The sequence below is a fragment of the Phragmites australis genome, chromosome 9 (genome assembly GCF_958298935.1).
Source record: "Phragmites australis chromosome 9, lpPhrAust1.1, whole genome shotgun sequence".
NCBI classification, from domain to species: domain Eukaryota; kingdom Viridiplantae; phylum Streptophyta; class Magnoliopsida; order Poales; family Poaceae; genus Phragmites; species Phragmites australis.
The window spans coordinates 34452092-34521931 of NC_084929.1; the positions used below are offsets into that span (position 1 = coordinate 34452092).

At 42.7% G+C, this 69840-nt stretch overlaps 6 protein-coding genes and 1 pseudogene across 11 annotated transcripts; 6 read left to right on the forward strand and 1 right to left on the reverse strand.

The window, feature by feature from the left end:
* The first annotated feature begins 11587 nt into the window (after window positions 1-11587).
* LOC133929376 (glutamate synthase 2 [NADH], chloroplastic-like) lies at window positions 11588-24606 on the forward strand. 3 transcript variants are annotated; one of them, XM_062376107.1, is made up of 23 exons: window positions 11592-11793; window positions 12449-12866; window positions 13015-13134; window positions 13224-13337; window positions 13427-13579; window positions 13672-13772; window positions 14077-14173; window positions 14333-14442; window positions 14568-14671; window positions 14811-14990; window positions 15082-15425; window positions 15535-15599; window positions 15677-16146; window positions 16530-17399; window positions 19077-19231; window positions 19397-19558; window positions 19795-21363; window positions 21504-21722; window positions 22392-22666; window positions 22753-23058; window positions 23237-23504; window positions 23680-23934; window positions 24040-24606. In XM_062376107.1, the coding sequence occupies exons 2-23, from the start codon at window positions 12504-12506 to the stop codon at window positions 24301-24303; spliced, it is 6564 nt and encodes a 2187-aa protein (XP_062232091.1). In that variant the 5' UTR covers window positions 11592-11793; window positions 12449-12503; the 3' UTR covers window positions 24304-24606. The 3 variants fall into 3 exon arrangements, with proteins under 3 accessions (XP_062232093.1, XP_062232091.1, XP_062232092.1); XM_062376108.1 differs by having other exon boundaries at window positions 11592-11788; XM_062376109.1 differs by lacking the exons at window positions 22753-23058; window positions 23237-23504; window positions 23680-23934; window positions 24040-24606 and having other exon boundaries at window positions 11588-11793; window positions 22378-22666.
* A 2497-nt stretch (window positions 24607-27103) lies between these two features.
* Window positions 27104-27784, forward strand: LOC133929381 (uncharacterized). The gene has a single exon (XM_062376114.1). The coding sequence runs from the start codon at window positions 27109-27111 to the stop codon at window positions 27535-27537; it is 429 nt and encodes a 142-aa protein (XP_062232098.1). The 5' UTR covers window positions 27104-27108; the 3' UTR covers window positions 27538-27784.
* A 784-nt stretch (window positions 27785-28568) lies between these two features.
* On the forward strand, window positions 28569-30510 carry LOC133929378 (small ribosomal subunit protein eS12). 2 transcript variants are annotated; one of them, XM_062376110.1, is made up of 5 exons: window positions 28569-28672; window positions 28768-28811; window positions 29440-29734; window positions 30067-30132; window positions 30237-30510. In XM_062376110.1, exons 2-5 carry the CDS (start codon window positions 28807-28809, stop codon window positions 30294-30296), a joined length of 426 nt encoding a protein of 141 aa, XP_062232094.1. In that variant the 5' UTR covers window positions 28569-28672; window positions 28768-28806; the 3' UTR covers window positions 30297-30510. The 2 variants fall into 2 exon arrangements, with proteins under 2 accessions (XP_062232094.1, XP_062232095.1); XM_062376111.1 differs by having other exon boundaries at window positions 28612-28672; window positions 28750-28811.
* Window positions 30511-32290: 1780 nt separating this feature from the next.
* On the forward strand, window positions 32291-37120 carry LOC133929380 (uncharacterized; annotated as a pseudogene).
* A 343-nt stretch (window positions 37121-37463) lies between these two features.
* On the reverse strand, window positions 37464-45577 carry LOC133929379 (dynamin-related protein 5A-like). The gene is made up of 16 exons (XM_062376112.1): window positions 45200-45577; window positions 44661-44724; window positions 44455-44559; window positions 44029-44130; window positions 43729-43779; window positions 43580-43641; window positions 43273-43363; window positions 42016-42080; window positions 41514-41708; window positions 41315-41434; window positions 40777-40847; window positions 39657-39882; window positions 38914-38964; window positions 38382-38610; window positions 38161-38300; window positions 37464-37848 (listed from the first exon to the last, which is right to left on the reverse strand). The coding sequence occupies exons 1-16, from the start codon at window positions 45326-45328 to the stop codon at window positions 37720-37722; spliced, it is 1830 nt and encodes a 609-aa protein (XP_062232096.1). The 5' UTR covers window positions 45329-45577; the 3' UTR covers window positions 37464-37719.
* Window positions 45578-50365: 4788 nt separating this feature from the next.
* LOC133929382 (wax ester synthase/diacylglycerol acyltransferase 11-like) lies at window positions 50366-54324 on the forward strand. Of its 3 annotated transcripts, none has more exons than XM_062376116.1 (7): window positions 50366-50876; window positions 52049-52657; window positions 52746-52812; window positions 52906-52997; window positions 53129-53344; window positions 53769-53850; window positions 53942-54324. In XM_062376116.1, the coding sequence occupies exons 1-7, from the start codon at window positions 50511-50513 to the stop codon at window positions 54001-54003; spliced, it is 1494 nt and encodes a 497-aa protein (XP_062232100.1). In that variant the 5' UTR covers window positions 50366-50510; the 3' UTR covers window positions 54004-54324. The 3 variants fall into 3 exon arrangements, with proteins under 3 accessions (XP_062232100.1, XP_062232102.1, XP_062232099.1); XM_062376118.1 differs by having other exon boundaries at window positions 53717-53850; window positions 53942-54083; XM_062376115.1 differs by having other exon boundaries at window positions 50367-50876; window positions 53713-53850.
* A 3253-nt stretch (window positions 54325-57577) lies between these two features.
* LOC133929383 (cytochrome b561 and DOMON domain-containing protein At3g61750-like) lies at window positions 57578-60660 on the forward strand. The gene is made up of 4 exons (XM_062376119.1): window positions 57578-57924; window positions 58533-58929; window positions 59681-59967; window positions 60109-60660. The coding sequence occupies exons 1-4, from the start codon at window positions 57757-57759 to the stop codon at window positions 60367-60369; spliced, it is 1113 nt and encodes a 370-aa protein (XP_062232103.1). The 5' UTR covers window positions 57578-57756; the 3' UTR covers window positions 60370-60660.
* The last annotated feature ends 9180 nt before the right edge of the window (window positions 60661-69840 follow it).

Here is a 69840-nt window from a genome sequence, read left to right on the forward strand (position 1 = left end):
GTTCTATTCAAGTTTCAAGTGTCACGGTCTGACCGAAGGGCCTTGCTGGTCTGACCGTTGTATAACCATATTTGAGATGTGTTCAGACCTCAGTCCCGATCTGACCACCAAGGAACAGAAGGGTTCAGACCCTCGATCTGACCTTCCGGGAACAGAGAGTTTTGGCACTCTGTTCCCTGCTCATGGTTTGACCGAGAGGGTTGGCGGTCTGACCGTTAGCCTGTGTCAGAAGTAATCATCACGATTTTATAGCCATTGAACGGCTGATGGTCTGACCACCAGTTGACCTGCAATCTAACCGCCAGTGTTGCAGACGTTTTAAATCAACAGGAACAATCACATTTTGGAGTGTGGCCTATATATAGTCACTTGGGCTGGTTCAAGGGTGGTCTCATTTGAGCTCTTGCCTTTCTCCTCTCCGACTTTTAGCTTAGTGGTTGCATTTTTGAGAGTGTGAAAGCATCTAGTGCCTAACTTTAAAGAGTTTGAGCATTGAGGCACTAGTAATCCTTCAAGCAAGCGTCATCGACTTGTTACTCTTGAATGTTGCCACCTCCTAGACGGCTTGGAGGTTGTTGCGCTGTTGAGCCCTTCAAAGAAGACTATAAAGGAACCACGACGATGATTGTTAGAGGCTTTGAGTACGCCTTGTTGGAGAGAAAAAGTGCTACTCTAGTGAAATCGAGGTATTGAATAGTTCTTGTTCTATTCCGGCTTAAGATTAAGTTGCTCGGTGTGAGCCCTTTCTCGTGTGAGAATTAGATATTTGATAGAGAAGCGGTTAGAAGCTTGAACTTACCTTAGCGTGAATTAGGGGTGATCGGCAAATCACCAATACCACGGGATAAATTTTGTGTGTCATCCTTTGAGCTATTTACTTTCATGCAATTTACTTTATGCATTTTATCTTTCTAAAATATAAATTATTGTATGTCACTCTAGGATTGCAAATCTTGACATAGCTCTTAGTTGTTTTCATATTGCTCTAATAATATTTAGTTTGTTTTCGCAAGTTTGGTTGATCACTTAGCAATTAGTTTTAAAATCACCTATTCATCCCCCTTCTAGTCAGTATCCTAGATCCTACAAGTGGGCCGCTTGCCCATTTCGCTGCATGGGCCATTGGGGGAGTTGGTCAGTTGCCAGTCGGGGGAGATGGGAGTAGGTCTTCGGGTTCTTCGGCTTTTAGAATATGGCAACCGAACCAAAAACCGACCACCGAATAGCACTAAAACAAAAACCAAACTGACCACTAGACACCAAAAAAACTGACAATATGGTTCGGGTACGGTTCGGTTCTGTTCTTTGGTTCCGGACTTCCGGTGTTTTTTTGTCAAGGCCTATATTTTCTGTACAACCACAAGCAGTTAATAGGGGTTATAAGATAATCTCTCTATCATAACCAATAAGCAATCGATCATAACCAATAAGCAATCGATAGGAGCAGCAAAACAAAATATGGCGCAATTACACGGGCAGTTACGAAAATATAGGTGTTTGGACAATGGGATGTTACCGTGATTAGCCCTGAAGAAGACATTATTTGTTTTATATTTCAAGCAATTACAGGCAATTAGAGATCCTATTTTGGGCTCTCTTGCACGGGAAAAGAAATCCTTATTCATGTCGGCGATTTTGATATTTGAATTTTGACTAGCAAGAGAAATATTTGGAGAAGAACCAAATTTTTGCAAATATATTTTGCAATTTATAAAAATTCTAATTTGAAATTACAAAAACCAACAACTATGTTCCAGCAAATACAACTATATCAAAACTCCATATCTGAATAAAATAGTAGAAGATCAATTTGTATAATTTCTACAAAATTCATACAAATAAAGTTTGGACTCCAACAATATAATTTGTGTAGAATACGATATTATCCCACTGAAGTAGAAAAACAAATAAACCATATACATTCGCGTACTACCTAGCCCAGAAATATGGACTTTGTTCGAGTGACTTGGGCTGCCTGCACTTAATTTGTTTTTCTAAATCTACATGCATTAGCTTTTCCCCTCAAATAACAATGCAGTACTACAATTACGTTTGGAGCATAATATATTCTATTTTGTACTTATTTTATGTCTTTTGTAAATGAAGGATAATATCACATGCAAAGTCAAATTACACTTACTATTTTGATCAAAGAAATTATGATGAGTCTAATCACGTTATTTGTGTGGGCCCACCTTGCTAGTTTCTTATATTCCAACTCCTTTTTGCTGAGTGGATAATCTCAATTGTATCTTTTCATAATTGATGTGCATGAAACATTTTGGACTTCTTTTATGATAAGGAAACAATATAAAATTTGTGTGCGCAATGTAGATGTCGCAGCCAGCTCTAGGTAATTAAAATATTTCGTTTTTTTCTTTCAAATGTTGCGGTTGATTTGTTGTTTATGACAGTACGGAATAGATGGTAACAATGGTGATTTGTTGGATCAGCTCGTCTAGACAGCAGATAGTATGTGGACTCCTAGTTTTTGTACGGACAACTTTAGGGTGTAAAACTTATCCTTGTACTATGTAGAATGTTAGGCCCTGTTTGGAACAGGAACTGAACTAAGTTCTGTGAAATTCTCGTAGGTTTCACTGGTTTGGCAAAGTCTAACTCTCATACACTCAGTTATTTGACATGAAATTTAAGTATCAAGTGGGTGGATAGCATCAGTTATTTGACATGAAATTAAGTATATAGGGTGATCATCAACATCCTTACGCCCATATGCAACAAAACATAAATCAAGCATAGCATCAAAGCCCAAAAAAGTGGACGCAAATACGCTTGCACACAAATTATGAAGAACTTTCTTTTTACTTAATGAAATGCGCACTACATATAAGCAGCAAATTTCCACCTGGCCATAGCTTTGAGGGTAGTTTTGCCTGGAATAATCAGATTCTACATGTCCCCAAAAACTTAAGGAATCAAAATGGTGTACAAACTTGACAACGACATTGATTCGGAAGCACTGTCATCAAAGTAAGATCCACAACACGGACAAAATGAAGCGTGCATCACCCTTTGCTTTGTGTCATTTCTTGCATGTCTTTTTTCCCCATCGCCAAACCTATTTTTGGGACCATACACTCACCAAGTAAGGTATCTTAATAAATTTGAAATGCTAGTTGTATCGATGAGAAAAAAAAAGTCCCGTTGTTTATAGGATTGCTATATCGAAAGTTGCTTTGACTGACTCCAACAATCCAAAAACATTCATTTCACGCATTTCACCAAGCCGTCTTTCCTTTTCTCCTTGAAAACTTCTTCCTTTTGCTTTCTTGAGTTCGTATATTATGAAAGAAGCCACGACGATCAAGGAGAGCGCCTGATGAAGAATGTTTACCTGCTAATTTGACAATGACGCATGCTAAATGTTCATGCTATATACCCAGATCATCAGATTATGTATGCAAAATTTCTATGTTACATTTTGTCTTCTTTCCTATGGACAAGTACTCTACCCATTGATTCTGAAGTACAGTTTTCAGGGTTGTTTGATTGGGTTCTTCGTACATAGCTGGCTTGGTAGGATATATATTGGTACGACATACTCCATCAAATTAACAAATTATTAATTGATCGGTTGGATTTAATAGATAGAAGGGTACACATGCAGTTGAGATAAATATTGATTGGTTCCTTGTTGTAGTTGATGACTTCTGAACAAGGAGCGCCCATCGCACTTGTTTTCTCAGGCAAAGTCTTTATTCGGTAGTGTTGCATAAACTGTGATGGGGTCGCCATTAAGGACCCACTTACCCTTTGACTCTGTATATTTAAGATTAAAGATCATCAAACTCGAGACTCCTTCGGAGCTTCTGGGCTCCGGAGCGTCCCAACAACCTAGGCCTTCGGAGCCTTCTGGAGGTCCAAAGGCTACTAACCATCAGAGGCTTGAGGAAGGGTGAGGCCCCCCAGTAAGACCAGTAGGGTCGGGCCTACCAACCACATGGTATCTATTGTGATGTGACTAGAATTTAATGCCTATCAAGTGGCGGTCGCCCTGACATGCCGATGCAAATGGTGGTCGTCATGGCACGTTGGACAAGATTGGTGCCATAGTTGGCGACCGACCAAGCACTGTGGCCGCTAGCTGCTGTGTGACTACCACGGTGGGGTGATGTCATCAGCGTGTCGATATTTTGGCCTCTGGCCTAGGCGATGTAGTATGAAACTGGCCTTGTAACACGGTTGTACTGGTAGTAGCTCGTGCCTCTACCATTGAGGGGGCCATGTCTGTAACTTTACGCTCAAGAAAGCAATATAAATACCGACCATGGGCACATAGTACTAGGGACAGAAATTTCTAAGAACTATTGTATGCATCCTCTTCCTCTCTGCTACTTCTCCAAACTTGAGTCGCTCTAGTAAGAACGATTCTCGCAGCACCTTGTTCGTGGAAGAAACTTTCTTACACCAACAGAGGCGCCATCCATGGGGAGTGTAGAAGCACTATGAGAGATAGGATGCCGTCGAAGAAAAAGACCACCCAAGCGGCTGGCTCCACGGCCACGCTTGCGCGAAAGTCCGCATGATAGCTACAGCCAAATACATGCTATGCCGATGTCGACACCCCAACCGAGGGTGACGACGAGTCCAGACTCGGGCGGAACAAGGGCGCCACGGCCATAGCCGGAGTAGCCGCGGTCCCGGTTATGTCTAACATGGTGGACCCTGCCGATTCAGGGGCCCTGCAACAATAGCATGGCGACAACATTGTGGCACCTCAAAGGGCTACAGCTGAGGCTGCAGCTGCACAAGCAGCCACCACTGGCCAGCAGGCACATGTGGTGGCCCTTCGGGCCCAACTAGAAGAGCTGCAGGTAGTCCTTCGGGCTGCGCATCAGATCGCAGTCATAATTGAGGTCACCCCCGTGACGGCCAACACCGTAGGGCTCCGAGGCCACTGAGGGTGTTGCCTGTGCCCTTCATCGCCCCCAAGAGCCACCCTTAGACGCTCTACACGCAATAGAGCCCTGGTTCTATCGGCACGAAGCTCTGCTCCTAAACTCCGACTCACCCTTGTAGGAGGGCCTGCAGGCTGTACCCTTCCCAAACGGATTCCAGACCCCCCAAGTTTCCTAAATCTAGGGGTGATTCGGACCCAGAGGAGTTTGTTCGCTCTTACGCTCTCACCATCGAGGCCAATGGAGGCGAGCACGCCACCATGGCTAAGTGCTTCCCCCTCGCCTTGGAGGGAGTAGCCCTTTGATGGTTCTGGGCATTGGAGTCAGGGTCTATTTACACCTGGTCCTAGATTTGGGATGCCGTTTGCAATAATTTATAGGGGACCTTCATTGAGCCAGTGACCTCAGGTAGCCTGTTCGCTGTTAGGCAACAGTTGAGCGAAATCCTCTGAGATTACTTTTGGAGGTTCACCCATACCAAGGCCTATAAAAAGGGCATGTAAGAGTCATCAGTCATAGACGCAACAACCCAAGGCCTGCCGGCCTGGCATCCGGACCACTCTTCGATCGGTTGCACCAGCGCCCGATGCGCACGGTGAATGCCCTCATGTGCAAGTTTGAGGAATACGCTTGAGCCCAAGAGGAGTGGTTCCGCCATGATATCATGAAGGACGTCCCGACCCCTCTGTTGCACCTACAAGATGAACTTTGTAAGTGTGAGGAACCGTCCAAACAGTATTCTAATTAATCATCAGGAGGATCATTATTCATAACCACAACCTCGACGATTAATCAGAATACCATCCCGGTAGCCCCGACACGTATTTTATGTCCAAGATCGGAGCACATGCATTTCCAACATAAGCAATTGTAATAAGCTTAATAAAGAGCGAGTAATTAAATCATATTACAAGTTCTTAACCATTTACGAGTTTGACAATTTACAACAAAAGAGATCTAGGAGGATACTAAAACTGATCAACTCCTAGCCAGAAGAGAAACTACGCAGCGGAAACAAAAGCTAAAGACATCAAAAGATGGGTGAAGCCATATACCCTTAGGCTTCACCCCAAAAGCACGACTTTTGAGTAGTTGCCTACTTATTCCCGCTGCTAGCATCGACAGGCGTGAAGTAGCCAAATACCCCCTCTTCCTCACCTGCAAAACATGTAGAGCAGCTGAGTATGAAGGTACTTGCAAGACTTAATTCATATAGGATACATATAAATAACCCGACTCTAAGGATTATGCATTATGCTATTAGCAAGGAAAAAGGCCACAAGGTTAAGTAGAACATATGCGCCTGCAACCTAGACACATATATGTGAGCATCTAAACATAACCAACAACAATACAATTATACCTTGCAATAACCAACTGTACATAAATATAACTGGAACCATCATGAACATATGTAACACGAATCATCTCCACCATGACTAACATATCCAACCACAATCCATAACTCGAGACTCTACGATGGTGCGCATGGACATAAGACATGCTCATGACCAAGAGCGCGACAGTTCGAACTGTTTTTACACTCTGCATGGGGATACTCCTTTACTCACATGACACGAGGAATATTCGGCTTGTGCCGCCCGCTAAAGTGCACATAACGGGTACTCATGAAAACCTTTCCCAATAAACCATAACCATTTGGATCATGCATCGCTCAGCGTGGGGATATCTAGAACTACTCCTGAAGTAAACTAATTACCCCTACAAGCCCGCTCGCTCACACCGTCGATGTTCAGATCTAAATGATCACAGCTACAAAGGTATTCGGGTCACCTTACCATTAGATCAGCATGTGGTGAGTATAGTAAGTGCTAAAGCCAACGGCGGCCAATGGTCGATGCTTAAACGATGCAAAGCGGTCTACGGTGTCCGGATTCCTCTCTCGAACTGCCCCAAGGACTCCTCCTAAGAAGAAAACACCCCTAACATCGCCCATATCTCACTAATGATGAGACTTTCTTACACCAACAAACTATATGATCTCACTAATTGCGTTCTCTCTTGTTGTTACAAATCTTCAAAACTATCCACCAAAATGTGGTCGTGTGACTGTGATCTCTCTTGCTGAAAGATGTTGTCAGTTGTCACAACTCACAAGCAGATGCACCATGCATGTAGGTCTGATAAACTGATGCGGACAACTGGACACCGCGTGTCAGCTCAACTCGACTTGAGTGGGGCAGTGCATGCACACACGGTTGCATGCATGTGCCTTGAGTGGATGGTGACGTGCGGCATCTGCTGTAAGCCCCAGACCGTGCAGCTAGGGGTGGCAACCAGTATAGACCCACTAGGTTGCACTACCCCGTACCCATTGAAAAAAATCATGCCCATAACAATACTTGTACCTGCACATGGGTACGATATTTAACCGTACCTGTAACCGTGCGAGTAACGGGTACCCGACGGGTTACTCGTGCCCAGTAACTCACCCTCAGCCGCCATGAGGGGCGATGGAGGAGACGATGGCCGAAAGGGGTGATAGCAGTGGCGGTCGGGAGGGGCGACAGAGGAGAAGGTGGCAGCGGACGGGAAGGTCAACGGAGGAGGCGGTGGGCTAGAGGGGTGACAGCGATGGAGTCTGGGAAGAGCCACAAAGGACAAGGCGGTCACGGCTGTGGTGGCCGGGAGGGGCCACGGAGGAGAAGGTGGTGGTGGCCGGGAGGGGCCATAGAGGACAAGACGGCGGTTGAGAGGGACGGTGGCATCAACGGTGGTCGGGAGGGGCAGTGTCAATACGCGAGCCGAGGGCAGTGACGATGGCACAACAACAGCTGAGAGCGGTGGTGGTGCACACGCACGTGATTGGGTTTGGGATTAGGGTTGGAGAGGGTGGACAGATGACAGTAGAGTTTCATGGTGTGGGCCAAGTGGGCTAGATGGGCCATTTCTATTGGTGGCTTGGAAGTTTGATGACCCATGGGTACACGGATATGTGTAGCAGGAGAACAGACCCATACTCGCTTTACCTGACAGGTGACGATTTTGCCCAGTATCAAACCCGCGAGTACGGGAATTGGTCCATACCCAGCCCCTAATAGAGTAATTATCCGTCGGGTATCGGGTTTTGGGGCCCCATTGCCATCCATACATGCAACGAATGGGGGAGTTTGCATAGTCGATAACGAGGATAAGATTGCAAGTGGGTTTCCCTTAACACTAGGCTACTCCTAATATTTTATTTCTTAGGTGATATCTTGGAGGAGAGAAAATAAGAAATTGATGTTAAGAAATAAGCTTTCAATGTATAGTGTGTGTGTGTGTGTGTGTGTGTGTGTGTGTGTGTGTGTGTGTGTGTGTGTGGCCAACTGTGTTGCTTTACAGGGAGAGGAGAGCTAAGTAGTGCTAATGTCATGGAGGGCATAGAGGATCAAATGTGAGGGGAGAGAGAAGATAAGGAAGAAACTGCAATGTTCTAATACAATGTCTTACGTCTTAGTTGCCTTAACCAGCTAATTTCTTCCATAACAAATAAGGTTCATCTCCCTCCTCTTTAAATAGCTTGCTACATTAGCTTTTTACTTAAGTGGATACCTAATTAATGTATAAAAAACCCAGCCATGTTGCAATATTGGGAGAGGCCTAAGTGCGCGGCTTTGGCTCCCCGCGTTGGCAGTAGCGCCCGTGTTGTCACAACCGCCGGATGCGACGGTGGCTCCGGCCCCTGCTGGGAATCTGCATCTAGTAGTAGGAGTACTTTTTTATGGGGTAATTTGGCTAGTTTTGCAAAATAGGTCCTCTCAGATGTGGAAATTGCACACTTTCCCTTTGTTTCAGAGTTTTGCTTCGGTTTGGTTTCTGCTTAACATTTCATTTGGCTCATGCACTGTTTTCTGAAACAAAAGTTCACTTAGGTAAACTCTTTATGATGTGGAGGAATATAGATATTAGACTGTCATTTTGGCTACCTCATGCATTTAGGGTTCATATTAGTTATATGTTCATATTAGTCATGCATTCACATTAGCCTCGACAGACTATGTATATGTAACCTATTGTAACTTATAGTTCAATCAATGAAAGTCTGCGTGATTTATCCCTTCTTACATGGTATTAGAGGGTTTCATTCCTCAACCTAGCCACTAAATTGCTTCTGTTGTGCTGCTCCCAGGGGAGATCAATCCCCATGATCTTTGCAGGGGCTGCGTAACCCCTAGTGTAGCCGTGCCGACATTCCTCATTGTCTGGTGCTCCTCCATCGAGGTGGCATCCCTCGTGCTCTCCGCCGTGTGCCCTATGCCCCTGTGTGTCACCACCCGCTGTGGCCCCACGTCGACGTTCCTCGTCATGCGATGCTCCTCCATCAGGGCGGCATCCATCGTGCTCTCCACCTTGCCACCCCTAGGAAGATCACTACCTATAATCTCCGCTGGAGGCTGCACAACCCCTAGTATAGGGGTCGTGTCGTTGATCCTTCAAATCGTTGCACAATAGAGCTTTTTCGATCTATTAGATCATTTTTCTTTTATCGATCGTTTGCCCGATGTTGTTCTTTTTGGTTTTTCGATCATATATCAACCGTTATTGATCCCTTCTCTGTTGCTGCTTATGTATCCTTCCTTCTAATCGGTGCACAATAGTCTTTTTGATCTATTAGATTGGTTTCCTCTTGCCAATCGCTTGTTTGACATTTTACTTTTTGGTTTTCCGATCATAAATCGGTTTGCGTCTGCTCCGACCATCCCGTGTTGTTTTGGCTTTCTCCCTCTTATGTGCTTCGTGTACTGCAACCACCGTCGAGCCCTTCGTTGTTGATGTTTCTACAACCATAGTGGCGTATCCAGAAATAATTGAAAGGGTGTGGCTTTTCTAACACGACATATCACATATCATATACACTATATCACAAGTCAAATGAAATTAAGAATCAAATTAAACAAAATGCATTACAAATTGTTCAAATAAGAGTACCAGTTGGTTTTACATAAATATAAATTGCAAATTATCTAAAACAATTATAACTTTCCTCTTCATATTTGAGACCTACAAGGCTATAAATCAAACTATCAAAGTTAGACTATCAAATAATTAAATAATTCAGAATTTAAGAATTCAACAGGAACAAGATGTGATAGTTTTCTATTCAAAATATGTTTGCTATGTTTCAACAAAGAATTCAATAGAGCATATGTTTGCTATTCAAAATTCAGAAATCAAACTAAGTAGTAAGTAACTAGGACTATAAATCAAATACTATGATGGTTCAGAATTCAAAAATCAATCTAGACCTGCCATTTGATTTCTGAATTTGATGATGCTATTAAGAATTCAACAGAGAATCCTGGACTGTGACTACCAATCAAATGCTTTCAAAATCAAGTAATCAAACTAACTGCTAGCAGTATAGACTATTGGTGACTAGGGCACCGGTGAGCATGGGCGTGCATGTGGCCGGTGGGTGGTTGTCAACTGGCCGTGATGCATGGGCACTGGGCACCGAGTCATCGACCACGGCACCCGGCACGGCCGCACGGGAGGGCATCAGGGCTGCGGCTAATGGCAACTGGCGGTGGCGGAGCGACGCTGGAGACTGGAGATCTGAGAATGCTCAGAGCGTCCTGGTAGTCGGGTCAGCCCTCCCGTCTCAGTTGGGGCTTGATCAGTCGAGGTGTGACGGCCGGCGGGCGAGCACTAGAATCGAACGATGATGGCTGGTCTGTCCGGCAAAGCGACGGCTCCGGCTGGAGTGGTGGAGCCTAGAGCTAGAGGCGCGTGCAAGGCGGCTAGAGCTAGGGCGAGCAGGGCGTCGTCCTGGAATGGGAAGTTGGGCTAGGACGAATCTTGAGATCTAGGGGGTACTCTATTTTTTTTTGGTGGGCCTTGGTCCACACGGTGACCCCTTGGATCTACCCTTGTATAACCATAGTTATGCCTTCAGTGTTGTCATCTATTGATTTGCATGTACTCATGCATTTTTCTCCTCGCCCTAGCTCTTCGTGTTCTGGGCACCACGCATTTTTTCAGCTTTCTTCTTTTTATCGCTTTGCGCATTGTAACCGTCGTCAAGCCCTTATTTGATGCTGCTTCTGCACCCTGCTTAGGCACTATTGGCAAGCACGTGATGGTCCCTTCTCTCCATGCACTCGGTTCTGGCAACACTGACATGTGCCTTCATCCCTAACGTGTGCCCGATTCTGGTAAAACCGGTGTGATGTCTCGTTCTCGATGTCTTTGTCGCAGCACGTTGACATCTTCACCAAAACATTGTCTACTTCTATCTCCATTGAGTTCAGATCTAGCCTGAATGTTTGCATCGGTAACGCTCAAACTACAAGGGCTGTTAGACCGCCCTTTCGGTTATCTCACGCATTCACATTACAGGTTCATATTAGTCATGCATTCATATATCCTCTATAGATAATATATATGTAACTTCTCGTGAGTTATAATTCAATTAATGAAAGTGTACGTAATTATTCCCGCTTACAAGATGATACAATGAATGATACAACAATTAACTTAGTGGAAATGCTAACTTGTACACTCAGCGTTTGTTGTATAAAAACGTTGGTTTACACACCAAGAAAGTGAAAGCAAACATACAGCAAGAAATGAAAGGAGCGAAGAAGCAGAGGTGCAGAATAGAAAAGAAAAGGATTGTAGCACGCACGGGCCCCACACAAAAAATCCTATAAATCCATGTGTCTGCCACGGCGTACAGAGCGGTGTGATCCTGCGAGGTGAAGCGAAGGAGAGCGAGCGCCGCCGAGTCGAGTCGAGCCGAGACGAGAGGCGAGAAGCGGCGCGCGTCCGTCCCCATCCATCCCCCGCCGCCTCCATTTCCGATCTCCCCGTCTCGAAACGTTCCTCGGCGCCATCGGGGTGAAGAGCACGAGCTTCGGCGAAGAGTGAGGTACCTTACCGTTTGCTCGATCTGATCGAGCACCACACAACACGCTAAATTTTGTTTCGCCAACCTGCCTGCTTCTTGTTGGGTGTGATGCAGTAGACATGTCGATCTCTGTTTTCTTTTTTCCTTCTCTGTTTCCCTGATGTGTTCGGCCTCTTGTTTACACTTCAGACGCTGTTCCAATACTTCTTTTAGAAAAATCTCGTTGGTTTTATCCATAGCAAGCGAGGAAGCAGAGTAGCAGACAACTCTGAGCTTTCTGCATGCTAGCGCACTAATTTTTTAGGGTGGTTTAGGAGCCTGCTTGGTTTACGACATCAGTAACCTAAGACTAAATTTTGGTTATACCTACATAATTTAGCTAGCGTTTGGTTTGAAACTAAATTTTGAACCGTCTGGTTTTTTTTTGGTCAGACCCGTCTTTAGTTAACTAGTAGTCTTAGGACAAATTTTAGACGGTCGATTTGGCTGGCCGGATTTTGGCCGGCTGTCAATTTTTACATGGTTAGAAATTAAATAGCTATTTTTAATTAAATTTTGATATCACTACTTTGATTATGACTAATATTTGACTTGGCACTCTAGACCTGCATGCAAACAGCCCCTACGAACTTTCGGTGGCCCTTCGTAATCTCCAACGCTGTTCTGTTGCATGCAGATAAGTAACTGCCCACCTGCGCGGAGGCGGGCATTCCTTCCCACAAAGCCGGGCAATGTCGGCGGCGCAAGGCCTCGCTCTGAAGCTCCGCGCGGCTCCCGCGCCGGGCGGACGGAGGGTGCTTCGTGGCCGGACGACGGTGAGAGCGGCGGGAGCAGCGTATGGCGGGGCGCTGCAGCATCGCGGCTGCGGCGGCGTGTCGCTGGAGGCCGAGTGGTTTCTCCGCGGCGCGCCGCTCCCCGCCGCCCAGGAGCGCACCCGCGTGGTGCCGCGTGCGGCGGCTGCGGCGTCGGGGGAGGTCAGGTCGATGTCGAAGATCCCGGGGAGCAGCATTGGGCTCTACGACCCGTCGTTCGAGCGCGACTCCTGCGGCGTGGGCTTCATCGCCGAACTCTCCGCCGAGCCCAGCCGCAAAACTGTGAGCTTTCGCGACTAAGCGCTGCGCGCGACACTTGGGGTTGATTCTTCCATGTTGAAGGCCTGAAGCTTCGGAAATTCAGCGTCACGTCACGTCACGTCCCGTCCGTGCCTGAGTTGGTCTGTCATGGCTTGTGTCTGTGTTGTAGGTCGACGATGCCGTCGAGATGCTCGAGAGAATGTCTCACCGTGGCGCCTGCGGCTGCGAGAAAAACACTGGCGATGGTGCAGGCATCCTTGTTGCGCTGCCGCACGACTTCTTCAGACAGGCAAGCTTAGTTGAAGTTTCTGACGAGAGAGACAAGTGCTTTCTGTGCTTGAGGGATTCATTTCGGGTGTGATTTTTGTATTATGGCAGATCACCAAGGACTCTGGCTTTGAGATTCCGCAGCCGGGTGAGTACGCCGTAGGAATGTTCTTCATGCCCACTGATGAGGAGCGCCGTGAGAAGAGCAGGCTTGTGTTTCATGAGGTTTGTCTAGTGACGAAGCAGAAAAGAAAATTTGACTCTGACAGTAACAGATGCCATGCTCATTTTCATCTCGTATCCTTGAATTGCAGATAGCGAAGTTGCTGGGGCATGCAGTTCTCGGTTGGCGTCGGGTTCCCACGGACAACTCGGACTTGGGAAAATCGGCGCTTGATACTGAACCAGTGATTGAGCAAGTGTTTGTGTCCAAGAGTTCATGTTCCAAGGCTGATTTTGAGCAGCAGGTCATTTCATGAGCTATCAATATTGAAATTTTATGGGATTCATATGCGAAATACATTGTTCCTTGACTTTTTTATGTGAATTGCGACTGCAGATGTACATCCTACGGAGGTTGTCAATCAAGTCCATCCGAAAAGCTTTGGGTCTCCAGCGTGGAGGACCAAAGGATTTCTATATGTGCTCTCTATCTTCAAGGTTCTGATTCATTACCTTATTCAACAATTTTATTTATTTTCATTTGTGAAAGCTGAAATGATCAAGGATTTTAGTTACAATTTTATATTCTTGTATTGAGCAGTAATAAGCCATTATTAGAATTGTAACAAGCATGTTGAAAAAAATCATTTTAGGAATAAGGAACAGAAGAGAACATTTGGCCATTAATTTCTTTGTGATATTAGCTCTACGCCTCTACCCAAGTTTTTTATTATTTAACATGTGCATTCAATTTCTTGCTAAGCAATTATTCGCTTAGACTCATTTTTGTTATTTATTTCAGGACTGTAGTTTACAAGGGTCAGCTTAAGCCGAGTCAACTTAAGGGTTTCTTCTTTGCAGACTTGGGTGACGAAAGCTTCACAAGTTACATGGCTCTGGTAAATACATAACCCCATCAATCTTATTGGAATCAAGCAAATATCATTATCATAGTCAGCAGATTGGAAATGCTAGTAGTAATACGGTTTAAGGTCTTTATATTGTACAGACAAGAAAAGATGAACAGAGTATGATTTATAAGTTATGCATGCAAACAGGTCCACTCAAGATTCAGCACGAACACCTTTCCAAGCTGGGATCGCGCGCAGCCAATGCGTGTTTTGGGACATAACGGCGAGATCAATACCCTTCGAGGGAACAAGAACTGGTAAGTCTGCTGAGAATGTTCCTTTACTAACGTATCTGAATCTTGTAAGCAGCGATCTATATATGCTTATGCGGCATGAATTTCATTATCCTTAATTGATTCTGGTCTGTTTCCATGTTTGATAGGATGAAAGCACGTGAAGGTCTCTTGAAGTGCAAGGGACTTGGTCTATCAAGGGATGCAATGTCAAAACTTCTGCCTATAGTGGATGCTACCTCTTCAGATTCAGGTTCCACTTTCTATCTGTGTCTCTGAAACAAACTACACATATGTTTGGAACTCTATATGCCTTGTCACTTGACAAACGGAACTATATATATCTTGTCAAAGTCTATCGTTTGAATGAAGAATGATCCTTATGAATTCAGGTGCATTTGATAACGTTCTTGAGCTCCTAATCCGTTCTGGAAGAAGCTTGCCAGAAGCTGTCATGATGATGATCCCTGAGGCGTGGCAGAATGATGTAAACATGGACCCTGAGAGAAAAGCTTTATATGAGTTCTTTTCAGCCCTTATGGAGCCCTGGGATGGACCGGCTCTAGTATCATGTAAAAATCTAAAACCACTAAACTCTTTCAATATTTCTGAAAGCATTCTGATAAATGATTTCATTTAGGCTGACCTGGTTTTCACACACAGTTACTGATGGCCGTTACCTTGGTGCTACCCTGGATCGCAATGGTTTGAGGCCTGGCCGTTTTTATGTGACCAACAGTGGCCGTGTAATCATGGCTAGTGAAGTTGGCGTGGTTGACGTCCCTAATGAAGATATAGTGAGGAAGGGTAGGCTAAACCCTGGTATGATGCTTTTAGTTGATTTTGAGAACCATTGTGTTGTGGATGATGATGCATTGAAGAAACAATACTCCAATGCTCGCCCATACGGAGAGTGGTTAGAGAGACAACAGATACAACTTACGGATATTATAGAATCTGTACCTGAAACCAAGAGAGTTGCTCCAAGGATTTCTAGCGCACTTCCAGTAAGTTTATCATGTTGCTCACTTTCCAAGTTTTCTGTAGGGCTAGGAGTTTGTTGCTGAAAAAAACTTAGATGAACTATTTTATGGCTTCTTCTACACTTTGGTGCAGCAAAGGAATGATAAGAAGGAAGCTGTGGGTATCCATGGAATTTTGGCTCCACTGAAGGCCTTTGGGTAAGCGACGGCTCAACCGTGGTTTGGTGTTTTTCTGTCTTTTTTTTTTTACAAAATACCCAATTGATTGGCTTCAGGTACACGGTAGAAGCCCTGGAAATGCTGTTGCTCCCAATGGCCAAAAATGGATTAGAAGCTCTAGGATCAATGGGAAACGATACCCCACTTGCTGTGATGTCAAACAGAGAGAAACTGACGTATGAATACTTCAAGCAGATGTTTGCGCAGGTTACAAATCCGCCAATTGATCCAATCAGAGAAAAAATTGTCACATCTATGGAGTGTATGATTGGTCCAGAAGGTGACATATCTGAAACAACAGAACAGCAGTGTCATCGCTTGAAACTTAAAGGTCCTTTACTGCATATTGATGAAATGGAGGCTATTAAAAAGATGAATTTCCGTGGTTGGCGCAGCAAGGTGCTTGACATAACTTATCCTAAAAAGTATGGCAGGAAAGGTCTAGAACATACCTTGGATAAAATTTGCGAGCAAGCGCATGCAGCTATTCATGAGGGATACACTATTTTAGTTCTCTCTGATAGAGGTCAGTGTAGTTTATAACACAGAAGCACTTCAAACTCACCAGGCATGAATTATATATGCTTCGTTAATCATTTTATCTAGATATAGCTTCATGAGCATAATATTACTATGAATTGTATACTATTCATGCACGTCAATAGCACCTTCGAGCTTGAATCTGAATGCGCTCAGAGATCTGTTTATTTTTTATTACTGCAGCATATTAGTACCAATGGGTAAGTAAATTATTCTTTGGAAAGAAATTATGAATAAGTTTACTTTCTTGTGTTATTTCATCACATCATGTCAAAAGATAACATTTAAAATATTTCCCTCACATTAAGTTGATTTTAATTTTACTTGCTCATTGAAACGTCAGATATCAACTAAAATTTTTTCATACAGGGTTCTCTCCGGATCGTGTACCTGTCAGCTCCCTATTGGCAGTTGGAGCTGTTCATCAGCATCTTGTCTCAAATCTTGAGAGGACACGCATAGGGTTGTTGGTTGATTCTGCTGAACCTCGTGAAGTACACCATTTTTGTACCCTTATTGGATTTGGTGCAGATGCTATATGCCCTTATTTGGCTATAGAAGCGATACGGCAGTTGCAGATTGATGGGAAGATTCCTCCTAATGATGATGGGCAGTCATATACACAAGAACAACTCACTAAGAAGTATTTCAATGCTTCTAACTATGGAATAATGAAAGTTCTTGCAAAGATGGGAATATCCACCCTGGCATCTTACAAAGGTGCTCAGATTTTTGAGGCTCTTGGTCTTGCTTCAGAAGTGGTTAGCAAGTGTTTTGAAGGTACCCCTAGTAGAGTCGAGGGTGCGACATTTGAAATGCTTGCACAAGATGCTCTTTGTCTTCATGAGTTGGCGTTCCCGTCAAGAACTTTACCACCTGGAAGTGCAGATGCGAATTCTCTTCCCAACCCTGGAGATTACCACTGGAGGAAAAATGGAGAAATACACCTTAATGATCCTATCGCTATTGCAAAATTACAAGAAGCAGCTAGAATTAACAGCAGGGAAGCATACAAAGAATATTCTAGATGTATTCAGGAGCTGAATAAGTCTTGTACTTTGCGTGGTATGCTGAAGTTTAGAGAAATTCCGCTCAGAATTTCCTTGGACGAGGTTGAACCTGCAAGTGAGATAGTGAAGCGATTTTGTACCGGAGCAATGAGTTATGGATCCATTTCCTGGGAAGCTCATACTACCCTTGCTGAGGCCATGAACATAATGGAAGGAAAATCTAATACAGGTATATTCCACCGTAGATGAGATGAACACAGTTACCATTCTTCTGAAGGTCATATAATTTTGGGGAAAATTAATATTCTTAAATGGCAATTAACTATATTTGGTTGCTTTAGTTCTGATCTTTTTTTGTCTAGAATTCCTTGATGCCAACTGCTAAAAATCAACTGGCTCTGTTATGTCCTTGTAGCACAATTCATTTCGAGATCAATGCAGCTATGCTTACATACAATTTAGAAATGGTTTTCACCCGAAATATGGTAATAATATTACTAAGAGTGGTGTGGGGGGGGGGGGGGAGGGGGTGCCCTAATTAAGATCTCAAATTCGCCTTGTTTATTGGTAGACCTTAAACCTATAGTAGCTGTACTGCTTATTTTATGCATTAGGTAGGAGCTACCGTCAAAACAAAATTATAAATTGTTGCTGGGTCAACTTTGGATGGTGTAGATTTTTTTTTTCTCGAACAGTAAGGAGAGTTGACTGTCATTATATTAAAGAGGAGAAAAAGAGAACGATCCAAACAAAAACCAAAGAAAAAAGAGGACAAAATAACAGAACAACAGGACCACACAGTCCGATTAGCTTAAAACACATGTGCGCTACAAAATAGAGGAACACGACCAATGGAGACGCTTTAGACTATAAGCTCTGATAGACCCTTCGCACCCGTCGTGACCAAAAGTGCCGCCTCACCCTAGATGGCCCGATCCAGCAATCCCATATCCAGGGATGCACCCTCAAAGACTCAGGTGTTACGGTGCCTCCAGAGCATCCAAGCCACCAGGATGATTAGTGAATTGATTTCCCACCGGCGTTCCTTGGCACCATTGCCACGGCACCTCACCACTGTTAGAGATATATTGCCTTCTGTGTAATATCTCCGTATTTTAAGAGGGTCTTTGCATATTGCTCATATATACATGTATATATATTGGCCGCCTCTAGAGAATACAAGTTGCTATTCCTCCGGGGAATAACAATCATCACTCGTCATCGACTGAGGATGTTGAACCAGAGTTGTCGCGAGAAGACGCAAAAGGTGAGCAAATGTTGTGCCGTTTCATCGTCTTGATCACAGAGCGAACAATGGGGTGGATGTGGCAAACCACGGCAAGCCAAACGGTCAGCTGTCCAACAGCGGTTCCGCAAGGTCAACCAAAGAAAGAACTTGCACCTCAGTGGTGCTCAACTCCTCCACAGGCGTTTCCGTGGTTCAAAGCCAATGCTGCCGAGGAAGAAGCTTTTATTAGCTGGTTGCGCTGACTACTGCCTTGATGTCAAGCTTGTCCAAGTGTGGGTATCCGGTACGCCATCCTGGAGGATAAACTCGTCAACCAGATCCCAGAATTGTAGATAATCGACAATAGCATGGATGGAGAGCGTTCCCTTGATGTCCCTGATCCACCAACGATCTGTCAATGCCTCCAGCACCGTGCGCTGGTTTAAGGACCACTTGTTTCTCAACTTATCTAAAATAAAAGTTGTTTCTCAATTATCGTTCGCTGCATTCTTACATCTTCAAATTCCTATAATATCCAGGCTTCCTACTTGCAACTGTGCGTATGTATATTCTTATTTATGACTTATTCGTGCATAATTATTTACTCGGAATATAAAATTGCTAGTATAGTTGGTAATTAGTTCCATTTCATGCTGATTGGGATGCAAATATATGAAGGCGAGGGAGGGGAACAACCATCTCGCATGGAGCCTCTTCCTGACGGTTCGATGAATCCAAGAATAAGTGCAATCAAGCAAGTTGCAAGTGGAAGATTTGGAGTTTCTATCTATTATCTGACCAATGCAGTTGAGCTGCAGATAAAAATGGCTCAGGTATTTAACCATATTGGTTCTTACAACTGTTACAATTTAATTATGTATGCTTATGTGTACAATGTTGACTCAAAGAACCTGATCATGCGATATATGCATGATCACTACTGCTATGGCTATTCATCTTGTAGGAGAAATTTATATCTTGTACATCTAATTATACAGGGTGCTAAACCTGGTGAAGGCGGCGAGCTCCCTGGTCACAAGGTTATCGGGGACATTGCAGTTACAAGACATTCTACAGCTGGTGTAGGACTTATTAGCCCACCTCCACACCATGATATATATTCCATTGAGGATCTCGCACAACTTATCTATGACCTTAAGGTATACTCTCATTATGATGTTTCCAGTAGTACTAAGTTTTTAACGAGAATGCTATTATGACTACTTAGTGCAAGTCTCCAGTCTTACTTCTGCATCTATTTCTTCATAGATCGCCATTCGTTGCTAGCTTCACATGTCCAAGAACCTTTTGAATTTTAAATTGCACTTGCCAGCTTATGTTCTACACTTCTATCAAAGTTTGCTTGCTTATGCTATGGTTCTTCATTCTTCTGTAGAATTCAAACCCAGGAGCCAGAATCAGTGTCAAACTAGTTTCTGAGGCTGGTGTAGGAGTTGTCGCTAGTGGAGTCGTGAAAGGACATGCAGACCATATTCTCATCTCTGGGCATGATGGAGGCACAGGGGCTTCTAGATGGACAGGAATTAAAAATGCTGGACTTCCATGGGAGCTTGGATTAGCTGAGACACATCAGACTCTAGTGGCAAATGGACTCCGTGGCCGAACTGTTCTTCAGACAGATGGACAGTTGAAAATTGGCAGAGATGTTGTCATTGCTTGTTTACTTGGAGCAGAGGAATTTGGATTCAGTACAGCCCCATTAATTGCACTTGGTTGCATTATGATGAGGAAGTGTCATACCAACACTTGTCCTGTTGGTATTGCTACACAAGATCCAGTACTCCGAGAAAAGTTTGCCGGAAAGCCAGAGCATGTCATAAACTTCTTCTTCATGCTTGCCGAGGAGGTACGAGAAATCATGTCTCAGCTTGGTTTCCGCAAGATTGATGAAATGGTTGGGCGATCAGATATGCTTGAGGTTGATCCAGATGCACTGAAGGGCAACGAGAAACTCAAGAACATTGATCTCTCACTGATTCTGAAACCAGCTGCTGAAATTATCCCAGGGGCTGTTCAATATTGTGTTGAGAAACAAGATCACGGCCTTGATATGTCATTAGATAACCAACTCATAGCCTCCTCAAGAGCTGCCCTTGAGAAAGGCTTTCGTGTTTTCACTGAGACAGCAGTCAAGAACACGAACCGAGCTGTTGGCACTATGCTCAGTCACGAAGTAACAAAACTATATCGTATGCATGGTCTGCCTTCAGATACTATCCATGTTAAGCTCAATGGAAGCGCTGGTCAAAGTTTTGGAGCTTTTCTCTGTCCTGGAATCACTCTTGAGCTTGAAGGAGACAGCAATGATTATGTTGGTAAAGGATTATCTGGTGGGAAGATCGTTGTGTACCCACCCAGAAACAGTCGATTTATTCCGCAGGACAATATTGTGATTGGTAATGTGGCTCTGTATGGTTCTACAAAGGGAGAGGCATATTTTAATGGTATGGCAGCAGAAAGGTTTTGTGTCCGCAATTCAGGTGCTCAAGCAGTAGTCGAAGGAATTGGGGATCATGGATGCGAGTACATGACAGGAGGCATTGCTGTTATTCTGGGAAAAACTGGTAGAAACTTTGCTGCTGGCATGAGTGGGGGTATTGCTTATGTTTATGATGTGGATGGGATGTTCAGTACTCGCTGCAATTGTGAGTTAGTTGACCTGTATAGTGTAGTCGAAGAAGATGACATTGTAACATTGAGGATGATGATAGAACAGCATCGACTCAACACAGAAAGTGTTTTGGCCAAAGATATACTATCTAATTTTGAGGGTCTTCTTCCGAAATTTGTAAAAGTATTTCCAAGAGATTACAAGCGGGTTTTGGAGAATCTGAAGGCGGAAAATGCTGCTAAAGAAGCAGAGCAAAAAACGATTAAAGTGGGGGTGGATAAGAAGGCAGGTGAAGCAATTAAAGCTCCAGATGGTATTTCAGTAACTACAAAGGTAAAATATGGTTTAAATGGAAATTATTTCATTCTATGTATAGTAATATCTAAATTTACCTATTGGAAGATAATGATGTCCTTCTGAAACATAGTTATGTGTGCTTTCTGGGTCTGACTTCTGATCATGTTGGCATGCAGAAAGTGAAGGACAGAAAGTCATCAAGTCGACCAACACAAGTTTCCGATGCTAAAAAGGATCGAGGTTTTGTAACTTATGAGCGAGAGGGGATTTCTTATAGAGATGCAAATGAGCGTGTTAAAGATTGGAATGAAGTTACAAATGAATTGGTTCCTGGGCCACTACTAAACACACAATCCGCTCGATGCATGAGTTGCAGCACTCCTTTCTGTCATCAGGTGATACTCAAAGTTCTGCTCTTTCTGCTTAAATTTGTTAAATTCATTGCATCGAACATATGAATGTAAATCTATTATCATTAGTTTGTTGGCATCATCATCTTTTTCAGCATCTTATGCGAAAACGAAAATGTAATTAGAGCCAACAGCCCAAGACTGATGTCTAAGTCATCATTTGTCACAGGCATCTTGTTCTGTTATTAGACCAGAAAGTTATCCATTGTTGCCGTAAACCTTGCTTTTCCTTACAGTATCTTTATACGCATGCCCTTTGCTGTTAATTTTTTACGATCTTAATGTTCTTATCTATGTTAATACAAAAGGCACCAGATATATTCTTTTTGTAGATCTAGACAAGTTTGTGTACACATAATAATCTAGCCAACCAATAATTGGCATCCAACAGTCGAGATTCATTTGGTGTCCTACTGTCCTAGCAGTAATTATTACATTAACTATACCTCAAATAGCATTAATGTGTAAGCTGCTAATTACTGTGCCATATTAAACACTCTCCTTTTATTGTTCTTCAGTAACTAATAATGATATTGATTTATATTGTTTTTTCATCTTTTTATAATGTGGATTTGACATACATGCTGGCTAGTCCATACAAAAACAAATTTTCATGGTATGATCTTTATAACTTTCTTAGATAAAAATCTGCAGGAAAGTTTTGGTGCTGGCTGTCCTCTTGGAAATAAGATCCCTGAATTCAATGAATTAGTTCATCAAAACAGATGGCGTGAAGCCTTGGATCGCCTACTTGAGACTAACAACTTCCCTGAGTTCACTGGACGAGTTTGTCCTGCTCCTTGTGAGGGTTCATGCGTACTTGGCATTATAGAGAATCCCGTATCTATAAAAAGCATAGAATGTGCCATCATAGACAAAGGCTTCAAAGAGGGTTGGATGGTACCACGTCCCCCACTTAAGAGAACAGGGTATGCTTTTGCTGCCATCTTTTGGCTTACTTTACTACTGCATGAGTGAAAGCATGTTTTAATAGTTACATCTATTTAATCTGCAGAAAGAAAGTTGCTATTGTTGGCAGTGGCCCAGCTGGTCTAGCTGCAGCAGATCAACTGAACAAGATGGGCCATTTTGCTACTGTGTTTGAACGTGCTGACCGTATTGGAGGCCTGATGATGTATGGAGTTCCAAACATGAAGGCAGACAAAGCTGGCATCGTTCAGCGCCGTGTTGATTTAATGGCTGAGGAGGGGATTACATTTGTTGTGAATGCCCATGTTGGAACTGATCCTTTGTATTCTATTGAGCGGCTCCTATCTGAGAATGATGCAGTTATTTTGGCTTGTGGGGCTACAAGGCCAAGGTGATTCAATAAACACTTCAAATTTGTTGGAGTTCAAATTAATTTTTCAAACATCATCCTTAACACCAATATAAAGTCTAAACTTTATTAGTTATGTTAGTCATATCTTTAAATACCATCTTTTGAATTTTCATGTATTTGAAAATTTGCTAATATCTAAAGCATTATCCTCGAGCAGAGATCTCCCTATTCCTGGACGTGAATTGTCAGGCATCCATTTTGCTATGGAATTTCTTCATGCCAATACCAAAAGTTTACTTGACAGTAACTTAGAGGACGGTAACTACATATCCGCTAGAGGGAAAAAAGTGGTTGTAATTGGCGGTGGAGACACAGGTACAGATTGCATTGGGACATCCATTAGGCATGGTTGCAGCAACCTTGTAAATCTTGAACTTCTACCGGAACCACCAAGAGAGAGGGCACCTGACAACCCGTGGCCACAGGTTAGTACTCTCATTGTGAAAAATGATAGCGTCTTTATCACCTTACTCATTTGGATAAATTTACAAATGTATGAATTGTAAGCATTGTGTTGTTCCTTAAGCCATTGCCTGCACTTCCATATCATTATTGTACTGTGGTTCATTCTCATTGTGGTACGTCTATGATCGCATTTAGTGGCCAAAGATCTTCCGTATTGACTATGGGCACCAGGAAGCAGCTAGCAAGTTTGGAAAAGATCCAAGAACTTATCAAATCCTCACAAAATGTTTTATTGGAGATGGAAATGGAAAAGTGAAGGCCCTTGAGGTAGTACGTGTTGAATGGGGCAAAGTGGATGGAAGGTTTCAATTCAAGGAGATTGAAGGATCACAAGAAATTATCGAGGCAGATCTTGTCCTCTTAGCTATGGGATTCCTGGGTCCTGAAGCGGTTAGTTTTCCCACCTTTTTCTCCTAAAAGATTAGCATGATGCTAGCGTTGCATGAGATATTTGTCCATGGATCAAGTAACATATAGTGCTTACACTTTCTGCAGGATATTGCTGAGAAACTGGGTTTAGAGCAAGACAAGCGATCAAACTTCAAAGCTCAGTTTGGAAACTTTGCTACTAATGTGGAAGGTGTGTTTGCTGCTGGAGACTGCAGACGTGGGCAATCACTAGTCGTTTGGGCAATCTCAGAGGGGCGGGAAGCTGCAGTAGAAGTAGACAAGTTCCTGTCAAGAGATAAAATGAATGCTACGGAGGACATTGCAGCCCCAAGTCCAAGCGAAAGTCTTGTTCAACCCGTAGCTGCATAAACAAAGTTAGCATTTCTATAACTTTTTGGTAGATTTGTGTTTTCCTTTCTGCGCTGAGAAAAGAAAATGACGATTTTAATTGTAAAAAGTAAAAGAGAGGGCTCAATTATTAGAAAGAAAGGAGAGCCTGTGCTGTTATATATTAGGTTGACAGCAGTAGGAAATTCTTTTGGTGCAACTTGGTGTTCTTTTCCCGTTTCTTCTTGTGAAGAAATGACGGATTTGTAAATTTAGGAATAATGTATATCTTACAGAAGGGAAATTGTTGACAGTAATTTGTAAAACTATATTTCTCTTTTGTCTCTCTTTTCGAGTACATGTATAACCCTGCTGCTATACATCAATTGTGTGGTGTATTTGAATTATTGATAACAAGAGGTGTATGGAGAAGCTGTGCCTAGCGCAGTTGGCCAGAGCACGTTGTTGCACCCATACCGCCGTGTTCGAGGCCCCGCTTCACATTGGTTCTCACTAATTTCACAGGGGTTTTCTTACTGTATTTCCCTCAAAAAACAAGCAAGAGGTGTATGGATCTGTTCAAGGAAAACTGGTATATTAGCTGTGTAGCTGCTGTTTTCCATTGTTATGCCGAAACCCAGTCCTGTGATGTTTGCTGCCTATGCTCTCAAGTTTCCCTAAATTACTTTACCATCTTTGCATGACATGGTCCGGTGTTGCTAACTGTTTTTTACTTTGTATGATTGGATCAAAGTCATGCACCATTAGTCTAGAAGATGTCGCTGTCATCTGAAATCAGTAGATAATAATGCCTTCGTAGCGTCTAATTCTCATTTTGACGAAAGATACTTTGACAAGGGTGAGGTTTTTATTCTAAACTAGCAATACCGTAATAAGAATAGTACCATCCATTCTTTTTTTTTTTTGACACATCTCGGTACAAATATAGCATCTGTTCGAACCATCCATTCTTGACTGAGTTTATGTACACTCCTTGCTTCACCAGTCTTGTTTCTTGCAATAGGGGCTGGTCTTCATGATAGATTGAATGTCTAGGCGAACGATGAGAGGAATTTGTAGAACACGTAGCAAGGCTGACCCTTGAATGGTGAAGAATGTTGAGCCCTTTAGTTTTCATACTACTAGATCATAACGATAATTGCACTTGTCATTAGTCTGGCAATATAGTTATGCTCTGTTTGATAAATTAACCAACTGTTACTAACTACTAATACCTCTTCTGAGTTTATACTACTTTATTTCAATGCAATTTCTGGGCATTGTGACGGGCCTGTACTCCATCTTGTGCCTGCAATTCTTTTACGGATCTACTCCCAGTATCAGGTTAAAAAAAATTCTACCCCCTCTATTCATCTTTAACTAGTTTTTTTTTTAAGATGGACACTGACACGAATAAAGCACACTGACAATGTTTTCCCAATTATGTGTTGATAAAAAATATAATAGCATGAAAATATTTTCTATATCAAGTCTACAAATTCAAAAACCATATCATGCGTATTGTTTTTTTCTCGAATACGCATGAGAGCTACATATCATTATATTAAGAGAGAATAAAAGAAGTACACAATGTAAAAATACATTACTCATACACACATCACCGAACTAGCTAAAGATTGCATACGCCACATGCTTTTAACACGACCCCAATATCTTCTAGCTAACCGAGCTCAAGTCTCAGCTAGCTGTGACAAACCCACCACCCCTACACCACACCAAAGCCAGGCCTCTCACCAGCCTATCGTAGGACCATTTGGATGCTAGGCATAACAACATTAAACACACAATCATGCTTCCATATCAGCTAGGCTCTAGGTATCACCAAGGAATTGAAACCACATCTCGTTGGTTTAACGATCATGTAGCTAGCTCGCAGCCACCACTCGCTGAAGACTTCCTCATTGTCTTGTGGTGACAGATCAGGCGGGCCAAAACGCCTAAAGAGGAAGAACCAAACTTGCCTTGCAAACACACATGTCGTCAAGATGTGTTGAATTGATTCATCCACCTGATCGCATAGAGGACATTGTGCAAGATGTGGCAAACTACTTCGGGATAAGCGGTCTGCTGTTCATCAACGATTGTGGACTACTAACTATAAAAACATTGGCATTTTGTCAGAGCCTAGGTTTTTCATATATGCTTCCAAGGTTTTCCATATCATGCGTATTGTTGATCAAGGTTTTTAAATATTGAGTAAACATGTAAACAACAGTAATTGAATTAGCTAGCAGTAATTCGCATGCACCATCAATAATAATCACCCTAGCTAGCTAGCTAGCCAACTGAACTCAACAAGCAGTCTTTAGCGTGATTGACGGTGGCCCGAGCCAATATGCATATAGGCCCTATTCGTCAGAGTTTCAGTTAAAATCTAGAGCTTTTAGATTAATATAAAGTAGATTAAACCTCTATTTATTGCCTAAAATCAAAATAAGCCGTTTCACCTAAACGCATTGATATACCTACAGCTTTAGCTCCATACATTCTTAAAGCTATAAATACTTAATTTTAAAAAATTTAAACTTAAGCTCTACCAAACCGGCTCTATATATATCACCCCAAATACATATCACCCCCGATACCCAAAGATCGCTCGCGTCTTTTAACCCATAGCCCGCTCAAAAACGGCAGCATTTTTTCTCCTTTTAAAAAACGGCGGGAACAGCTCTGGTCTACACCCCATCGTGCACGCTCTCTGAGTCTCTTCTGAACAGGTCTCCTCTCCGGTCTTACTCTGACCCCTCCTCGCTATATGGTTACGAGCACACAGAATGCCACTCTAGCACACTCTAGCTTGGCCACACACACACACATATATACGGCATGGGCAACAGCCTGCCGTTGCCATGCGTGTGCCACGATGCCAGCGAGGCTGGCACCATAGCCGGAGCCAAGAAAAGGAGGAGGAGGAGGAAGAAGCTCGCCTGCAGGGACGTGGTTCCGGTGGACACGTTGGAGGACGGCGACGGCGAGGTGGTGGCGGTGGAGGAGGACAGGGTCAAGGAAGCGCGGCCCGGGTGCCGCGTGGAGCCGGCCGGCTACGGCGAGGACGGCGGGGTGCGGGTGAAGATCGTGATGAAGAGGAAGGACGTGGCGGAGCTGGTGTTGAGGCTGGAGCGGCGCCGCACCGCGGAGAGGAAGGACAGGATGGAGGAGCTCAACACGTACCTCGGCGGCGGTGGCAGCGTCGTCGTGATGAGCCCGTGCCGGGATGCGTGGCGGCCGCAGCTCGCGAGCATACCGGAGAACTAGCGACTCCTGCTCTCTTGCCATGCACCTCTGCATATATGCACGGTCGGTCTTGCAATAGTTCACCATGTAGCTGTAGGAGTAGGGAAACCAGATCCATCACAAGATCCATATGGTTTCGTCTTTCTCTTCCATCGGAACCATCACCATTGCTGGCCATTTCGACGCCGCAGGCTATCGTGAACCAGCAAAAATGTTCTCCATCGGTGACAGGTTCAGACATACTGTACAAGGTAGGATGCAGGGAGTGAGTCAGATCACAGCACCGACTCTCAACAGCTAGCGTCTGCTTACGCCCTGTGTATTTTACAAGCATATTCAATTCACACATGTGTTTTTTTTAAGAAAATTACAAATTCCCCCCTGCTAGTCAGTAGGTTTTTAAATATTCACGTGCAACTCAATTCCTTAGAGTTTATGTGTTTTCAAATACCCCTTCGCCTGTTGACCGACCGTTGTGGTCTCTTTAACCTTTGTCTAAGTGGTTGAGTTGCCGAGACAAGCTCGTCTACAAGTTTTCTCAGAGTTTGGTGTGACGCCTGTCAAGATTCGACCATCCTCCCTAAATTTAGCTGTCACCGTTGACTTTTGTGATTTATATGTACACTCTGCTTCATCTTGCCATCTCAATGAATGGATAGACTCCAAAATCCCATAAAACATTCAATTCCGTTTTATATATTTTTTTTCCTTAGCCGGCAAAAAGACCAAAATTTGTGTAATTTCATTGGAATTTTAGTCATTTTTTGTTCTCTATTCTATGAGTTTCACATATCAGTGAAAGAAATTATAAAATTAGATATTTCATTTCACTCCAAAATTCACGAAAATTCGGCGAAATTTTTAACCCCTAATGCAATCGAAAACCTTAGGTGAAAAAGAGAGAGAACCAAATAGGTTTGATTTGGGCCAGAGGACGACTCAAACTTAACGGGCCTACTCGGCCCGAAGCGGTCGAATCCATATGGGCCAGGCCCATCGTAGGTCACGGCTCATCTAACTCGATGCGATCGCAGCCGTTCAATCTACCGCCGGAAACTTATAAAAGCCGCGCGAGGCGCGACCTAGGGTTCATCTGCTGCGCCGTCACTTCCTTCCCACCGCCACCCTATTCCAGGAAGGATCTCCCAGCTCCGAGGTGCGGCGGCGTTGCCGAGTTCCTCTTCATCTCGTGTCTATCTCTTGTCTTGGTCGGTGTTTCGCTAAGGATCGTAGCTTTCCTCGCTGTTTCAGATCTTCCGCGGGCTCGGTTCGGCATTTGGAGCGCGAGACATGGCGTGAGTCTCCATAAAAACCTTCGCTTGTGTTACTGCTTTTCAACTCTATGTTCGCAGCCGTTGAATTAAGCTGTATATCTGTGTGTTTGCTCGTAAAATGTTTTGAGATCGACCGTTGTAGTAGCTTGCGCCTGTCCTAGTTCTCGCATTACTTTAGATGAGAGAACCCCTTAAATGCGAAGAAGAGCAAATTTGACTTAACAAGTGATGCTGGTGGCACCATGTTGTATTTCAGGGTTTAATTCAGTTTAATTACGTGATTACTGGTGAATTGTCTTCGGTTGAGGGGTGGTATATGTGTTACTCTACTCGAAATACCTTAGCAATTTCAATAGGTGCTGAGAAAAAATTGATTGTGCGTGCTTATTTTTTCTAAATGGATTGAGATGGTATCGATCAGTTGCGGTCTTGCAGATCATATGTATTAACAAGGCAGCTCGTATTTGGTAGATATAAATTGTATTGTACTTGGATTGAAGGTGTAGTAGTTTTAAGTTTGTAGCTGTCTACTACCTTTGCTCGTCGGGTGGTCATTTCGTCATATCTGATGCATTCCTGCTTCAAAGCTGCCGAGCTTGACTATGTCGTAGTTCTTCCGCTCACTCGGAAATTCTTTTATCTTAATCAGGGAGGACACCCCAGCCCCAGTTGAGGCAGCTGCCCCAACCCCGGTTCTTGGAGAGCCCATGGACTTAATGACTGCTCTGCAGCTTGTGATGAAGAAGTCCGGTGCTCATGATGGGCTTGTCAAGGGGCTCCGTGAGGCTGCCAAGGCAATCGAGAAGCACGCTGCCCAGCTTTGTGTGCTTGCTGAGGATTGTGACCAGCCCGATTACGTCAAATTAGTGAAGGCACTCTGTGCTGAGCATAATGTTCACTTGGTCACTGTGCCTAGTGCAAAAACACTTGGCGAGTGGTCTGGGGTTAGTACAAAATACCAACTCAACGTTTTCTTTTAAAACAAGAAAAATAAAAGAAACACCTGCTATTTGTCGTCATAATTGCGAATTTGGTTAGATTCATTTACACGAGCCTCAGTCTATCATGGATATTAACAGGCATTCATTTATATGTTCATTGGCCAAATGTTCTTAACTTGTGAATTGCTTAGCTTATGGTTTAACTTTGCGCTCGAGCAGTTTGTTCCCATTTTAGTGTGTTGCAGATGCTGATCAGATTGCATTTATTCTTGTTTGAAAGGTCAAATAACAGCTTTATTCTTACAAAAATTCCCTGCATATTATATTTGATGCAGCTTTGCAAAATCGACTCTGAGGGTAAGGCAAGGAAGGTTGTGGGCTGTTCCTGTGTTGTTGTAAAGGTAAAGAATCTATTCTCCATGTTCCATTGTAGTGCAAGAATCTGATTCCATTCCAGTTGTGTTTGTGAAAACCCTAACATTCTGCAAGTTCCATTCTAAACCAGGACTATGGTGAAGAATCAGAGGGTCTTAACATAGTGCAGGAATATGTCAAGTCACACTAGAGGCAGTCTTTCAGTATCTGGAGCTTTCAAGATGCTGTTGGTCATTTCTTAAATTTGTGTTAAGTTCAGGAACTTTTTAGATTATGAAAGTTGTCATTTGCGATGTTGTCACTCAATAGTTTTGTTTATGGTGCTGGAACATCATGGCCAAATCAAAGATGAAGGAATGTTCTTTCAACATATTGTTAATGTTTAATATTTGTTGGATGTGATATATTCATTCCCAAAACAAGTAGGCTATTTTGGAGTTGTTCCGCTTGATGCATTTGTTTTGCCAATCCCTATGCCATGCTATTTGTGATTCATTCATATAGCTTGTCGATAGGATCATCTAATTGTACTTATGCAAATTTGATTTAAAATTGGCATGATGCTTGTCACTTAGAAACGTCATTCTGCCAAATGCTATGTGAAATGTCACTTAGAAAATGAAATTGAACCAAATTTTATGTGACGCATATCATTTTGCCTTTATTAAGGTCGATATAGTTAATGTTTTTGTATCTTAGTTGCACTGAGGATATAGTTAGTGTTTTTGTAGCTTAGTTGCTCGAAGTTTCTTGTATGTCTAGGGACATATCAATGTTTCATGAAAGGGGATGTGGTGGTCTGGCATCGACAAGTTTGTATGAGGACGAGCCTAGTGAGCATTTGACCCAAGATGACAGGCTTACCACAGTGTGCCGGAATTATGCATCCTTACAAGACACACTGCACCGGGATATATTTCTTTAGAACAGTATGCCATACCCTACAACTGCATAATTACTAAGACATTATGAATTCAGCATCCATCAAACAAACCAATAATGATTCGACTATGGCAATTTAAAACATAACAACAATGTGTAAAATAGTTGTAACCACAAATTGTCTCTATGAACATCACAGGTCTCGTATTAAGGCACAATTCATCATATGTATCGTATATATGAACTCAGAAGTGGCTCTAACAAAACAATCTCAATATTATCTCATGCACCTTCTTTTTTATCTTAATAAATATATCATTTGACGATTACGACAAGAAGATGCAGAATGATGATAGTGATGCAGAAATTGACATTTTATCCTAGTCTGATCTTTGACTCATCGGGAGCCAACAACAACAAAATACATCAATTCTGTCTCCATGTATTTTACAGCAATTAAACTCTATCACCAAAAACATCGCATTCAAATCTTATTACACATACAAAACTTGATAACTACCAAACACATTTTGACAACCAAATCTTCCATACCATGCCACGTAAAAAAATATCTATGCATTGTAACAAATACCTTTTCACAATCACAGTTCCACATGTAACATATTCAAATCGTCTATATTTTTCATAATACTAATACTAATCACAAGTCACAAAGTACTACACGCAAAAGCATTCTACACATCAAAATTCCCTATTCAAAGAATCATATGCTGCAGTTTGACCTTGAATCTAGCCTGATCTAACCAATTTTCCAATTATTGAACATATTTATTCTAAACCCTAGCTACCTTAGATTCACTAAAATACATGAAATTAATCAAAATTAAACCTAAGGGGCGGTGGTACCTTCATTGGCGAATCCCTCATGGTTTTTTTAAATGAAGCAAAAAAAACCCTAAAGATTGGTTCAAGTTTGAGGGGAGGAGTTGGCGCCACTCCTCGCTTGGGCTCACGCTCAGAGGAGTAGACAGGGGGAGGGGAAGGAAGGAGAAGACGTATACCAAGCATTGTTATTAGCGTGGACTGTCACACCACATACACTAGCGCGATATAGCCAGAGGCACGTCGGCTACATGTGAATTAGTCATCGGGTTCGTGCTAGCATGGCAAAGCTTATCATGTTAATACATGTGGCATGATGGAGTCCATTTGTCATGCCACCGTGGCTAGCTAATAAAATGTGTTATTAGCTAGAAATATACCTATTATTATTAACCTGTAAAAACATATTATTATTAAAATATTATATTAAATAGGTTAAAAAAATGGCGCCCGCAACGCGCGGCGAAGCCAATCTGGGATAGCAAAAAGGCCAAAAGCGCAGGACCGGCGGCGGACGCCACCGTCGCCACGCCACGGCAAGTGCTGGGGAGAGTGTAGAAGACGTGCCGGGCTTCGCCACGCCACCTGCGACTTGTTGCGCAGCGGCCCAAATCGCAGCTTGCCGTGCCCCGCGCCGCGCACACCAGCGCGACCCACCCGCCTGCGGGCTCCGTCCGCAGCGGCAGCACAAGCGAGAGACTCCGGCCGCGCCTCTCCATCTCCGACGGTGCACGGCACGTGACGGCTCAACCTCTCCATCTCCGATGGTAATCCAACAGAGAGACGGCGGCAGGGAGATGGGCAGTGCCTTGCGAACACAACACAGTTGGGCGCCAGCCGGACCCCGGGACCAAGCCGCCCTCGCCCCCGCGGCCCGCCGGCTCCGGTGCCGCGCGATGCAGCGGCCGCCGTCCGTCCGCACCGTCACCATCCCCTTCGCCGACCTCAGGGTAACCCTCCGCGAGCTGACAAGTGTACAAAGTTGTTATCTTGGCATGTGACTTCATCTTCTGATTCTGACGCCGTGTGGTTGACGGCTCGTTCGTGGTTTGCCCGGTGGCGGCGACGGCGGCGGGCGGCACAGGAGAGGGATAAGGACCTGAGCAGCAAGATCGAGGAAGGCCTCGGGCCCCATGGGCTCGGCATCGTCTCCATTGCGGATGTGAGTAGCACGGGTTGTGACTGATTGTGAAATGCGTTCCTGGAGGAGCAAATTTCAACTCATGGATGGAGTTCGTTCCTGAACTGGGTTACAGGAATGAGTCTGGTTACTTTGTGCACGCAGGTACCTGATTTTCCCGGGCTAAGGAAAAGGCTGCTGCGCTTGGCACCAAGGCATGTTATTGTTGTCTTGTTGATGCATATATTGCCTCTATTTTCAGTTATCGAGAGTGCATGCTACGCTGCAATAGAGATTCTAGTTACGCGTGTACTGAAAAAATACTTGCTCCCTTTTATTGTTTGCCAGAATTGCAAACCTCCCTGAAGATGTGAAAAAACAACTTGAAGACCCAGATAGCAGGTGGTGCTCTTAGTCAAGGATTCATTATAAATGCCCCAGCTGAAAGCTCCTAGTTAATATTGATGCTTGTGCGTAGCAATCACTAGCTTATATGCTTCATACGCATTTCTCATTGCTTCGCAGGTATAACTTTGGGTGGAGCCATGGGACGGAGAAACTTGAGTCTGGGAAACTTGGTAAACACTTCCGTTCTGTCGAATCTTGCATCCTGTAGTATGTGGGATACTATACATCCTTGAATGATTGTTGCAAAAAGATACAAAATTTGGGACTAATGAATTCCAGTCATATGTACAGTGTGCACTCCTTAAGGCTACATGTTGCACTCTGCTCTGCTCCCTTAGTTTTATATTCGTGACATGAACTTTGCTCCTAAAGTGGCTTTTGATCACTTCATGCAGACACATTTAAAGGTTCATATTATGCAAACCCAGTTTTGGATGTCCCTACCATTGATAGTATGCTTGTTAACAGGTAAAATGTTTGAGCATGAGAAATTTATCTTGATTTAAAGTTTGGATATGGTACTGGGATCAAGCATTTCCTGTCATGAATTCATCTTGTAAGTAGATAAAGCCTTTTTTGGTTACTATATCGCTTTTGATTTAATGTTTGGATATAGTACTGGGATCAAGCATTTCCTGCCATGAATTCATCTTGTAAGTAGATAAAACCTTTTTTGTTACTATATCGCTTAAGATTTCCTGTCATATTTGCTAGTTAATCTGAGAATCATTGTTATCATTTACTCAGAAAAACAATATAATCTTTTGGGTGTAATATATGCTTGGTGGTTCTTGAGTTGCAATATTACATGTTTACAGTGATATTTATTTCTGCTTGCTTTCTCGTGACCTCTAACGTTGTTTAACCTGCAGATATCCATCGTACTGCCGACCAAATACATGGCCAACTGATCATCTTCTGAGCTTGAAGTAGGTACGACTGAATGCATTAGATAATCTCCTCAGTGTTTATGGCATTCTTAGAGTCAACCCTGTGCTTATGGCATTTGTTTTTCCTTTTAGCATTTAAGGCTCTCAGAAAGCTGATATTGGAAGTTGGTTTGATGTTGGCTCATCATTGTGATCGCTACGGTATGTATTGCAGAACCAGAACTATAACTCCATATGATTTCTCTTGGAAGCATCAACTTCGCCTGAAGGAGATTTGATTCATGAGGCACAGCTTGTAGTTATTCTGGATCTCCGTTAGTTGACTTATTGCCTTGATTTATATTGTTGAACTATTCTCATTGTTATTTCAACATGGAAGCAAGTGATCTGGTAGTTATCTAATGAACAAATGCTGATAACACCACATTTAACTGTAATATGCAAAAAGCACAGTAATGGTACAAGATAAAACCTCCTCTAGTTAAAAATGTGTGCAGTCAAACTGTTTAATATTTAGATTGGCCATTTAGAAGGATACAAGCAGATTTGTCTTGAAAATTGTGTTATGATATCATGATTTTATTATATTTTATAAATATATAACAATGGAAATTTATGGTCAAACCATCAAAGTTGTGTTTTGGAGACCATTTGAATGTCCAAAACAATGCTTATCTATGGCTGGGGAGAGTAAGAACTTTGAATCTCGGATACGGTGTTCATAAGTCTCTTCAGGCAAAAGATGACCTTGATAGTTGATACTTAGTTCTGAATATTCTAACTATACTTCCATCTTGATATTATGTTTACCCATTAGCCAAATGGATAAATATCTGTCAACTTTTCAGTATTGCAGCAAGGAGCAGGACCATCTGATGGTGAAAGTCTTGATAAGACGATTGCCTGTTCACAGTGTCACAAGGGCCGTCTGTTGTACTATTTTCCTCGACAATTTAGGTACACTTAATAAGCATTAAGCATATACATAGCCCTGGATAAACAAACATAAATGAAAATCTTCCCCAAAAAACAAGCATACACGAAGAATTAAATTTCTGTAGAAAGTAAAATGGCCTTCACGTATGTTGGTGTTAGCGTGCACAAAAAGAGGTTCAATGTAGTTCCGCTAAACAGCCAAGATGCTGCCTATCATCAAAGGCAGCGTTAACAAATTCTATCATTGCACATATATGCAAAGGCATTTTACATGTGTTGTCCGCCTGTCTATGTGGTTGAAAGCCTGAGCCTTTTTCTTTCCCTTGTTATAACATTAAGTGATTAAGGTATATTTCGGATGCAAGCTTTTCAAATTCAGTGTTTAGAATTGATGTTGACTTGTTTTATATGGCAGCAAACAGAAAGAAGATGGATCTGTTTCATCGTGATGTGGATGGCACACTGACCATGGATCTTTAACAGGTAATTCGTTCTATCCTTGCAATTGAAATATTCATTCCGTTTTGAGTGATAACTTGTAGACAACGAATATTGTGAGTTATCATAAAACTGGTAGCATTTATTGTAGTTAATAGTCTGATTGTAAATGCAGGACTCACATGTGGCTTGTTTATGGAAAAATATGTGGAGATCCCCTTGTCCTGATAGTGCAGCTGGGCTATACACCCGGACTCGTGATAATCGAGTTGTTAAGGTAGCTTCCTGTGAACTGTATAATTCTCATCAAGTATAGATGATAAGCCATATAATTGAAGTTGTGGAAGGTCACCGTGTTAGCACATCAATCAAAATAATATGGACTGCTTGGTGCACTGGAAATAAAGACACCCTTGAAGCCATCATTGTAGTTAAATAATTTCATTGAAACCATATTTACATCCTATTCAGAGGGGAATTGGTGCTATTTGCTTATTTGTTTTTGATTGGATGCTTTAGGTCCTGTTCAAGGAGGATGAGTTGGCTTACCAAATTGGAGAGGAGAAACTACTGAAATACTATCAAGAGGTTGTGCAACCCCACACTGTGTGCAGGTATTATCTCAACCAATATTCATCCCTACGAAGTACGAAATGAGCATGTAGTTTGTACATGCTTTTTTTTAGTGTACAGTAGAAAAAGTAACGAACTTCCATACAGTTGTAAGTTAATATATATATTTTCTGCTATTATTTTTAGGCACCCAGCAGTGAAATTGTGTCTGGTGTTGAACGCTGTACTTTTGCAATGTTCATGCAACCAGATTGGTATGACTGTATCTTCTTCATATCGTAGTCTTGTCAATATATTAGCTCACTCATCTAAAAAAAGACACATTCGCTCACTTTTACTTTTCTTCTGTGTACCAAACAATTTTGTTGGCCTTATTGTTCTGACTATGCTATTCCATTTGGGAACCGGTGTGACTGGTTGGTCATTGTGGGTCTTCGGTTCTTGCTTCTGCGTGTGCTTCCAAACTAACCTTTTATTTCGAAATATTTGGTAGGGATGAGAAGCTCAAGTTTCCAAGCGAAATCCCCTATCACCAAGAGGTTCGTCTAAACTGCAAACAGAGCATTTCATATAGCGCTCGCAGCTCGCCTTTTTCCAAATGACCAGTTTATGTTTTAACTTCTGCCAGTTGATTCCACCAAACGGTACCCTTACATTCGGGGAGTATTCAGAAAGACTGGTTAGCAAGTATTACAAGGCAAGAACGTGAAGCATACCTTCATGCCTCAAGAAAAGCTCCAGTACATGTATTCATACCAGCAAGTGTGATCTTTGCATATTCTTTTTAGCTTTGGTACAGGTATAGCTAATTCACTGCAGACGACAATAATGTACCATCTAAACTTGCTCCATGAGATCTGATGTAATTTGAATATATCTTGAAGATCAAGAAGTGAGGATTGAATGTTGATGGTCTTGCACAAATGCTGTTTGCTACGTTGCTACAGTTGCCAGTTCTCACTGGTCTCATCACGGTTATATTTCCCTCTGCATTTTAAGCTATATAAACATGTGAAAAGGTCAGGCTGGCAGAGATGAACTCCCTTGGGGGAGGTAACTATGATCTTTCTGCGCTGGGACCTCTTGTATCTGAGATCAAATTCCTTCTACGTACTGCTTTTCAGTCCTTTTTAGATGAATATTGCCCAAGAGGTTGTAACAAAGTTGGCCATTTCTTGGGGAAGATATTTTTAGATTTTACTACACGCAAGATTTTGAATATCAGCAAGGGGGGTAAAACTTGCTTGTATGTATCTGCACATAGATGGAATAAAAGAATGCATGGTAACAGAAGCGCAAATGTATGAACTTGTTCGTGATACAAGAGTACAGCAGCCTGGTGCCCCCTAGATCCTCGAGCACAAGGAACAAAAGCACAACCAATTGGCACCGTACAGCTGCGGTGATCTATGAATAATCTGACCTACGATCGGAAAAATCAGCTATATATGCCCCAAGATTGGGGAGAGTCGCCAAACTAGTAAAGGGTAACATTTAAGAGCAGGATATGTTGGCCATCAAGACTATTTGGACCACGCAACTGCATCGATTTCTGCTTGGGCGGTCCGATAGAGCTCCAGCCTCTTTGCAAGGTTAGTTCTTCGTTCCATGACCGCTGGGTCTTCGTCAAGAAGTTTGGAAAGTTGCTTAATCTGCAATTATAAGATATGGCAATTCCATTAGACCTCATTAGGCATTCCACCCTAGACCTCATTGGGCAATTATAAGATACATACGTCCACCCAGGGGTGGGGATGTATGTATCTACAGCCCGAGTTTTCCAGTGGTACTTGAAGCTCATATGATAATTTTACATCTTTGTATGTAGTAAGAGCTACTGACACATGCCTAGCTACAGGAAATGAAGCAAACAAACTATTGTAAAACACCATAACATAATGGAAGCATCAGCTCAGACCATAGTAACATGACCAATAAGACCTTTCATGATCAAAGAATCTCACCTCTCTTGCTCCCAATTCGGTGAAGAAGTGATCGAGCAGTGAGCGTTTTGCCTCCCGGACTTGACAATAAACAATAGATTTTGGAATGGAGTTCCTCAAGGTCGAACATACCATATTAACATACGATAGAACAGTTTGTCCTGTTAATTGTTTAGCACAGTGAGATGTTGAGCTGTAAATAACAAAAAAAATTATCAAGCCAAAATGCAAATAGGTCTTACCAATTCGTCTAAGATAAGAGTCATTATATCTATCAAAAATAGAGTGGCTTGGATTTCCACCCTTATCAACATCCTGAGGAAGCTTCCTAAAGAAATCTACAGTCAAGTAGCTGCATTCCATATCAACCAGCTTTAATGTATTCTTCTTGCTTTCATCCCTCATTCTATCCAATGACTCAAAAGCTGCATTGCCTACTTCCACACGAAGAGAAGGGAACTGCTTCAGCTCCTGCAGAAAGACACCTGACCAGTTTAGGTGATCTGCTTACATAATTAGTGATGAGAAATTCCACAAACACGCTTACTAATTGTGCAAGTTTTAATAAAGTTGTATGCTTATGCTGGATTGCTGGTCCAGATCCCACCTTTTATAACATCAAACAGGCATAACCTTATTCCAACTGAGTAACTAGTTCCCTCCTAAAACAGCTGGTTCATAACCCACCACCAACAGAGTGCACACATGTGCCGCTATGAGGTACTGATCTAGATAGTTTTATGACAGGAATAGACGAATATCAGAAAGACTTACATGTGTTTCATTGATAGCCTTGCGGACAAGGTCCTTGAGGATTGCATGGACCTGCCAATGTGACACGAAATCAACCCGTATTCTGAAACTATAAGGGTAATATTGCCAAATAAGAAAATAACGAGGGGAGATACACTTTGGCCCATGACTACAACTGGCCAGGGGTGGCGTGACACATCACTTAGGTCCAATATTTGATCCATGAATAAAACTTGTGACAGAGTAGCTAATTTTGAGGTTCTACCACAGAATTACTGAAAAATATAGTGCAACATGCCATGTATGACTAGTCAGTTTTGGCCATGAATGAAATAGCACCTAGTCGAGCGAATTGTTTGGATATACAGCAATCATTCCTGGGTAATGAAGTATTTCAGCCTAATCACCCAACACAAACAAAGTGAAAGATATAAAAATAAATCAACATTTCTCATTCCCAAATGTATTGCCACCTTGGTCCAAAAAAGTAAAAAATGCTACTGCACGCAGTCAGCAAAAGAACAAACTTCACCATCCAATAAAAATGTACAGTTCAAAATAGAACAAGCAGAATCAAATAAATGTTTTAAATGATGGGAAGACATAAACGGCTAAAAACTATCGGGCCTACAATGAATTCAGCAGCGCAACAATGAAAAAGGTTCTTGCACAGTTCCAAGCGACACAAGAAAATAATTTGAGGTCAAGAAGCATTTCATACTGAAATAAAAATGGTAGCAGATTCATAGGTATAATTATCATACCGCATCAACAGCTGCCTCAGCAGGACCTCTGATACTAATAAGACAAGATTCTATAAGGCGTCGATATCCTTGCTCTGGAGCTATCAAGTGAGGCTGGTATCCATCAGCTTCTGTTATAAGCTTTCTCACATTTTCCATTGAGAGTTGTTTATCAAACTGCAACCGTTTGATAGCTACAGGAAATTGATTGTCGAAAACGTGGTAAACTTTCTCACCGCCAGGGCGCCTGGACAACAGAATATTGGGTTGAGAAACATAAGTAGAAATGCAACATGAGTTTCACAAACAAACAAGCAGGGATAAAGATTTGCAGCCTTGAATGTGTTGGCAGTGGAGGATTATGCATGTTAAATTTTGCATATCTCTACTGCAAGTTGAACTGATGTGAAATTGCATACATTAGTAGCAAGACTATTCGGTTGTTCATTTAGCACACGCTATTTAAACATCTTGTGGACAAGATATCAGTCCTTTCAAAAATCAGTACATAACTGTGAATAAAGTGAGTGCGCAAAGAGGATACAATGGCAGGCAACATAAATGTACTCGCCAAGCAAGGTGTTCGTCTTGTATGCCACAAGCTTAATTTATAGATGGTTCATTTCTTCTTAAAGCAAGCTATTCGAGACTGTGCATCTACACTCTAACCTCATCAAGCTTATTCAGTACGATTTTAACGAGACAAATCTGAGTAGACAACCTGTCTACATGCATTACAGTACATTTAACACCAAAAGAGGTTAAAGGCTACTCCCTCCAATCACAAATACCTGACATTTTGGACAGCAACACAGCCTCCGAACTAAACTTTGACCACTATTTTGTATTACAAATATATTTATAAACCCAATAAATTTATGATATTATGATAGCATTTTTCAAGACAAATCTACACATACGATTTTCATATTTCCAAACTAAATATTTTTAAAGATAGTGATAGCCCAGTTCAAAAGTTTGACCAGAACCTTGTCCAAGACGTCATGTTTTCATGACCAGAGGGAGTACTATAGTTTTATAGGCCTAGATTAGGAAAGCTAAAAACACTTTCATTCATGGTTCACAAAGGCGTGGCAGACATGGCAAACAAAATGCTCCAATATAGAGAGGGGGGGCATACACTCCATCCAGATGCTCTTTGTAAATACCGTCAAACATACGGCATATTTCCATAATTGTGTACAACTTTCCCTGCATGTTGTCAATAAAATGCGATCAATTATTTGCAGGAAGTGATTGATATATGTGTAAAGTTTATTGCGAGAAGGAAGTGATACATGAGAAGGCCTCATACTAGGACAGAATGCAGTATCACTAAAATTCACATGTTACTATAGAAAGAACATCAGTGTAGACAAGATGATAGCATGGGAAAATAAGATACACAGTACCAACAAAGAAAAAGAATATCAACAAAATATGGTTAGTGAGAATAATGTGGGACAAAGGGGGAAACATCACACCATCATGTGCAAATAGATTAAGTAATTGAGTAGGTTGATCAATAGGAATGCACAAAAATTTAAGGGTACCACATTTAGCAGTAGTTAACAAAAAACTGACAAATAAACACTGATGACGATACTCCAAAATACAAAAAAAAAAAACAATATGTACACATCTTTGGCCTATTAAGAGAATAAGCTGGGCTGTCTTACCCCGGCGTCGTTAGCAATGGGCTTTCCAAGTCGATTAAGTTCGGTTTCCAGCTCTGCAATTGTCTTTGTTATAAGAGATTGGATACCCGGAATCCTTGATTTAATAACTTGTTCCAAATGCTGCATTTAAACCAAAAGGTTCTGAAGTCAATGAGTCAACTAACATTACATGCATCTACATTAAATAGGGAACGCATACCTTCGAGAGCATCTTTCCTAAATATTCAGATCCCATCCTATGGGCAAGGTGCTTGTATTCTGGTGTAGTTGCAAAATACTCACGCTCTCGACGCCTAGCAGCAATCATGTCCACATTCTTGTTGATATCTTGCTGGGATCGATTAACAACACCAAACCATTGCTGCTGGAGCCGGTAAGATCTTCCTTCCAGCATCTGCAGGAGAGAATTCGACAAGTAATCAAATTCAAGCAACTATTAGGATAGCCATTATTCACAGATTAGCAAAGCGATGCTCCATAACCATTATTCAAACCCTATGATCTGTTTACATTTGGGACTATGATCACAACCTAGTGATTTGGGGTTGCTAGGCCAGGTTAACAGATATCAAAAGCAGTTACTAGCTTGGTTGGCCGAAAGATTACCAATAACCTTAAGCAACATCTAAGGAAAGAAACATCCTAATAATACAAATGATATTAAGGATTTAGCAAATGGTTTCAAAATCAGACAAACTTACATCAACAGCATCGGTACCCTTGTCCATCAGATCAATTTTTGTGAGCACACCAAAGGTCCTTTCACCTGAATCAATAATAGTGCAATTAACTTTCATAAAACTTGCACATAATTAAAAAGAACTAATATACTAAAATTACACAAATTCACTAAATGTATTCCTCTTTATTTACAAAGTTGACTTGAAAAATAATCACAAAATAATTGTCCGAGTAATATAATTAATTTTCAACAAAGCATCATGAATGCTTTGATGGTTCTATCAAATTAACTCAAGCTAATATCATTATGAAGCCTACTAGCAGTGTTCTTAAGGCGGTAAGGCAACACGCAATGACTGACCCCCTTCCCTCCACTTAGGTGCTTAAGACGCGAGGCAAGGCAACGCTTACATACTTATGCATCAAACAATAGAAGGAAAAAATAGGAGTATACATGGGCCATTACCACAGTTGGTTACAGCCCATTAGCAAATCAAAAGCCCCAAACAAGGCCTAGTAGCCCATGAAAGCCTCTCCCTTCCCTCCATACCCTAACAGCAGCAACCTTCGTGCCTCTCGCACGTAGGACCCGCCGCCCGTCCCCTCCAGTGTGCAGCAATTTCTCGTGACTCCCAACGGCAGCAGCTGACACCCATCCCCTCCGGTCCGCAGCATCCTCCGCACCTCTGCTTCCATCTGCAGTAGCCCCTCCCCTCCCGTCTGCAGCAGCCCCTCCATTCCCGTCCCCAGCAGCAGCCTCTTGTGCCCTCCTGACAGCGGAATCGATCCAGCAAAGGGCGTGTGACGGTGGCCAATGGCAAAATCGAGTGAACGACGGTGGAATCGAATGGAAGATGGAAGAATCGAGTGGGAGATGGCGGAATCAAGCAGGCAGCAGCAGAATCGAGCGGGCAACTGCATGGGCGTAAGGCGACAGGGCGACACCTTGCCCGTAAGGCAACTCAAGTACGCCTCGTTGCCAAGGTGACACCTTAAAAACCATTATTCCTAGCATGTCAAAAGTAAAGCACATGGAACCATAAGCTTTAAAGACATGCACAATCTATACTATATGAAAAACCACAAATTTGGCAGATCCGGAGGATCAAAGAAATCCAATGGCTGAAATGTGATTATGAGAATTTGATTCCCATCCTAAAGCAAGAGAACAGTTGGACAGTATTTGCATGTGTGCATTGACTAGTATAAGAAAGTATATGCCATTAACCACATTATAAATCATATCTTTCTTTAAATTGGATGCAATAAAGGCATACCTTTGGGATCAACTTCCCGTGAAATCTTGATTGCATCGGAAGTTGCAAGATCCTGGTTGGCTGGGGAAACAGCCAGAATAATACAGTTTGGCTGAAAAACACCAAAAAAAATGCTATTTGTATCAGTTTTTGCAACATTACATAGAACAGAAGCCAAAAACCCTACAATACGGCTGGGAACAAAAGCATGTAGAACTAAATAAGGACGAAGAAGCGATTGCAAGTTTGTGCATAAGCACAACTGACCATCTTGGTCAGCAATGAAATGTTAACATGCAAAATGCAGGCAGGTTGCAGTTAACAATACCTTTTCAATGTACGAGCGAACCATGTTGTCAATGTCCTGAACAATACTGTCTGGTTGACCCTCTACAAAGTGTTGCCAATAGCAAATTAGGACATGAACCTCTTTAAGAAGAACAAAAGAACAGTTGCTCATAACTGATAATCACTTACCAACAGCTACTTTAGTAAGCCCAGGAAGATCGATAAGAGTCAAATTCACAACTGCGATGATATAAAATTGTTAAGCACAACGAAAATTACGGGCCATGGGACTATATCAGATAAATCACATAATAAAATTCAAATACAGTACGGTTGTCCAACTTATGACAGGGTTGACGAGCTTAAGGTAAACCACAACTCTATCCCAACAAAATACAATCTCTTGAAAGTGATCAATGGAGATTTTATAAAGCAACGGCACACAGTGTTCCCAAATATACTGCTATTTTACCAGCGTTGTCATCTTACCATATGGAGAATATATGCTTAAATGGATAGGGACAGGTGATATTTGCTTTGAACGACCAGTTTCCCTGTCAGTTTCGTCAGCTATCTCCTTCCTCACAGCGGCTGCAAGGATACAACTTTCATCATGTACCAAGTACCATTCAGATAAACTAAGCTCATAGATAAAGGAGCGGATAAGTCCGATTTAGCAGTGAAGACCATCTCCCTCCAAAAAAGTGTGGGTGTATGTTTAAGGAAAATCCAACGAGCTAAAAGTGAGTGCAATAGCATGAATAGTACGATATCAAATAGGATGATCCAATGAGCATCATGAACTTCAACTACATGTATGGTCCTCACCCATAATTGCAGTTCAATATAATTAGATCTCATCAGTCACGCACAAATCAAGCAGCCCCAAAAGGAAGAAAAAAACAAATGAATTACCAAAATCTGTAAATCTCTTCCTGGGAAGGTGCATAAACTCGGCATACTCCCTGTCTCCATCAATCCTGTGGAGTTGCAGCACCAGCGGACGCCGGGTGACAATGCCTACAGATGCCACCCAACCAAAACACAACATTTGAAAACACATAAACCTAGAAGACAGCGCAAACCTTCGCAACAATTACTTCTTACTGTGAAAACCGTACCTGAACCCCTCGGTAGGAAATCCTTCCCAACCACGCTCTCCAGCACTGAGGATTTACCAGAACTCTGTCCATCGTATCAGCAAAGTTCAAACGTCAAATTGTGACATTATTCAATTATGCATATGGAAATGGAGATGAGATTAAAATGTTCATGAAGGCACGAGTCCAGTTCACAGAATAGCACCGAACTATATGATTTTTCATCACGGGACAGCATCTGAGCATAGCTGTATCCCCTACTTGGTATCACTCGTAACTAGCTTTCCAACGAATGGGAGGTTTGGAACTCAACAATTAAGTAATGATACTGGCGGCTGGGTGCATGGAAACTGCTCCGGATTCATACATGTAATCGACCCAAATCTAGCTGTCTGCGCTTGCAGGAATCGCAGATCCAAGCAGAGCCAACCCACGTCCACAACAAACCCGCGCGGTTCCACCAGCAACTCGCGAGATCCGCACCGCGCAGCTGAGGCACCAGCACCAGATCCGATCGGAACCGACCCAAAAATACGCGGCAGGGAAGAAGACGGGAACACCTGGCCTCCGACGACGGCGATAGACGGGAGCGAGTCCCAGAGCGTGGGGAGGGCGCTCTCCTCGCCGTGGTCGCCGAGGGCCGTGCAGGCCCGCTGCAGCTTGTTGACAAGCGAGATCAGGTTCTCCATGGCCGCGGCGCCGGGGAGGACGAGATCTGGCCGGGTCGCGCGAGGCGGAGGAGGAGGCGAGATCGGGACGGGGAGGCGCGGGGGAGAGGAGGTGAGGCGTCTGGGCGTCGGTCGCTGGGCTCGAGCTGTGGCCTGGATGGGATTGCGCAGGCAGCGTTGGTTTGGTGTTTGGGGGCGTCTCCGCGGAGTTGATTTGGAATTTGGAAACGCTGCTGCTTCGTGGAGAAGAAACGGAGCGTTGCGGTCGTGTTGTTCCTGTGGAATAATAGCCTTCGTGGAATAGCCGAGGGCCCGTTACCGTTGTTGGACGACGTAATTTTTATGTGTAAAACTTGCTAGTAAAACACAATTTGGAATGCGTTTAATTCAATTTGCTCGTAAAAATTTGCCGGATTTTAGTTACATTCTTTTTGTTGAATGCCCATTAGGATTTTCTAATACCTTATCAATTCAATTTATATTATACTTCCTCATATCATAAATACAGATAGTTTTAGATATGATACAGTCTTTAACGTATATTTTTCCACTATTTCTATTAAATTGTAAATACATGTCGGTTTAGATATGACACGATTTTTAACGCATAGTTTTTGCCACTGTTTCTATTAAATTATTTTTCAAGATAAATATACATATATGATTTTAAGTTTTTCAAACTAAATATTTAAAAGCTATTGTTAGTTAAAGTTTGACTAAACATTTTTAAAAAACGTATGTATTTATGATCGAAGGAAATAGTTCAATAATGCTTATACGCAGACGTCTAGGGCGACCGTTTCCTCGAATGCACGCGATGACTTTATTATTCAGATGTCCAAGTTTTATGTTATAAAGTTTTTCTACTTAGGGTATATTTTCTTTTGACTTCGGATTGTGGCTTTGAGCTTTTATGATATAAAGCTGAAATAAAAATATATTTTTTTATCATAGCTTTGTACAATCCGTTTGTTAGATCGTCGGAATTCAAAAGGTTGTTTTTCCTCAGTTTTTTACTGATCGTGAAAGTTCATTTTGCTGAACTGTAAAAAAATTAAAGTCTACAATAAAAAGTTTTTTACAATTTATTTTTTTTACCATCTATAGTCTATAACCTATTTTATAAATCTCCAAATAAAATTAAGACTCGCCGTTCCGCAAGAGCAGGAAAGCAGGGAGCGCACGTCCCAGTGGCCGCGACCCACCGAACGATATGGACCGTCTGCTCGTCCCGCTTGCTGGTGCGTGTGGTGCTGGGGACGCCCGCGGGTGGGTGGTCACCGTCGACGAGGAGGCCACCGCCGTGGGGTCGCTCCCCAACCCAACGCTGCTCAGAGTTTGAAATTTGAAAACCAGCTCCACGGCCTCTTTCTGGTCGTTTGATGGATGGATGGATTCAAAGTGGCACGAATACCTTGTGTTCCCTTGGAGCGTAGTCCCTCACTCTGTTCACGTGCCGTGCCAGGGGTGGGACCGGTAGCATGGGGCTTGATTGCGTGTACGTCGTGACGTTATTGTTAAAGCTGCTTCAAACAAGGCCCAGCCGAGCCCAACCTACCTGGCCCGGCGCAACGTCATGAACTAGACCCAACTAACTCAACACCCGTAACAAGGCCCAAGAAGTAAAGGTTGAGGAACAAGGGCTGTTTGGATGTCAATGCTCGCCCCGCCAAATATTAACTCGCCTAGCTCAAATTAGGGATGGCAATGGGATCGATCTCCGTCGGAGAATGCTTCACCATTTTCGTCTCCACTTAGCTATCAAGGAGAAAATTTCTCTCATCTTCATCTCCACGAGAAATTTTGTAGGGATCAGATCTTCAATGAGAATATAAAATTGAATTATATTTTATTATTTCTATATATTAATAATGTGTAATTTATTGATGTATATGAGGATAATTAATACAAGATTGATTAAATATTGTAAGTTAGATAAAAAAATAATAAGAGTAATTTATTATTTACTCTATGTAATATAATGTTTGTACATTTATATACTAAGAAAAACGTGTATATATGTGATATCGGGGATATAGCGGGGAGCAGGGACATGGAGTGTCTTCCTGTCTCCGTCCACATATGAGTTTACGGGGAACGAAATCTCCTTATCTCCGTTCCCTAATAGGAGAATTCCCTACGGAAAATCAGGATCGTGTCTACATTAACATTCCTAGCTCAAATTGGTCGCTGTTTAGATAAGCGCCAATTTTTTCCTCATGGCTCACCATAGTCTGTCATTGGTGTCATCCAGCCCCCCACAAAGACAATTCCTTGCCATCGCGCGAGCGAACCAATGGTGTGAAAATTGGCTATCAATCTCCAGAGGAGCCAACTCTTGATAAGGTTGGACATGGCACAATCTAAACATGCCCAAATTTCCAAGTCACCAATTTGTGACGGGCACTCCAAAAAACTTGTGTCGGGCACAGTTTTGAACTGCAACGCGGGTCGAAAACTTTTGATACAGAAGGTCATGATGCCTTTCAGTTGAAGCCAATTTTAAGATGACCATGCTTCAGAATTCACACGGTTCACTGACAACATCGCGGTTGTGAATCCCGAATTTCTGATGCATATTAATTGTAAATCATATAGGATCTGTTTGGCAGAGCTTACAGAGCAGCTTTTCAGCTGGAATCAGAGAAAACTCTGTCAAACAGCAGCTTTCAGCTTTTAGCTCCCTAAGTAGAATATATGGGAGTGATTCTCTAAAATGAATTAGAAGTTGAGAGCTGAAAAAAATAGCTTCTCTTGATTCACTTCCCGCAGAGAATCACTACCTCCGTATATTTTATTTTAGAGAATTATCAGATAATCACTTTCAATTATAAAATTACTTACTTAAAAAAATATTTTTTACAGATAATTTAAATCAGGAAGATAGTTGCAAGGCACGGCTCCTGCTACTTCCAGAAGGCAATGCAACGATCCGGTAATCAATGGTTGGTGGGTCCAGTGGGCCCTCGCTAACCGCGACACCTAACGAACAACCTGGTGTCAGTCTCTGACATGAATGATGAATCGACACTAACCTACAGTGACAACGAAGGAGATGGCACGTATGTTATGCCTTCAACTAACCAATATGATCATGGCTCACGTGGCCTTACCCAGCGGCGAATGCAAAGGGGCCAGATAGAAGGCTCATTCAAATATTTCTTCGTTTTCCTCTTACTCCTTTTCTCTTTTTTTTTTCTTTTCGTCCTCCCTCTTATCGATGGTAAAAGAATTGTTGAGGAGGAAGAGTGGTTCCATTGGGTACAGAGAGGGACTGATGGCCCCTAGCCTTAACCGCTCGTGAACGATGGATAATAAAATCCAGGACGCATGCATGGGTGCCCTGGCAAGAGTGGAATGGCCGAATGGGCCATGACACCACTGTTTCAAAACAGGTGAAGCTATTTGGTTACTGGCACAATAAATGAAACCTTAGGTATGTTTTGTTTGGAATTGGCGCTTGCCCTGCTAATTTTTTGGCGTTGACCAATTCCTCCGTCAATTTTTTTTTTGCCTACCTAGGTTTAGTGGGGTGAGTATCGAGGAGAACCAATCTGGCCCTAACTGGATGCAACTATGGAAGCATGCCTGCATGTGAGAGGATGCTACTACAGCAAGGCACTTCACTTTCTTCCACACAATTTTGACTAAAAAAACTGTCTTGCACACTAGCATTCCTTCTGAACCTGTAAGGCTGTGTAAACGATTTTCTGTCTCATCTCAGAGAGTGCGTTGTGTGCTGCAAGTTATATTCTGGTCATCAGATTGAAGCAGCGTGCATCCTGGTTTACGGCGACTGAAAGCTACCCAAATAGCCTGGGCATGCTATCAACTCGCCAACTGCATTGCCTAGGCTAATAACCTCCCGTTTGGATATGTTTCTTACTGTGTTTTTTTTTTTAAAGAAGCTATTTAAATAGCTAGCTTTTGATTATAGGTTTTGGTGGCTTTGGCTAGCTAAGCAGGCAGCCGTGATTGAAATGAATTAGAAGCTGAGAGGCAGGTTGAGATAAACTTTTCTTGTTTTTAATGTGCTTAGAAGCTAAAAATTTATTTAAAATCAATAACTAAAATTTAACAGACACAGTCGCTTACTCAGTTAGACAGAAACTCTAAATCTACATTCTTTTCAAACGGGGCTTATGTCCAACGCTGGCAGCATTCCTTGTTTGGTTAAAGGTATGATCATGATCAAACTTAGAAAAGAGAGAGATTAACAGCATTGGCAGCGAATCAACAAGTCTCATCAAATCAGAAATGACTGCTGCTGCTTAAAAAAAAACCCCAATGCTAAAAACTGAAAAGATTATCTCCTATATGTTGGAATGGATAAAGAGCTTCGCACCTGCTCATACAAAGTTGTAGCTAGACAGATTCTCTTTAAATCGTTAGTTCTATTTTAGTAGTCTGAGCTGATCTTAATAAATTGGTAACCTAGCAAATATTAAAAACTCTATGGTGCTTAATTTAGCTTTTAATATATAGTAAATTTTAAAAAAATATAACTATTTTGATATATATTAAAAAAATTATAACTTCTAATCATATTTTAAAAATTTACAACTATTTTGATATATGTTGAAAAAACTATAACTTTTTCATTATGAGCCTACCTATCATACTCTATAGTATGTAATAGGAGGATTAATCAAAAATCTAATTATTGATAGAGGATGATAGGTGAGCCTACAATGAAAAAATGTAGTTTTTACCATACATATTTAAATAGTTATAGTTTTTTTAAATATGTGTCAAAATAGTTGTAATTTTTTAAATATACTCTTTCATATAAGACAAAAAGAATCTATTTTTCTAAAAAAAACAGGTCTCGTCGAATCAAATCACCCCTTCCTTTTCCAAGTCGAATGATGCCTCTTTTGACAACTTTGAGCGGACCAACCAGTGACCACACGAGCTGCGTTGCCCCGGCGGTCAGGCGTGCATCAAAACGGGCGCGACGACCGAGCCCAACCCGAGCCCGCCACGTCTGACCAAGACACCAGCCTGGTCGCCCGTACTCGCTCGCGTTCCCTGCATAAAAAAAACGCCTCGCCCGCCGGCCCGCGAGGCATAACTCGCAAGCGCAGACCAGGCGACCCCGGCGTACCGGAGTCCGGAAGCGCCCAAACGCCGCCGTCGCTGTCGCCACCGCTGCTCCGCTCGCCATCGTCCACACAAACCGCCACTGCCCCCGCGTACGCCGATGGATCCAGGTGCGACGGCCGATCCAGCCGGTTCCACCACGTCCACGCTGCGGAAGCGGCTGGCCTCTTTGGACACGTCACGAGCGGGAGACGGCTCGCGTGAGCCCGCGCCCAGGCCGAAGCGGGTGAGCAAGGCGCGGCAGGAGGAAACCTCGATGGCGCCGGCGGAGGAGCAGGCAGAGGCGGCGGGGAGGGACGTGGAGGCGGGCGAGCCGATGAGCCCGGCGGGGCGGCTGTTCCGGGAGACGCACTTCAACTGCTACATCGTGGCCGTCATCGGGCTGGGCGCGGCGGTGGACATCGCGGCGGCGCGCGCGGGGCTGGAGGCCACCCTCGTCCGCCACCAGCGCTTCTGCAGCATCCAGGTACGTGCCCACGCGCGGCCTCGACCGGATCGATTCCTCTTCTCTACTGCAGCCTCGCAACTCGGACCAGGAAAGGCTCTCTCGGGTGCAGTGTTGATCTGCGACTAGTAATTTTTCTCGCTGCCACTAGTAATTTTTTGGGCGCTTCGGATGGTGGCGACGCGTTGAGTTCCGCGGTTCTGCCGGCCGGCCTGGTGCGGCGGCGTGATCTGCGGCACGGGCCCCCGTGTCGCCTCTGCGAGCTCTAAGCGACGCTGCTGCTTGCGGTTCGAGAGATCCCCCGCAAAGCGAGCTTCACGCCTGTCTGGGGTACAATGGCTGCCTCTCCGGATATGTACGGCAAGGAGAATGTGACAAGTTGGGACCATATAGTGCATAGTAGTACAAGCTGCGAAACTTTGTAGTTGATGCTACACGAATCATCACCTTTTAGCCCCGTTGTTTCATTCGACTTTTTCTGGCAAATCAAGCAATTTGTTCTGCATGAAATTTGTTATCTGAGTCTATCTTAATTGGTTGAGTGCGTGACGTTCTACTAGGCCATCTAAGTATTGAGTTCAGAAATGGATGGTGAATTGATACGAGGATCATGAGCTGCGCCCAAATGAAGTTTCATCCCTGTATCTGCGTTGCTCCCTTTCCTAACAAATCGCTTGCGTTAGTGTTTCTTTGCCACTTGATAAAGGAGTTGGTGGTCAAAGATTAGTTGCAAATTTATTGGGCATGCCAATAATTGAAGCTCCCAAAAGAAAAAGTATGGCATTATCAGTTAGACGCGGTTTGTTTCAGATTGTGACAGGTGGATTATGATAATAATCTAAAAGTTAGAATAAACAGTTTGATTATAAAATCTAGATTATGATCCTAATTTAAAAATTAAAATAAATAATTAATTATAAAAACTGAATTGTTACGATACAACACTTAGATTGTAACAATTCAGTCATTTATCTTTTACTAGATTGTAACAATCTACAATCTATAATTCAACTTTTATAATTTAGATTTTACAATTCAGTTTCTTACCATCTACGATCTATAAACTATTTTTTATAATTTACAGCTAAAACAAACATGTCTTTAATTAATAAAGTGACTTGTACCACGTGTTGCATGCTCTTTCACGTAGTACTGTATGAGCTTTTGTGTTTGATGTTCACTCAACCTGGCAGGTGGAGGATGATGTGAAAAAGAAAGCCAAGCCGCGGTGGGTCCGGACCACGGTGGACCTGGACAACCACATCATCTTTCCCAACCTGGACCCCACCGCCACGTCGGCCAACCCGGACCAGGTCGTGGAGGACTACCTGTCTTCCCTGTCCACGGAGCCCATGGACCACTCCCGCCCGCTCTGGGAGCTCCACGTCCTCGACTTCCCTACTTCCGAGGCGACCGCCACCGTCGCCATCCGCATGCACCACTCCCTCGGCGATGGCATCTCGCTGCTGTCGCTCCTCATCGCGTGCACCCGAAGCGCCGCGGACCCTGCGAGGCTGCCGGAGCTGCCGCCCGCGCCGCGCCGGACGGGCCCCGTGCACGCCCGGCCGCGCCCGCCGCTCTCGGCGGGCCTCGTGGCGCTCCTCGTGTGGGCGTGGTCGTACGTCGTGCTCGCGTGGCACACGCTGGTGGACGTCGTGCGCTTCGTCGCGACGGCGTGGTTCCTGCGCGACGCGCGCACGCCGTTCATGGGCTCCGAGGGCGTCGAGTTCCACCGCAAGCGCTTCGTGCACCGCACGCTCAGCCTCGACGACGTCAAGTTCGTCAAGAATGCCATGAAGTGTGTAAGAGCTCCTCTTGTTTACTGCTCCTATTCAGCTAGCTCTCCTTGTGAAGGATCAAACGAAATGCAGCTTCTGATGGCTTTTGCAGAGTGTCAACGATGTTCTAGTTGGAGTGACTAATGCCGGATTGTCGCGGTACTATTTTCGGAAGGCCGGTGAGTGTTGTTCGATGCACAATCATCGAGTTCTACGTACTATGATCGATTCGCCATATACATTTGATACTCACGTTTCTTCGATTTCTCCAGGTGATGCTAACAGCACGAGGAAAAAATCACAGAAGCGCATCTGCGTGCGATCAGCTCTCCTTGTTAACATTAGGAAATCACCTGGCTTACATGTAAGCATAAAACCTATATATACGAAGTGTTTCATTCATTTGTTAGAATAAATCAACACTTAATACAGTTTTTGTAGTATTGTTTTTGGACAATTTCTTCTGAATTTACAATTTGATTTTGGTTTGAGCAGGCATTGGCAGAAATGATGGATCCTATTAAGCACAACGACGCAAAGTGGGGAAATCTAATTGGCTACATCATACTACCTTTCCTTATAGCCATGCACGATGATCCACTCGAATACATCCGCGAAGGGAAAAGGGCAGCGGAAAGGAAGAAGACATCGTTCGAAGCAGTTTTCACATACTGGAGCGGGAACCTGATAGTCAAACTCTTTGGCATTAAGGTATGATATCTACTTTGATATCATCATGTCTGATTTATTGGTTTGTTTTGGCGGTTTCATGCCATTCATTTCATTAGAACGAGTAGAAACCAATTGTTCTGATTGTATCAAACTCAAAATTTAGAGTAACAAACGAACAATCATAATTCACATTCCCTCTAAAAAGACAATCACAATTCAGAGCCTTTCCATGAACTGTAAATTGGCCGTCTCACATCACAAGACTCTGATCACTGTATTTTGACATTTTGTTGTAACCGGAGGTGTCAATTTAGGTCTTTGGCTGATTGATTCCATTGGCCAAAATTAGCTAATTGATTCTTTAGTCTACACTGGAATGCTTGACTCTAACAGTGTAACATGTATAGGCAGCCGCAGCTCTCTGCTATGGTTTGTTCACTAATACCACCATGTCATTCTCAAGCATGGTCGGACCTGCCGAGAAGGTGGAGTTCTATGGCCATCCTATCGTCTACATTGCCCCCTCTGTCTATGGGCATCCCCATGTAAGCACTTGTTATTAGTCGTCAACAATGTTGAACACTCACACAGCTTCCAGATTCTCATTTGATAATTATGTCACTTGAATATGTACAGGCCCTGACTGTACATTACCAAAGTTACATGAACTCTGTCAAGCTTGTCCTCGCGGTGGATGATGCTCAGTTTCCAGATTCTCATCAGCTTTTGGATGATTTTGCTGAGTCTCTCAGGCTCATCAGGCAGGCAGCTTCAACAAGATGATGAAAAGAGAAACAGGACCCAGATTGTTTCGACAGAATGTAGATTGGTAAGAACGCACAAACAAATGTTGAGCACGATGAGGTACTTGATAACCTGGTTGCCTGGTTGGTGACTCACCGGAGCTGCAGGACTCAAATTGTGAAGTGTAAACACTAGTACCTACAGTCGATTCTGGCGGAATTACTACATCAATAATTGTTATGCACGAAGTAGACGTCGTCGTGCTGAGGATGTCAGTTCAAGGGCGGAGCGGTGGCGCGAGGCGTCGGACGACGTACGGTGGCGGCTGCTGTCGTGGTTGACTTGCTCTGCACCGCGGGATGGCGGCCGGAGCGGGCAGGCCAGAACGCCAGGAAGCATGCAGCGCGCTGGAGTTTTATTATATAATTTTTTATTTAAAAGATTATAAAACTATGCGGACGCTTTTGAAATTTTTCAAAAATAGATTCTTCCCGTCCGTTAGATGGGCGGGAAGTAACTTCGTGTCATAATATCTTTTTTTTTCAATATACAAGTAATTATTTTAATTTTATGCAGAACTAGATTATAGTATTCTCTTTATTATAATTTTTTAAATTTTTTATGGCTATTTCGATAGTGTTTTGAAGGTTAAGATTATTGGGACGTGATATTTTTTATGATTTTAAATCTCCCGCGGCGATGCTATCTTTTTAAACTTTTTTATGGCTATTTTAATATTATTTTGTGCAGATCTAGATTATAGAAGCCTATTTTGCAAACTTTTAAAACGGCTGCATAATTTTATATCTTTTTAAATTAAAAATATATAAATAAAAAAGGTTCGCGCGTTGGATCGTCCTCCCCTCATCGTGCCGCGCGCGCATCATCACATGGTTTCATCGTATTCGGCCTGTTCTTCGACTGGGCCAGTGGGCCGTGTTGTCCATCCGTGAGATTCAGCTGGCAAGTGCTGCATGATTGAGCTAGGCTCATTGCACCAAGCTAAGTGTTTTTGTTTTAGCTATGGATTTTTATTGTGGAAAGTTGGATCGTCAAACGCTGAGGGTCTAAAAACTGAGGGCTATTTAGAAACCTATATTATAGATGAATTAGATTGCTGTTTGTGCATATCAAAAATTTGAAATGCCCTCGTCTTACTTGGGTATACTGTTTATCATTTTGTGACACGTTTCTCATTCGATCGAACATGTAGCTTATTTGTAATACGAAAATGCATAATTAAATTGTAAAAGATACAACATTCATACAAATTTGACTTCATAACTTTTGGACTTTTTAATTATGGATTTAACAAATTACAACACATTTATCAAATTACGTAAATTATAGTAGGTCCCCATGTTGACCCTGGTCAAAATCGATAGGATGTAGCCATGGCGTCTCTGCTCGAGCCTGTCAGGGGCGATTGGCAACGCAGCTCAGCGATCAGAAAGCAGAAGGACTTTTGGCACGTGATAGGAATCCGTCCAAGGTATCACTTTGTCGACAGGGACCCTTGGAGTTTAGCCGGCGACGGCAAGGGTGACATGACGGCCTTGAGCTATGTGGCAGCGACGACCGAGAGGAGGAGTCACAGGGAGGGCATTAGGAGAAGGCCTTGAGCATAAGGGCATCTTCAAGGAGATCACCGAGGGGTCCGTGGCAGCGGAGGAGCTCTGGAGTGGCCAATCGACGGTGGGGAACTAATCGGCGCTCGACGGAGCTTGGCGGTGGGGAGAAGCTCAACGACAATGGCACTTGCACTGCGCAATGCGGGAGCCATGGCGAAAATCGCAAAAAAAAAAAAAGATGAACACGGAACCGCTGCTTCGCTGCCCTTGTCCTCCCAGAGGAGCTCATCGTGTGGGAGATCCTCATCGGCCTGCCGACCAAGGCGCTCCTCTGTTGTCACGTGGTTTGCCATTCCTGGAGCCGCCTCACCTCTGTCATTGACTTCCTTCTCACCCACCACTGGCACCAGTCGTCGCTCTCGCTCTTCTCCTTCTGCGACCAGATCCCCTGGTACAGTCACGACGTCGTCGATGCCACCCTTGACGCCTTCAATCTCTGGCGATCGTTGGCAATGCTCGTCCATGGGGCCAGATCTAGGGATCGGAGGAGGGAGAGAGCCTGGGAGAGGAGCGGGAGGAGTGGTTCGGGGGTGGGGGGCATCGAACGCCTGTGACTGGGGGATGCGCGGAAGGGGTATATCGGTGGCGGACGGGTAATTACGCTCGAATCCTGGTGGGTATTTTGATCCTTTTATGAATCAAAAGCTGAGAAAAGTTGTTTTCGAATAGATTGTGGAACTATGACAATCTAGCAACCGGATTGTGGAACCTGAGCCTCAGAAGCTGTTTGTTTGTTTCCATCTTAACTTATAAAAAATGTTTTTCATAATCTGCTGCGGAACTCAGTGTTTGCATTACTGGAGTGTTTCCTCTCTGCTGAGGCAGCTCTAAGTGATGATCACTGTGTGCTGATTCTGTCGATTAACAGCGAGCGAGATTCAGAATCCTGCCCCGGCAAGGATTTCAGGTGACAGGTCGGTTACCATCAGTCCATCACTAGTTTTCCATCCCCTTCAAGAAAGTTGTTCAGTACATCCTTAATATGTACCAGCCATTTTTTGCCTTCTAAAAGGACCCTTCATCTTATCCTGCAAGTGTAGAGGCTCTGCATTCCCAACCGAAGCAACCAAAATCACCTGAACTCCACTGCACTGTCAGTCAGTTCTCATTCTTCCTTTTCACTTTTAGAAAAGCGTGCATCTATACTTCTACTTTTATAACTATATTTCTATAAAATACATATTTCCTTTGTTTTTCAATACTTGTCATTTTTATCATTTTATTTGTTTTCAAATACCTGACATTTCATGTTTTTTGAGATGTAGTTTTCGATTTTATCCCTACAAAATATCTCTTATCCACTTATTTATGGTAGGTTCTAGAATATTTTAGCTAGTTTCTAAGGGTATTTTTGTTATTTCATATTTAAAATTTATACTATCTTTGGTATGTCTTGGTATGCGTGTTTGGTCAAAAGTGATAAGTATTGAAAAATAGAGAAAGTAAGTTATAACAGATTCGATCGATGTACACCATACAACTGAGTTGATTAAATAATTATTGTACAAAGACAGTTTATGTTCCTCCTTCTAGAAATACTCAATCTTTTATCATTTGCCTTCTATATATATAGATATTTAATATTTGACTACTATATATTCCAAAAATAATAGTATTTACTTTTTATACATAAATGCCACGCAGTTGCTACAGGCAGTACACGAGTGGGTGGGTACATGTTTTTTTTTTTTTTTTTTTTTTTTTTGCTTCTTTTGCCCTCCACCTCCCCGTGCGGCTTTCACTTCCAGATCTGGAGCGACGGCATCAATGAGACAATGACACCCATCGAGCGAGGGACACCCAAACCAGTGACACCAATCGTAAGCCGGCCGGTTCCCAGCTGCAGTGATACACCACCCACCCTCTCAGGTGTCATGTTCGCCCGGCTCTACCCAAGTCCAGCGCAACCCCAAACGCCTCGAGAATAAAATGGATAAAAAAACTTCAGACCACCAAGGCACCAACTGACCGCAACTCCTTAGCTCCCTCCCCTCCCTGAACTCGCAAGCAGCCTGCTGGCAAGCTGCACCAGTCCTCGCATTGCTGCCACCGGCATTGCCGTCGCTCCCTCCGAGGATGGGTAGCATGGCGCGTGTGGCGGTGGTGGCTGCGCTGGCCCTTGTGGGGTTGCCGTCGGTAGCGACGGCGCAGATGGACAGCTGCGACGGCGAGCTGCCGCCCGTGCTCGCCGCCAACTACTCGGGGCTTGCTTGCCAGCCGGTCTGGAATAACTTCGTGCTCCGGGTACGCGCGTTGCCAATGTTCAGGACCAGTTCCACTTCCATGCAGCTTGGTGCCTTTTTTTTTACTGTTTCTTTCTGCATAAGCATAGGCATGTAATTAGGTGGATAATTAAGCTTCTGTAGTGTTCTTGGAACGTTGCCCCATATGGTGATTTATGTTGTTCAGTCTCAATAGTTGTTCGGGGTTGATATTGGTTGGGATCTGTCAAGAATTGAGGTGGATCTAGTCGTCTAGCTAGATTGTTACAGTGGAATTCAGAAACTCTACTCGTGTTATTGCTTAGTGAACACAGAGCAGAGCATAAATTGTCTGTGGCAGGGACAAGGGAGCTCGACTCAGTGATACAATTGTGACAAATATGCATTGTTTCATGCAAGATTCAAGCGATTGCACTTGGTTTTGGACCTTTGGTACTAGCAGAGCCAAGAAAGAGTACTGGGAAAGGGCATCACAGTAATGCAAAAATGATCTTTCAAAGGGAAAACCAGTAATGCAATAATATGTTTGTCAGTTCAAGTCTCTAGCACAATTCTCAGATTATGATGAACTGAGGATCTAGCAGATACTCACAGCATTTCTGACGTATCAACATCTGTGATCCATTGCAGTATCACCAGGACAAGAACTACGTCCTGCGAGTAGTCCTGTCCACAATGTACAGCACGGGCTGGGTGGGCATGGGGTTCTCGAGGGACGGCCTCATGATCGGCTCCAGCGCCATGGTGGGGTGGATGGGCAAGAAGGGGCTGCCTCACATCCGGCAGTTCGCGCTGCGCGGCAAGTCCAGCTCCAAGGTCGTCGTCGACCGGGGGTTCCTCGTCTCCAACGACCACGACCACACCGTCGTCGTGCAGCAGGCCAAGATCTATCTCGCCTTCCAGCTCAAGTTCTCGTACCGCCTCACCCACCAGCACATCATCCTGGCTTTTGGGCCCGGCATCCCGGTGAAGAACAAGCTCACGCAGCATCAGGACAAGACGTCGTTCAACTATGATTTCACCACGGGTATGTTCCTCTCTGCTACTTGCAATTTTGTCATCTTTTATCTCGAGTTCAGTTGGCGCTTTCAGCCAGCATATAGTCTGGAGCCTTCAGACATTTTGCGACACTATATAAAGTTCAGGGGAGTTCGTTGTAAGGCGCTGCTTATTCTTGTTTTTAGTTCTGTTTCTATTGCTGTTAGGAATCAGAAGTTACAATAACTCGCTTACGAAGAAGTGATTTTTAAGAAGTCAGAAGATTGTTTCGGAGGAAAATAAACTAAAGCTAGAAGTTTGTTGAGAGATATTTTTTTAGAAATTATGTACTGATAAGCTAAAAAATTATTGTAGAAGGTAACAATCTATTTTCAAAAATAGTTTTTTAGATAAACTAAAAACACAATTTTTTTAAAAAGACTCAAAAATAGATAAATAGAAAATTATATCGATAAATGGTACTATACTAGTATTGCGTTTAACTGAACCAAGCGACGAATAAGAAAGTGATCGCGCATGAAAAGTCTCTAATCTGATGTCAAATGATACCTTGAAAAATGAGCCGACAAGTCCACTTGAACCGTAAGTCATGTGCCGGTTGACAGGAAGGTTTTTGTTTCTTGAAGCTTCAGTCGTCAGCTGCCACCTTTTAGTTGCCAAATCGACATCTGTTCGCATCATGAATCGAAAAAAAATCGACCTTTCTGCCTTTCTTCCGATCAGCAAATCTTAGAACAAAGCGGCACCTGCTCATTCATTCGTGATTCATTCATCCGCAGGCAAAGCTTCCGTCGATGGGTCCTTCCCTTACGGCCTGAGGCGGGCGCATGGCGCGCTCAATGTCTTCGCGTGGGGCGTCCTGATGCCGATCGGCGCCATCCTGGCGCGCTACTTCCGGAGGATGGATCCCCTCTGGTTCTACCTCCACGTCGGCCTCCAGTTCGTCGGGTTCATCATCGGCCTCGCCGGCGTCGTGGCCGGAGTGGCGCTGTACAACAAGATCCAGGCGGACGTCCCGGCGCACAGAGGCCTCGGCATCTTCGTCCTCTTCCTTGGCATCCTGCAGGTCGGCCCGGCAGTGTCCTCTGCTCCCTACTCTCTCTGCTGCTGCTGCTGCTGCAAGCACGTCACAACATTCTGAATCAGAGCAGCCTCTCTGGGATGGAACGGAACCGTGCTGATGCGAATGTCGCATGAACCATTGCAGATTTTGGCCTTCTTCCTCAGGCCGAACACTGACTCGAAGTACCGGAAGTACTGGAACTGGTACCACCACTGGGCGGGTAGGCTGGCGCTCTTCTTCGCGGCCGTCAACATCGTGCTCGGGATCCACGTCGGCGGCGCCGACGACTCGTGGAAGATCGGTTATGGGTTCAACCTGGCCGTGCTCCTCATCGCCGTCATCACGCTGGAGTTCCTGCTGTGGACGAGGTGGTCCAAGAACAGCTCATCGACCCCGATGTACTAAAGGTTGTTGATGTGGCGATGCCGTGACAGCTCTATTTTTAGGGGGAGGTTCCAGGGTCATGTTGGGCTGCTTTGACCCTTTTTCCAGGACGGTATTTACAAAATAGATAACATAGAAAATCTATATTGAAAAAATAGATAATATGTTATCTCATTTATAAATGTAGCATTTGTATTTCGTATCTCATTTACCGTAAACGAGTTTTCGGTGCACTGTGAACCAGAAAAGAGATACTTGGGTGTTTTTAGTATTTCATGTGTCGAATACGATGCACAATGCTGCTTTGCCTCTTGTCGTGTGTCACCTCAACGACTTTCGGTGTTGTGTCTCCCAGGTGAGATTTCGGTGCCGCATGCTCTGGCTGCTTTTGGCATCCTGTGCCGCGTGCTGCTGCTTTTGCCGCTATAAAATTATGTTGTCTTCAGTTGAGAAGAAGCAACATGAGAAGAGAAGGAGGACCAGCGTAAGGCGAGGAGCAGCAACAATGTAATAAGAGGAGGAGGAGCAGGAGAGAAACAATACGAGTAACAACAACGCAAGTTAAACACATCCAGAACGCTCCATTCAGTTATAGTAAATATTTAGATTACATATTTGATTAATACTTAGATTAGTAATAGTAATTAAAGTAAGTAGATTATTTAATCTATTCAATTACATTTGGTAATTATATTAAATTGATAAATTAGAGTACTTAGATTATTTGTTTAGTTTGATTATATGAATTTGATTAGTTGATGTAATTAGATTATTTACATAGTTTAATAATATAATTTTTATTAATCAGTGTAATTAGATTATCCTCTTAGTATAATTATATAAATGCTATTAACCAGTATAATTAGAATATTTACGTATTTTAATCAGAGTTATAAGAGTTACATCATTAATCAAATTAATTAGTGTAATTCATATATAATTTGATTAATTAGCTTAATCATTTAGGGTTAGTAGAGTAATATGATTAATCAGATTATTTGAATAGGATATTGTGAATTTATTTAATAGTTGTCAAATAATTATGACACATAGATTTAAATATTAATTGTATTTTCTAATATATTTTTATTATTTATTAATTAATTTGAGATTCCTACTATTTAATGTTTATATAATAGTTATTAAGTACAGATTTATTTTTATTTTTAATGTTTATTAAATATTTATTGATAATAGTTGTATATTAATACTCAGTTAATGTTTATTAAATATTTTAATTCATTCTTAAATATTAATTATTTCATTTGATTTCAATATTGATGATTTAATTAGCATGGTTAATTATTTAAATATTTAAAATTATTAAGTATTGCACTATTTAATTTGTATTATTAATTTACTTATTATTATAGAGAATGTTCTGTTGTTTTGCACGATATGCTAATAACAATTTAGAATTGACAGCACATAAAGAGTCTGATTGAGCTACTTATTAATCTAGATGGTCTGAAATCATATTTTATGAGCTTTTTTTTGTGTGAATCAGTAGTCCGATACTATTGTTCTCGATGGTGTGTAGCCATGTCTTGTTCCAAATAGGTCGGTCGTTGTCCATACGTTATTCGAGATGAGAAGGAGCAACGCGAAGTCTTTGTACTCACATAAGGTATTGAAGGAGAAATTTGAAATAAGACCTGTACGTAAATATAGTGGCACGACTTGTGTAAAGTGATACAGTGACTAATGTGGAAGGATAAGACCAACAGGTGATGCATGAAGAGGAGGGATGGTATAAAGAGGAGAACTTTGATACTAAGTTCATAGCCCAACTTCTCATCACTTTTATTGTCACATATATATTTGTCATCAAAATCGATTATGGTGGAGGTGCAGACTAAGACGGGTATGCTGATCAATTACCACACCGTGTGTTGAGCTAAGCAGAATGCGCTGAAGATACTGTTTAGAGGTTTCGAAGAGTCTTACAACTATATTCCAAAGCTACTACAAAAGATTGCCATGACGAACCCAGAGACTCAGTGGGTCATGAAGGATGAGCCAATCAAGCTAGAGGATATGTCATATAGCACCACTGACTGATACCTCATTAGCTTTTTCTGGTCCTTTTTTGATAATGCATCGAAGTTTTCAGACATTGCAGGCCAGTTGTATGCGTTGATATCACATTTATGAGTGGCAAGTAACATGGTTCCTTTATAACAGTGATGGCTGCAGATGCAAATAATAAGATCATTCATCTCGCCTTTGCAATGGTTAAGAGTGAGAACAATGATAACTGGTTGTGGTTCTTTACCTTAGTGAGGACACGTGTCTTGAGCAATAGAGAATAAGTTTGCATCAACTCAAACCGCAACAAGGGCCTTCTGCATGCGTTGGACATACTACATGATATCATAAATTACTCCATTGCATGGCTTGATGTGAAGAGAAGATGGTGTATACGATACTTGTGCACAAACTTGTACACGAGGTACCGCAACAAGTCTCTTGTAAAGATATTCAAAGGGTTGTGTCTTTAGAGCCAGCAAACAAAGTTGAATGAGATATGGAGAGAGTTAAATGAGACAACTCAGAAAATAATGATAGAGCAGCAAGCACAAGAGAATCACCTGCGAACGCAAATGGTGTGGGTGAGGGGAGAACCATCGTTAGCTGTTAACGTGCTACATTTAGCAAGTGGATAGCAGGAAAGCCGACGTAGCGTTGGGCCTAAATTCATGACATTGACAGTACCAGGTTAGCACATAGTATTTTAATGATCTTATTTTACTATTTCATATGCAAATAGCCCTTCTAAAATTATTGTATCACATGTTAGGTACACTATCATGACAACAAACATAGCGGGGTCGTTTAGCAATGTCCTAAAGGGTGTACAATGCCTCCTGTTGTGTGCCATCACTGAGTTCACATTTTATAGAATGTCCAACTACTTTCGAGACCATGGTAATGCTGTTGTGAAGTGCAGCACACGGTTCGCACCTAAGGTGAACCGTGTTAATGCTGTTGTGAAGTGCAGCACACGGTTCGCACCTAAGGTGAAGTAAATCATATCTAGAAAGAGGAACAAGGTCCACTTTCATCGAACCAGAATCTACGACCTGACCAACAATGAATTCAAGGTCATGGGTCGTCTCAAGTATGATTTAGGGTATAACGCAGGGGTCATCGTGCATCAATATCAACTTGGGTCTCACGATGCAAGTACACATGCAATAAGCTAAACTACACAATATCTCATTCTCTCATGTCTTCGCCGCTTGTAGGGACATAGACGGCAACAACAAATTACAATATGTATTACCGTATTTCACAATCGATACATTACGGAGCATATGACTTTCAAAGATGTGTTCCTTCAACATCGAAAGCAGCTACAAAACAATCGAGGGGACTAAGTGGGTACCTTATTCTCGAGCACGATGTACAGATCCTGAAAGGTCTAGAGCCACGAGACTGTAAGGTGATATTGATACAACAGATACTGTTGATGCCTACGTAAGTACCAAATTTGCAAACAATCAGACCGTATATAGAAGGATATGGTACATTCTCTGAATTTTTTCTTTCTATTTTTGAAATAAACATTCCTATTTATGAGACGTCTTAGTACTTATAAATAGTTTACTTTTATTCAGAGATCTTCTTTTTAAAGATAGTAATATATCTTGAATTTTAAGTGTCCAAATATAGTAATTATATAATATTCATCGCTAAATTCTTATGCCATTGAGACATAGTTTGAGAATAGAGATAAAAGGAAGAGCAAAGCGATCCAAACTTTAAGGATGGTCTAAGACAGTGACAGCCCCCAAAAGGCTACAGACTTAACAGTATCAAGAGAATGCAAAACAAGCAGAATTAAAATCACATCAGCTAGTGAAGATGGTGCAGTGGAGCTTCTCGATCATTCTTCATCAACCTTCTTCAGATGGTGTCTAATCATCTTCAGTCGGAGGGGCACGTGCATCGGTCGGCCCATCACCAACGACGAGGAGAGAAGGCTGGTCTGAGCCCTCCCGGAGACCTGCCTGCATGGTGTTCGGCTGCAGCCCGGCCCGGAGGATTCGCGTGGATGCCTGGCCTGATTGCTCCGGAGCGTCGGTAGCCTGAGCCAGGCGTCCAAAATCCAACGCCTCAGCTCAAGTATTTCCTCGCTTTCTCGGACGGACTGTTCTGGAAAGCTCCCAGCGGAAGCGATTCGGAGGTGACATCGAGGCGATTGGCGTTCGGTCGGCCCCCTCGCCCTAACGGCTTGCCGCCCTCGGTGGAGGACGGTGGTTCGGTACCTTTGGTGATTAGTTGTATTGTAGTTAGTAGTTTATTTACTGTCTAGTCTAGTTTATAGTTTTTTATGGATTTAGGGATAGAATTATTAGTGCTTTTGTTCCTTCTTATTTCTCGATTCCATCGAGGAGGAATCTAAGTAGGTTCTCTTGCCGTGTTGATTTTTGATGGTATCATTGTTTCTATTTACTTAAAAAGTAGAAGATATATCTTATCCCGTCTGACAGAGTCATCTAATTTGTTCATAATAGTGCTTTACGCTACTGTTGTGGCTCAAAAAGTTTATTGATCTTCAATGGCACTACCTCGTCGGCGATGGCCGTATCGGTATTGACTCCTCCGATACAGTTTGGCAGTGGTATTCTGAGAAGCTTCAAGATGTTGCTGATTAGGATCTATGTGCGTTTTGCTATATAATTTTTAGATTTTCGATTATATTGCGTTTGTTGCTGATAAAATAAAATCACCCCGTTTCTGATCAAGCAGCAAAACAACCCAGTTACACGTGCGAACCATATCGTTCCCCCAACCAGTCCGGCGAGTCGCTTCGCAGCGTGGTGCCGTCGCCACGTCAGGTATCCTAGCAACACCACGTCACGGTAAAGCCACATGTACAACAAGGGCCGATGCCACGTTGCATGTGACCTAGCCTATTTGTCATGTGGTCAAAGCGTCAACTGCTTCCCTGCTAGTTTAAAGGGCCTCAACTGCCAACACAAGGGAAGGAAATATACTCGTTGCTTCTCAACAAAGCATATGCATCTCTTGGGATCATTGAGGACTGCTTCAGTTGTTCCTAGTACAGTCAACGGACGAGTATATCTTGGTTCTTATACATTTTGGCTGTGATTGAATGCTGCTAAAGTTAGACTCCAGAGTTTTGAAATAGTTTAGCCACTCTTCAGTGCTTCAGTTACACTCGGTTACTAGTGCTTCGGAAAGGAGAATTGTACCAGCGGCCAGTGTAGGCAGCAGAGAACCGGCCGTCCGGGACTGCGGCCCGACATCTCCTCTGACCTCTGGTGGCTGGTAATTGCCAACGCACGCGATGTTGAGAATGAAAAGGCCGTTCAAAAGGTTAATAGTCGGTCTAAAATAACCGAGATAACTTTCAAAATATAAGTTTGATGGTCAGGATCAGTGATGGGAAAATTTTTATGTAGCAGCATCGTATCTTTCTTTTAGGTCACCAATACCTATGTTGTGGGAGTATTTTTCTACGGTGTTTCCTCCTAATCTGCCGTGGGGTCAGTATGGTTTATGGGCATCACCGTTGATGACTTTTGAGCCATTACATTCAGGATAGATAACAGCTAGATCACCAGTGTTTGATGGATTATCTCATCTTAGAGATAACCAATTTGAGTCAAATAATCGGTGGAATAATGGGAGAGGTAGAAAGACGGTAAAAAAGGTTTATCGTGTGAAGGAGAAAGCTAATTCAGATGAGAATTTAGGTTTGGAATCAAAATAGAAAAGGCCAGTTATTGAGCAAGAAAGGATGCAAAAATAGTCGGCTAATATGGATCTAGTTGTTAGCACTGGGGGCATAACGCCAATATGGTTGTAATCCAGAAAGAAGTGCCAAAATTAGCAAGCGTGGCCGAACCAAGTAAAGGTTCAAGCATGAAAAAAATTGAAGGGAAGATATCTGTGCTGCCTAGGACAAAACCACAGCTTCGTTGGTGTCCTTTGGGACTTTCACCTTCACAAAGGAGGCGGTTGCAAAGACTGCGCATGCAAGAATTGAGAGGAGCAAAGGCTGAGGAGGTGAGAGGTAACGATCTTAGTGAAATCAAGCTCATGTTACCCATCAAGGAAGTGTGGAGGATTAAAAAGATTAAATAGTCAATTATTTATAATGATAAAATGCAAATGAATGATGGTTCCCCATTATTCAAAGATGGTGTTCTACCTAGCAAATTTACGGATGTTGATACAATTTATACATTACCTTCGGAATTTCGAATGATTGGTGGGCGAAGAGGACACATATAAATGGCCGGTGTATTGTTTATCATTGTCCTAAAAGAGTTTTACTAAGAAAAAAGACATAGATATTAATTGGTTGGCCGAGTGATCAGATATTTGGTTAGGTAACTCGGCTATTAAAAGGTTTAAGATAATTGTCAAAATATTTCATTGGGTTGCCGATGTTAATAGTAAATCGGACATTGCAAAATTTAGACACGATTATGATTCAAAGTGTTAACCAAACTGATTATTTCAGGATTAAAGAGCCGATCAGTTTGATTATTTCATTGGGTTTGTGATGGTTACCACTTAATTAAATAGCCAGTCAGTTTGATTAGTAAAGATGTTAGTGTTTTGATTAGACTATAGCTTAGGAGATAGTGGAGTTATACTCGGCTATTCCCTAATATGTGAGGGAGCATTTGTTGAGTAAATCTAAAAACATTTGTAGCCGAGTAATGGGTAGAGTGTATGATCAAAAGTGTAGGTAAAACGAAATATGAAAAGGTGGCCGTAGAAAGAGCTAATCGGCTTAAGTCTAGGGATTTTTTTAATATTTCATCTTTACATATGGGGACATGTGAGCTGTCTTCGAATTAAAGAAAGATATACAAACCTGTATGACCCATGTTTGGATCATCGTCCTAAGAGAGATAGAAAGGGAGGTGATACGTTTTTTACTACGCAAGCTTTACCAAAAAACAGGGGATATATTGGTAGCAAAAAATAGCACGGACAACTTTTTGTGCATACCGGATAGTCCAGTGATCAAGGTCGTATTATCACCGTGACTATCCGGTGAGTATAAGGGCAATTTCTTGCAGAGAGTTTTGCTCTCTGGAAAGATTTATCTGGCGAAAGTTCCGGTCATAGCATCAGATCTTGCAGAAATGTTTGTTCTCTAGAAAAGACTGTCTGGTGAAGTGTCCGATGGTCGCGCGGATCATCCAGTGAAGGCAAAGGCGATTCTTGAAGAAAGTTTTGCTCTTCGGAAGAATTGGTCTGACGATAACATCCGGTGAATATATTTGATGCGTCGGAACATCCAGTGTGCTTTAAAATGAAGATTAGGGTTTCAGCCTATTTGAACTCGTTGGATGATCTAGTGTTCATATTTTTGTCCTCAACGGACCATCCGATGTTCAGTTTGAGTTTGGTCAAGTTTGTTTTTTAGATCTGTTCAGATTCTTTTTTAAGTTTTGGCTGAATAAGACAAGTGTAGGACGATTGCATCTATCCAACAATCGACACAAAACCAATCTACTATCATGTCCTTTTGCTTTTTCTCTCGTTTACCCTACAAATTTTCTTCTTCCTACTACTGTCTCCCTTGATCTCCACGACCTAGGGCAAGCCACCGGCCGACCGTGCCCTAACGAAGTCTCTCCCAAGTGTGATTTGCTGACGAAGATTAGTCACTGCAGTGCCAGACTAGGCTTCCCAGGTGCTACTCACCGCGTTAGTTATCCTTTGCTAGTTTGCTTATAAATCGATCGCTCATTACCGCGAAAGCACAATAGCTACCCTCGCTGTTGTATGCCATGCACATGCTGCTGCGAATTGCACACGAGGTACTCGTGTGTTGACAAGAAGATTCATATTTTTGTGCCAGCAGGCTTTCACACCCATCACCTGAGACACTGATCTAGATTTTAGACGTCTGAGTTTTAAGAGGCATGATATTATAATTACATTTGGTGGAAGTCAAAATATAGTTACTGACGTGAATAAAAATTACTAAAAATGAAAGCGTTGAATAGGATTTGTAAGATCATAAGGATCCTTCTGCCAGACCCTTCTCCTTCGGCAGTGAATGACATGACCAGGGGCACCTTGCTCCTTTGAGATTTCTAGGGACATGCATAAGTGAGCACACGCCTTGTTTTTTAGTTTTTAGATTATACAATGCACTCAAATTCCTTGCGCATGCTCATCCCAAGCATACACGGTTTTGAATAAATCTTGACTTCATGGGGAGAGAGCGCGTGTACTTCCCACCGAGGCACACTCGCAATGGGTGTCAGGATGGGAAAATATCGAGGTGGTTCCAAGAGGTAGCTTGTTTTGAGATTGAGGTTGTTGTTGTTTAAGTGTACAAGAAACATTTTATCTTCAACAAACGATTATCACCATGAAAAACTACAAACCAACAAATGTGGGTTTGTCATCACTCCATGCCGTACCAAAAGGCTTTACAATACAATTCTTGCTGCTTTCAATACCAGACATCAGGTGCTATTGTGTATCATAACCTTGATCACATATCAAACATTTATACCTTAGGTCTAGCCATATATGATGACCCTGTGAGATTATAGTACAAGCGCTCATGATACCACAAATAAATTACCAGCAAAGGACCCCATGGATAGTTATGAACAATGGCAATAGAACACTCATATGAACATAAAATGAAGTTTATGGAGTTGACAACAAATTATAAGCGCAACATCCAGGAAAATAAGTGGGATTGTCACACAATTGCAGGTCTTTCAAGCCTTATATATGACAACCACGTCTAGGGGTGGGTCCACCATTGGGGCGGAGGCAGCTCAAGCCCCCTACCCTGGACGCTAGCCCCCCACCATCAATTTTTGGGCATAAAAGAGAAAGAAGAGAAGGAGGAAAAAGAGGGAGAATCCCCTGCTTAGTGGCTCTGCTACTGCACATCAATGTCCTCCAATAGTTTGACGTGGCTCCAATTGCTTTTGTCTTACAATAGTGAGTTTGGATCCCCTTTACTTGGATTGGGTGGTGTGCTATAAATTTACACGATAGAACTTAGTCGAAGTATCTTTGGAACCCATCTTCTGTACAAAGGTTGGATTTGGGACCGAGCTAATAGAATATTACTTTTTTGTATTGTACCTTGCTTGATTTTCTGTTAGATAAGTCGGTTTTCTTGGCCATTGGTTTGCGATGTATTAGTATGTGTTCATGTGTTTGTTTCATATTACCTTTGTTAGTTAAAAAATGTGACTATTGTACATAAAGACACTAATAAATAGAAGGGAAAATATTTTTTACCACCAAAAGATTCACGCTTTACAAATTTACCACCGAAAAAATTTGGTTCAGTTTAATACCATCCAAGGTTAATAATGTTTAGAGATTTACCATTCCGTTGCCATCTGTTCATATAATGTTCGATTCAGCTAAGGGTGGGAAATTAAAAAACTTGTGAAAGTTGAAAATGCCCTCATCCAAACAAATAGCCACTAGCAATTGAATCCTTCTCTCCCAATCCGA

Excerpts from the sequence above, each read along its gene's own strand:
- LOC133929376 (XM_062376107.1), top strand. The coding sequence starts at position 12,504 with ATGTCGGCGGCGCAAGGCCTCGCTCTGAAGCTCCGCGCGGCTCCCGCG. Across the intron at positions 15,426-15,534 it reads GGATTTCTAGCGCACTTCCA|CAAAGGAATGATAAGAAGGA; the intron begins GTAAGTTTATCA and ends ACTTTGGTGCAG. Across the intron at positions 22,667-22,752 it reads CCCCCACTTAAGAGAACAGG|AAAGAAAGTTGCTATTGTTG; the intron begins GTATGCTTTTGC and ends TTTAATCTGCAG.
- LOC133929381 (XM_062376114.1), top strand. The coding sequence starts at position 27,109 with ATGGGCAACAGCCTGCCGTTGCCATGCGTGTGCCACGATGCCAGCGAG.
- LOC133929378 (XM_062376110.1), top strand. Across the intron at positions 29,735-30,066 it reads CACTTGGCGAGTGGTCTGGG|CTTTGCAAAATCGACTCTGA; the intron begins GTTAGTACAAAA and ends TATTTGATGCAG. Across the intron at positions 30,133-30,236 it reads GTTCCTGTGTTGTTGTAAAG|GACTATGGTGAAGAATCAGA; the intron begins GTAAAGAATCTA and ends ATTCTAAACCAG.
- LOC133929379 (XM_062376112.1), bottom strand. The coding sequence starts at position 45,328 with ATGGAGAACCTGATCTCGCTTGTCAACAAGCTGCAGCGGGCCTGCACG. Across the intron at positions 44,131-44,454 it reads GAAGAGATTTACAGATTTTG|CCGCTGTGAGGAAGGAGATA; the intron begins GTAATTCATTTG and ends GTATCCTTGCAG. Across the intron at positions 38,301-38,381 it reads CTCTTATCTTAGACGAATTG|GACAAACTGTTCTATCGTAT; the intron begins GTAAGACCTATT and ends AACAATTAACAG.
- LOC133929382 (XM_062376115.1), top strand. The coding sequence starts at position 50,511 with ATGGATCCAGGTGCGACGGCCGATCCAGCCGGTTCCACCACGTCCACG. Across the intron at positions 52,998-53,128 it reads GGAAATCACCTGGCTTACAT|GCATTGGCAGAAATGATGGA; the intron begins GTAAGCATAAAA and ends TGGTTTGAGCAG. Across the intron at positions 53,345-53,712 it reads TCAAACTCTTTGGCATTAAG|GCAGCCGCAGCTCTCTGCTA; the intron begins GTATGATATCTA and ends TAACATGTATAG.
- LOC133929383 (XM_062376119.1), top strand. The coding sequence starts at position 57,757 with ATGGGTAGCATGGCGCGTGTGGCGGTGGTGGCTGCGCTGGCCCTTGTG. Across the intron at positions 58,930-59,680 it reads CAACTATGATTTCACCACGG|GCAAAGCTTCCGTCGATGGG; the intron begins GTATGTTCCTCT and ends ATTCATCCGCAG. Across the intron at positions 59,968-60,108 it reads TCTTCCTTGGCATCCTGCAG|ATTTTGGCCTTCTTCCTCAG; the intron begins GTCGGCCCGGCA and ends GAACCATTGCAG.